The sequence below is a fragment of the Camarhynchus parvulus genome, chromosome 5, assembly GCF_901933205.1.
Source record: "Camarhynchus parvulus chromosome 5, STF_HiC, whole genome shotgun sequence".
In the NCBI taxonomy this organism is placed as follows: Eukaryota; Metazoa; Chordata; class Aves; order Passeriformes; family Thraupidae; genus Camarhynchus; species Camarhynchus parvulus.
In genome coordinates, this window is record NC_044575.1 from 53,574,580 (window position 1) to 53,645,988 (window position 71,409).

The 71,409-nt window shown below is 43.2% G+C and overlaps 4 protein-coding genes and 1 pseudogene across 7 annotated transcripts; 1 reads left to right on the forward strand and 4 right to left on the reverse strand.

The window, feature by feature from the left end:
* Nucleotides 1-893: 893 nt before the first annotated feature.
* Nucleotides 894-15,128, reverse strand: LOC115904607 (SERTA domain-containing protein 2-like). 4 transcript variants are annotated; one of them, XM_030950121.1, is made up of 5 exons: nt 13,677-14,579; nt 13,398-13,503; nt 13,093-13,191; nt 11,970-12,088; nt 894-4,443 (listed from the first exon to the last, which is right to left on the reverse strand). In XM_030950121.1, the coding sequence occupies exon 5, from the start codon at nt 4,437-4,439 to the stop codon at nt 3,588-3,590; it is 852 nt and encodes a 283-aa protein (XP_030805981.1). In that variant the 5' UTR covers nt 4,440-4,443; nt 11,970-12,088; nt 13,093-13,191; nt 13,398-13,503; nt 13,677-14,579; the 3' UTR covers nt 894-3,587. The 4 variants fall into 4 exon arrangements, with proteins under 4 accessions (XP_030805981.1, XP_030805979.1, XP_030805982.1 ...); XM_030950119.1 differs by lacking the exons at nt 13,398-13,503; nt 13,677-14,579 and adding an exon at nt 15,016-15,128; XM_030950122.1 differs by lacking the exon at nt 13,398-13,503.
* On the forward strand, nt 14,387-15,601 carry LOC115904563 (basic proline-rich protein-like). The gene has a single exon (XM_030950057.1). The coding sequence runs from the start codon at nt 14,387-14,389 to the stop codon at nt 15,599-15,601; it is 1,215 nt and encodes a 404-aa protein (XP_030805917.1).
* Nucleotides 15,602-22,353: 6,752 nt separating this feature from the next.
* CDCA4 (cell division cycle associated 4) lies at nt 22,354-30,152 on the reverse strand. The gene is made up of 3 exons (XM_030949942.1): nt 30,020-30,152; nt 26,730-26,810; nt 22,354-24,338 (listed from the first exon to the last, which is right to left on the reverse strand). The coding sequence occupies exons 2-3, from the start codon at nt 26,766-26,768 to the stop codon at nt 23,580-23,582; spliced, it is 798 nt and encodes a 265-aa protein (XP_030805802.1). The 5' UTR covers nt 26,769-26,810; nt 30,020-30,152; the 3' UTR covers nt 22,354-23,579.
* Nucleotides 30,153-31,897: 1,745 nt separating this feature from the next.
* LOC115904564 lies at nt 31,898-35,797 on the reverse strand (annotated as a pseudogene).
* A 12,118-nt stretch (nt 35,798-47,915) lies between these two features.
* GPR132 (G protein-coupled receptor 132) lies at nt 47,916-49,018 on the reverse strand. Its single transcript, XM_030950342.1, is given in 2 exon segments — nt 47,916-48,076; nt 48,079-49,018. Coding segments are annotated over 2 exon segments (1,101 nt in total).
* Between the last annotated feature and the right edge of the window lie 22,391 nt (nt 49,019-71,409).

Below are 71,409 nucleotides of genomic sequence, written 5' to 3' on the forward strand. Positions count from 1 at the left end.
GCCCAGAGAGGCAGGGCTTTGGTCCAGCCTGCCAAGCACACAGGCCTGAAGAGCCACCACTATGTATGTCAAGGACACTTGTATGTGACACTTGCTCTGAGGCACAGCAACCCCTGAAAGGACACAAGGGCTGCAGGGGCTGGGAGCACCTCACAGGGCACTGCAGGCAAAGCCCAGAGGTCAGCTCAGTGCCAAAATCCTGTGTCACCTGTTCCCAACAGGAATGCCCCTGCCCCACCAGCTGGAAAAATGCCCTGTGGGCCATCCCTGCTTTGGTTACAAAGGGGATGTGAAGATGTAGTGCTTTTCAGTGAAAACTTAGAGCCAGAGCAAAGCTGCAGCTTAGGTATGAATAGCTGAAGTAGAGAAAACCTATGGATTGTGGTAAATGAGTGTAACAATATTAGAAGATTCCAAATTCCAAACTGGGAGGATGAGATGCTGTGTAAGGCAACGAGCACTGAGCAATGGAGGAGCCAACACCATGAAGACCCCAGACCTTATTATTATTAATAGTCTGAATTATTACTGTTATAGGCATAACTGCCCAGGAATTTCAGTGTTCACAGTCCCTCTTTGGAGGCATCCAGCTCAAGCTGTGGTGCTTCCCTACAGGAATCCATCCTTCAGGGTACATGGAAACCTCATGTGGAATCCCAGGGCCTGGGATGGGTAATTATTTCTGTACAGGTTTGTAAGGTGTTTATTATTTCTAGGGACAAAGGATGGGGGAGAGGAGGAATATGGAGAAGGAAAAAAGGTTCAAATGCCTTGGGAAAATGCTATGTCTTTGCAAGTGAAAAACCAAAGAAAAGGTGGCAGGGTGCCATAGATTTTTTTATGCTTTGTTCTTAAAACAGTCACATACCAAAGGCTCCAAAATATAACTGGTTTAAATGCAAAACTGTGGCTTTTATTTCCAAACATACAATAAATAGGTCCACCACAACTAGCCTCTAACTTCATTTTACATGGAAGGATTTTAAAATTAATTTGTGCATATTTAAAAATTAAACTTCCCTTTGCACATAATTCCAAACATAACCGAACTGCATTACACACCAGCTCATGGTCTTGGCACTGTGACACAAGCAACCAATTAGAAACGGAGCTCTATAGCCAGGACTTGTACAAAAATTGCATTTTGAATTGTTGATAAAAGATCTACCAACAATTAAATCTTTTGCTGCAGTATACAAAAAACTTTAGTACATGAATGTTGAAAAGCAAGTTGTCTTCTCTTCTGTTTCTGTAGAGACTGCAAGGTAAGTGGATTTATTAAGTGATCACTATTTGCTATATGATACAATTTTCATACCAAAATATCTTTAACTGCATAGTAACATTCCATATTTTCAAATGCAAAAAGAGATTAGATGCAGTCTTTTTATTTTATCCCTCATCACTGAATTTAAAGACATTTTTAACCGCATCTCTGTTTCATCACAGTGCAGAAGGCCCTTAATATTTCAAGGATTTATTCAGTCATATTTTTAATACAAAAGTAGAGGCTGAGGAAAAGCCAGAGTAGTCTATACACAATGCACAATCTGTGTACATTCTGAAGCTGTACCTCTTCAAGAACTAGTTATACACTCTTCAAACAAATCCCTTTATCCAGCAATTCAAAATGCTTTAGATCAGAAGTTTTATATTAGAATCAATACAACATATGCATATAAATACATTTATACCCTTCAGTTGCTAAACAACCCAGATGGCTGCGAGGATGTGACCTGAAATGGCTCTCCATTGGCCTGGGATACCAAATTATGTCGGCAGCTAACTGTTAACCAAGAGAGTCACAGTAAAAAAATGGAGATCTCTGCACAAAGTAGGTGTGCCACAGCATCAGTTAAGACTAGAAATACCAGGTGACACCCTGGCCCCTTCAACAGGGCCAGGATTTCAACTTCTGTGAGATGCAACACACAGGCAACATTTTTTCCCTCTGCCGACACTCCGTTCATAAAAAGTCTCAGCAGAACAACAAAAACCCAAAAAATACAACAAACCAAAGCAAAGGTTTTACAACTGCAAGTTTCCAAGACAGGTGCTGCAGCTTTCAAGAACAAAGTAAAAGTTTTATAATTAAAAAAGAAGGAAAAAAAAAAAAAACCAAAATCCAAGCCAAACAGCAGTGTGCAAGTGTGAAACTCAGAAGACGATAGCAGGGATCGATCTAGACCTCGGTTCAGGCTGAAACACAGAAACCAAACCGCCTGATGGAAAACCAGTTCTCACTGCAAATCCCACCTGCAGCTGAGCAGGGTGTTTGTGTGTCTGCATAAAAACACCCCTGCCCCACCCAGGACAGCCTGGGGCAGCAGCTCCGGGACTCCAAAGCCCAGGTGGCCCCTGGGAGGGAACCCCAGAGCCCCAGGGGTGCTCCAGGGCTGTCACAGCAGAGGGTGATGTGTTCTCAGTGCTCTCAGCTTGGCTTCTCAAAGGATGCAGAAATGTTGGCTGAGTATCCTCCAAAGGTGCTAGAGGTTTAAAGTTTGAAGCGTTTCTTCCCACCAATGCCAGGTATAAAAACGTGTATCTCTTTAAATAATATTGCACATAAAAATCATCTTAAAATCTGTAGTGAAAGCAGGGTTGAAGGACAGTGTTTTCCAAAAGAGAATAAAAAGCTACCTGTACATAGTAAATTTTAATTTAAAGAACGCCAAGATTATTCAAAATCTAAGCACATAATACTGACAGAAAAATGTTAAATTGCACAATCTACATATAAATTAATTTGTAAATACTTAAAAGTTTTTAAACATTGAATACCCTTGATTTCACAAATCAGCTAGGTCACTGTCAAAGGATCAACTTAATGAGTTAGAAGTACTTTCCCCCAGAAAGAAACAGAAACAAAAAGATTTGCAGTCTCAGATGAAGCACAGGAAAGAGTTAAAGCATTTCAGCTCAGAGGTAGTGCTAAACACATCCAACTAGAAGTCCATTATATTTGAACTATGATGAAATAACGTAGTAAAATGTAGAAAGACTATAAAATTTACAAAAATAAATAGTTCTGAATGCTTTAGAAAATGCAAGAGACTTTGTTGGTAAGTGTCTTGATCTGCTTTTCTGACCAAAAGAAAGCAAAGCGTGTCTCATTTTTAAAATATACCCATCTCTAAGAACATGTCTGCAATCCACACAATCTAACTCTGCAACTTGACAGATGCCAGCTTGGCATAGACTCTGATATTAAAAATAAAGTGGAGGCTTTGTAAAAGATCACCTCATATGAAATTTGCTTTGCATGTAAATTCTTCTGTCAAATTAAAAATTGCACATAAAAAAGTTTATTGAAAGAGGCATGAGGGGTGATGAGGGTATGTGCCCATTGTTCCACATACACCCTGGAAGGAAAATGATGATTGCACAGTTCTGATAAATAATTTTTTCTTTTTTAAAATCTGCCACTTTTTTGGTTTGTAAGTTTTGGAATTATTTAGAAAATTCTACTATGAACAAATTATTATTTAGTTTGCTTTTAAAAGAATTCTTTACAGCTATTCCAGTGGCTTTTATCCTGAAACCAAATGCAAGTGGCAGTCTAAAAGTATCTTTGGGTAAAACAAGTATCAGGATCCAACGAGAATTTCCATGATGTGGTCCAACTCACTCAGATCTGTTCTGCATATCTGAATGTTGTTTGCTGAAGAAGAATTACAAGATGGGAAGGTTTTCAATGGTTCTTCTGTAGCAAGAGATGGTGATCTGGGCGGCATCAGGGGAGGGCAACAAAAGTCTGAATCATACATTGAAGTGTCAATGTCTTCAAAAATGTCATCTATTGCCAAATCCTTCAAGTAACTGGTTGAATTTGAAATCTCAAAGGAACCAAACACACATTCAGCTCCCTTCAAATCCTGTCTGTCATCTTCTAGTTTCAGACTAGTATTTTCTGGAAACTTTGGCTGGTCATCTCCACTAGGAACCAGACAAGTAGGTGGGCTGATATCTTCTACAAAGTCTAAATCCTTCAGAATAGATGAAATAGCAGATGACATGTCATCATCTGAAACGATCAGCAGGCTGTTTTCAATGGGGTCCTCCACAGAGCGCAGCTCACAGCAGTGGGACTCTTGCTGCCCAACACCAGAAGGCAGCTGAAGGGAGATGCCAGGTGCCTCCAGCCCTGGGTAGCTGTGAGAAGCAGGAGCAATGCCAGGGCAGATGTTCACTGGCTGCTGGCTGCTCTCTTGCCTCATCTCCTCCTGGATCTGGCGCACGGTGTTGGCGATGAGCACGGAGCGGTGCAGGTTGGGCTCCACCAGCATTTTGTACGTCTGTAGCTTGGTGAGGCACATGTTGAGCACCAGCTGCCTCTTGAGGGGGTAGGACAGACCTCGACTGGAGTCAAAGGCACTCGAGAGACCAGCCATGCTCTCCTCATAGTCACTCAGCTTGCGCTTTAGGCCTCTCCCCAACATGAACCTGCAAGACAAAAATCCAAAATTAACCTTGGGCAGGCCCAACAGACAATTCTGAAAACCCTCTAGTGTACAATGTATTGGTTAGCTTAGACTTTTGATGTCACAGAACATGAAGAGATAGAAAGAAATCCTACACAATAGTACTTCCATTGAAAAGATGCCCTTGCCAGCTGTATTGTTTCACGGCAACTTTTTTTCTAAACAGAAAATGTGTAATACAACAAGAAAACATGGAAGAAATATACTAACTCTTTTTTTAAAAAGCTATAGACTTCTAAGTATATCTGACTGTCCACATGAAATAAAATAGATGCTTGTATTAAGGATCAATCTACACAATATTTCATCATTTCCATTTTAACATTCATTCTTGGGTACAGCAGGTAAGATTTCAAGCTAGTTTTCAACACCCATTTTGATCTCATTAAGCCATTCTAATGCCATGCTTAGTGTCTCTGAGAACATACACAGAACATGCATGGAGTTCTATGTAGGGCTGATTCTTCTCTTTTTTCTTTGGTGACTCAAAATTGTTTTACAGCAAGACCAACAGCAGGGCCTCCCATGGCATCCCTATATGCATTCCCATCTTAGTAGTTTGGCTAAATGAGGAAATCTGGCTGGGCCACAGGGCTCACAGAGAGACAATGGGTTCACAACCTGCCACTGACTTCACACTAAGAATATCAGGCAGGAAGCTATCAAACAGCATTTGAAAAGTGACCAATTTTGGGAAGGGAAAAAAATAGAATTTAGTTGCTTTCATTCTGCTTTGTGTGCTCTTGCACTGAAATACAGTAGGTCTAGAACAATATAGTACAAAAACCTGTACACACAGATCTAAAATATAAGTGATCCAAACAAATACCTGCTTGGGTACTTTGCAATTACCATCCCAAGTCTAAGGAGCTTTATTAGGGACAACAAGCTCTATGCAATCACTCATATAAACACAGAAAAGGAGTGTACTCTGCACAAAAAACACTGGTAAAATCTTAGTTATACACATCCTAAAGTGTCTATTAATACAGACACCTTGTTCCCAAACTATTAAAAAAAATTAAGCAATCATAAATTAGACACCAGTGGCAGATTAAGGGCAGATCCTTCATGCACAATGATCCAGACCCTGCATGCTGCTGAGGGCCTCCCAACTTCCTTTTCATGTGAGCACTGGATGCTGCCAGCAATAGCTCAGCTGATGGCTGCAGCTGCCAGCTGCTCGCCTGGTGCTGGACTTTTGGGGACAAGGAGAAGGCAGCAGGAGAAAGCCTCTTTTACTTTCAGGATTTCTCCACATTTGCAGGGCTCCATGGCTATGTCCATCTGCCCAGATAAGGCTGTTGGAGAACTCGGCTCCTCTGGAGGAACAGAAAGCAAGCAAGCACTGCATCCTCCTCAGCAAGAGACAAGAGAGAAAACAGACAGCTGCTACAGGACTTTAGGTGTCAGACTCCTCAATAGTAGACACTTTTTGTTCTTTTAAGGACATATCTGGATAAAATTCAACTTGTCCTAGGACTGCATTTTTACTTAGCAGGGAGTAGTCTGGTCCATCTTCAGTTCATTAACACAGTCACTCTTGAAACAGCAACAAACTTTAATTACTTGTAATCTTACCACTTCTGCAAGTTTTTAACTTTCAAACTCTGTTTTTCTCCAAAGTTTTCTGCTGAAGTGCCACAGCACCAGCTGAATCTCTTTAAAAAACAGAAGGTGTGCTTGGAAGTGGTGTACCTATTCACCTGGGTCATCATCCCACACTGATCACGTATCACTCTCCCACTCCAGCACCCCATTAAGAGCAAACACACCCAGCCAGTACCAAGCACTCCAATACTACAAAATCAGAACAAATATGGATACAAAGTTCAGGCACAAAATATAAAAGCATTCTGGGGAAGCAGTGTGTGTGTGAAGGATCCTCAAACTACTGACAATACTGTCAGTAATGGCTAATTTTTGACACAATCTATGGAAAATCACATTTATGTGGGACAAGTAGACTGCAGCTAAACATACCGACTCTTGTAGTAAAAACAATAATTTATGCAAATCATAAACTCACAATAAAATTGTGAGCTCTCCATTTCAAGTAGCATTTAAATGTTGTGTACTACCTCAAGTATTACCTCACACCATCACTGTAAGAATGAAAATTATTCATCAAAACAGCTCTTTCTTCACTAAGCACCATCATTCCCATACACTGCACACTAGTGGGGTTTGTTTGTTTTTCTCTCAATTAATTAAACAGACCAAAATTTACACCCATAAGGGAATGAAGATATGACCACACAGGTAACAGCAATTCTGACATATCACACATTCAGAATGCTTCGTTTTGATAATTTACTGCTTTTAATATATTTTTTTAAATACACATTTATACTTTGTTAGACACACAGGATGAACTATTCTTATCTATTTGAATTATAAAAATGTAGTTAATTCCTAACATCTCAAAAATGTGCTAGTATTTAACTTCTGTAAGCAAGCTTAAAGAGCAAGCAGACTATGATATGCAAGGATGTATAATTTCACAGAAACAACTTAATATGACAGGTTTTACTTTTCAATTCACATGGTAGTCTTGTTAGTCTAAATACTACATGTTCATATAGGCAGACACCCCCTTTTTATTCCTCAAATTTCCTTCATAAAATTTGTCCCAGAGCATTTTACAAACATGTAACAATGCTTGAGCATGACAGCACTTGACTGTGAAAATGAAGCGCAAGAAACACTATTTGCTCCAACTTCAAAACGTTTCTACTTAACATACTCCCCACTCCCAAGATGTGTTTTTAAAATAAACAAACACAGTACTACCTTACATTTTAGAAATTCTGCCCAACATCGATTTATTTCCTAACAGGAAGGATACCCTACTCTCCCTCCAGGAGCTAGATGACTTCAGAGGTTATACAAAAATTTGTAAAATGTTAATAAAAACCAGAGTACCATTGGTACAGTGGATTTAAAAATGACTAGTGTCATGGTTGCTACAGGAGACATTAAATTTCAGTTCTTGTCAAACACACTCAGCTGCTGACCTACAAAAGACACAAAGCCCCTTTGTTAGCAGCTAATCTACATTTTATCAGGCCTTGTGCTTTACTTTCTAACACAATAATTTCTGAATGGATCAGATCCTTAACACATTTCTGTGTATTTTCTAAGTACTTTGTTCTGCTGTAGCACTGCCATTGACACCTCATCCCAAACCCAAAATTCACAGTCAGGTGCTCTCTTTCACAGCATTACTTTGCAGCAGAAGATGCTGATGGCATTATTTAATTATGCAATGCTTATCCCGCTTCAATTTTTGGTAGTGAGGCAAACAAGCAGCCGTGCACACACAAACCCCCAGTTGTTGCTCAGACGAGGAGCAGTGTCAGCCCTTCCATCAGCTCAGAGCAGCACAATCTGGGCACACTAAAGCAACCTCCAAAAACTGCACTCTCCTCCCTCCAGCCTAATTCCAGGAATCTACTCACATCTCAAAAAATTGGGTCAACTAACAGGATTTTGGGATGTGCCAATCTGATAACTCTGTAATTTGTAAGTAAATAAACGGAATAAAAATTAAAAGTTTATGCCAACTTCAAATGTGAGGTCTTCACATAGCTGTTCAATTATAAGAGCTTGAAAAAGTTCCACAACAAAACTTTTTTCTGTCAAAACAAATTTTTTTTTCTGTTCAGATGATCTATTTTAAAATCTTTTGTCATGAAAAAACCAGGAACAATGAGGAGCAACACATCTCAACTTTTTTCCTGTCATCTTCTCATCCTCTGCCATTATAGTAATGCAAACTGAGCCACAGGCCGTTTATGGCAGAATGATTTTTTAAAGAAAATAATTTTTCAGATAGAGAGAAAAGGAAGCAAAGTAAACTCAGTATTTGGGAGCACCGAACTCTCTATTCACATCATTGAACTACAATGGAGTCTACACAGAAATTCTGCCCTGACAGCATGTTCCTCAGCTCCTTCCAGTCCTCCATGGAAGACATTTCACTGCAACTCCTCCCTGCTAAGATGGGAAGAAGCATCCAAGCACTGTAATCCTACACCACACCAGGGTTTGAAAAAACTGGGGAGGGAAGAAGCACGTCCCTGGTTGGCAAATCCAAACAATACCAAACAAACAGGCCTGGTCAGGGCGCAGCTACTCAGAAGAAACATTCCAGGCTACCAAGAAAAATTCACATTGCAACGTGTTGTGGACAATACAGGGCCCGTGCCACCATTTCAGCTCCATCTGTCACACGGCCTGACAGTGCAGCTGCCACTGACACACGGCTGGGAAGTACAGCTGGGAACACTCTCAAGGAATAATGCAACATGTGAAAACCCTCACGTACTTCTATCTGGGCAAACTACTACTTAAAAACTTTTTTGGAATACGAGGGAGAACTAAAGAGAAAAGTTAAACAATGTTTAGAATTCAGGACCTCACAGAGCTTTAATTTTCAGTAGAGAAGAGCTTAAAAATAACGAGTGTATGAAACGCGATTGCCACAGCTAGTATTGTCTGAACACAAACTTCTCATGCACTGTATTAAACTACACAACAGTTATTTCCCACTAAATATGTTTAAATAGCAAGATCATCAATAAAGTATCTGGCTTTGTACCTGGACTTTACTATCCAGGTAAAGGTAACTGAATTCATAGTAGTACCTTTTGGCTTTTCTTTTTAGAGTATTATAAAATTCAAACTTGCTTGATCCTTTCTGTACAGCCACACTGGTGTATTTTTCAGCCCAAATTGCCTCAAAGGGAAATACTACTTTTTCTTACAGGACAAAAATACCAGCTTTGCAGGTGTGTAAGCACCTCATGAGTGAAAGCTGCCTGTCCAGTTTGCAGTAATGCAACTTATGTATTAAAATCAAAATTAAGAGACTCCTTGCTATTGTAATTTGGGCAATTCCCTTTCAAAGTCTCCTTTGTCTTGTAACTCTAGAAACCACGTAAGGATAAAGACAGACAGACTCTCTGGGCTGCAGATTTGTGTTAGTGACTGACCAAGGCTGGCTGATAACCTGGTGTTCTGCTCTCCCCTCTCTTCATGGACACATCTCACAAGCACACATCCATCTGCAGAAGTGCAAAGGAAGATAAACACCCCAGCAGTAACAGCTGTTCCCCAGAATTATTTGATGTATGCTGTACACCATTTTTAATGATAATCCTTCCCCTACCTGACACACATTTTTAGGCAACACAACTTCACAAGCAATCTTAAGTGCTGGACTGGCTATTGGTATTTCCTGTAGAAGAAGGTGCACAAGGAAATGGAAAGGCTGAAGGTGCAGTTAACAGACACAGCACAAATCCCTTCCTCCCATCCAGGCTTAGTGCTGATCACTTGGACATGCCTTACATAACAGTGTAAGCTGTCAGAGCACACAGAACATCTCTGAGCTGGGGTCCCCAGCAAGTGCTGGAGATCCCCACACTACATCTTGCCTATTACCCTGAGCAAGTGAGGGAAGGACTAAATGCCTTAGGAAACACCAAATGAAAAAAATTTAGACCTGAAGATACATCCAAATGTACAGAAGTGTGTTTAAGTCCACTGCCTCCCCACCCCCCTCAGCCCTGCCCCGGTTTAGCCAAGATGAGTAACTGCTGGAGAAGGCACAAGTGACTAGAAGTGTGCATACAAGGAGGAGTGCAGTCCTACCAGCTCACTCCCATACCTAAACTCCTATGCAACAAGTTCTTCACAGGAGTCAGAAATCACCAGAAAATGGCTGCTCAAAGAAAGAAGACTTAATGTCAACTTTTTGGTCAAGAAATCCTGACCTATAACACACCCACAGTCTGGTACAAAGCAACTGGAACACAGAACCAAGATATGCTACTGTTCGGACTCAAGAAACCCCCAACAAAAATAACAAACAAACCCAAAACCAAACACACGCAACAACTCTGCAAACAAAACAGAAAAACCCCCACACCTAAGGACTTCCCCACATTTTGAAAGTAAGACTAGCCTGAATAGCATTCATTAGGTACAGGAAAGGAATGAGAGGAAGACTGAGTTTAGCACAGAATTATTCTGGAATTAATACTGCTCCCACTATCATTCACCATGTGTGGAAGTAGAAAATAAACCTGTATCATACACAAATATTTTAGGAGCTGAAATGATGTTTAGGAAACACTTGGAAATAAGCTTTACTTTGATTTAAAAGTTAGTCTGAAACCCCCCAAAACAACCTGTTTATGTTATGTCTGCTGGGATCTGGAAAATTCCTGAACTTAAGGACATCTTTCTAAGGTCTTTACTCCCATTTCATTTCACAAAGCACTGATAAGAGCTTTGCTTTACAAACTGTGGCAGCTGAATTTCAGAGCAATTTCACTCTGGAGAAGCAACTCCTCTGTTAGCATCTGTACCTTCCACAGCTAGAAAAGTGGGTTCCAGTGCTCAGTAGAGAGAAACTTCCACCCATAAAAAACCCCAAACTAAACCACTATCACTCTTGTCTGTCACTTGTGTACCTTGTTCCACATTTATTAATAAATCTCATGTGTACACTTTCAATGGGAATGTGTTTAGCAAGGTTTTTTCAGGGATTCTGGGTGGATTTTTTTTTTTAGTGGAAGAAAGGCCTAGAATAATTTAAACTAAGAATCAATATTAGTTGGCAAAAGCTAATACATAATCAAGAGTTACTAAACCTAGAAACTCCTATAGTAAAACTAAACTATAATTAAATGAGAACCTAAGACTCATAAAGGAAACAAGAAGAACCAAACCACCATGGTTCCACCAAAGCATTCACTGGAGAAACAAAGGATCATTAGAGCTGCAAATGCAATGACAGACCTCTTCACACTTATTCTAGCCAACTGAACAGTTCTCAACCCCATATTTGCTTCAAACAGAGATACTAGATGCATTCTGCTACATAACACTGACACACCTTTTAGGGCTACAGTGATCTAAAAGATCTGCTAATAAAGGAAGTTACAGATTACTAAATATTAAAAATTGGCATGCCCATACTTTTAACAGAAAAAATTGGACCATTAGCAGTGAAAGCAAACAACAAAAAAGCTCTTTTCCTGATAAGAGGACTGTGCATTTATAGTTTCTGACCAAATCAGAAATCATTGAATTTTCTTTTGTGGTACACAACTTTACTTCAGTATCCAAAGTGCCACCTTCTCACAAGACAGAACTGCAACACTCAATTTTAGCAGCTGAACAGTGGATCTTACCATAACACTGACATCTTAGTTAAGCAATTTCCAATAAGAATGTGATCTTAAACTAGTATGTTTTATTGCATTGTAATAATTCCTCCTTTATCAAGGAAAAAATAGTAACAGAAATTCAGAATACTCAAACCAAAGAGTTTTTACCTCACTTTATATTATATATCCCATTTTTAAAAGATATATTTGTTGACCATTGTAATCCACAAATAACATCTGCAGCCCATTATCAGAACAGGTCCTATGCACATCAGATACAATTTCATAAAAACATACAAGTAGTTACCCTTAGAAAACTGAAAAGAGTCCAGGCAGGAAGATTCTGGATTTTGCATAAAGCGTGGTCATCCAACAGTCTTGGACTATCCCAGAGGCCAAGCCATCCACCAAGGTAGGATGAGGCAACTTAAAGAGGAAAAACAAAACAGAGTATTTAATTACTATGTGGTGGTTTTTATTTTTTTTAACCAGAAGCATTAAGCACACAATTCAATACAAATTTTTAAATTATTTGTGGTAAATTCTATTAAAGCAGATAAATGTGGGTTAAACCCCCTAAAATTCACAAATACACTGAAATAAGAGGACCTAACAGTTTCACCTGTGAACACATAAAATGTGGAAATTATCTTTTGTAAATGAGTATTGCAGAATGCTGATCCTCTGAGCGTTAGGCTTTAGGGTAAGGACTTGCACTGCTACTTCCTCAGGTTATTGAACACCAATTTACAATTGAAATCATCTCCAAAATTACATAATCAGGAGAGAGAATACCATGCATTGTGAAGAACCACATTTCACAATTATCCCCTAATGCTTACAGGCTGCAAAAGCAGTTAGATTTTTATTTAATTCCCCAACTTTCCTCTTTTTCAGCATACATAAAACCAGTATGATGAGAAGACAGTTGACAAGGCGTCCTATAATTGTATCTAATGTTCAGTGTGACAATATTTCCATCTAACCCCCGATATAGCAACATCTGCAGTATGTCCAGAGACCACATGGATTAAATCATGGATTAGCTCAAGGCATTGGTAACTGGGAAACGTGAAAAGGCTGAAGTGACAGTAAACTATGGGCTAGGCTGAGAAATGTGGAGGGAATCGCACGATCCATGCTCTTGAGGTCTCCCCTCCACCTGGAGAACCAAACAGTTACGAATTCCAAGGATGAAAGGCCTTGCAGGGGCTAAAAGCCTGCAGGCAGGACTGGATGTGACATGCCAGTTTGTGCACATCACACACACAGACACCTGACCCGGCTACGGCAAACCGCAAATCACAAATGCACCGCAGGAGCAAGGATCAGCACCGGCTGCACAAACACAGCCCTTGGTGAGCAAAAACCAAGAGTTCACACATTATTGCACAAATCTTAAAATAATACATAGTGAAAGGCAGTCTTACATTCAGACAGACGGGCAAGTAAACGCCTACAGTTCATCTTACATAGCAACTCATAGCCTGATGCTAGCAAAGGGCTCCTCCGCTTACAGAACCTCGGAACTGTAAAAATGCAGTAAAACAGCAGTAAAATGCCCGTGACCTCAGCAAGCCACATCTAACCCACAGCAACAAACACATTAACATCTCCCTCCTCCTCCTCCTAGAAGCTGACTTCTTTCCCAGTATAATGATATCCACGCTATCTGTAAATAATCAGAAAATAAACAAAAAAGCTCCAAATAAAGAGACAAATGAAGATTCATAACCTATTTGCTCTGAAACAGCAGGACTTCAGGTGGTCACTACTGAGGTCCTTTAAAGAGTACTTGCTAGGTCACAGGGAGAGGTGTGCAGTCACGCATTTTCTATGCACTGAATATAAAAACACACGTTTTAGAGTTTTAGGATTCTTTAATGCTAAAACAACTTCATAAAGCTAACAAGCATAATAAAATGTTGAAAAGTTTTAGATTTCAGCACCTTAGCTAAAAAACCCCAAACCCAACAGAATTAGAAGCACTGGATAAAAAAAATAGTACTGTTACTTGTGGTTTAGAAGTCCAATATTTTGCTAGAAGGAGATGAAGTCAAGAAGTTTTCAAATCTAATTTCTTTATTAGATACTTCAAAGGATTCCTGCAGGAGTAACTGTGGAGGTTTTGACTTTTGCCCTGTATGATTTCTGGGCACACTGTGTTAAGTGTCAGGAAGAAGTACAAAAGTAAGGTTATTAGGTGTAATTTTTACAATCGTTAGGAAAAAAAAACCCAAATATAGAAGACACAGTAGCTGCAAATCACTATGGATTTTATCTGTAGTGGATTACTTTCTGTCTTCCCTTCCTAGTATGTGTCTAGGGGTCACTTTAGAATTTTAGAATTACAGCATCATTTAAATGTTAATGGAATTTCCTACATTGCAGTTAACTGCCCGAACTATGGAATTTTAGCCACATCAAAAATAAAGTGGAAAACTACTGCATAAGGCTCCCACCTATGCTTTTAGAAACGAGCATTCCAACACAGTTCGAAAATTTCCAGGCCTAACTAGGGCAGAAATTATTAACTGCACCTACTTGCGAGCTTAATCTGCAATATGCATAGAGACCAATCTTATTCTCCTCCAGTCCCATCCACCTGCTCGTAGCCCAGACTAACACACGTTTATTAAACCCAGCAAAACCTGCCATTAAAAATGTAACTGCAGCTTCTACATAAGTCGCAAGTACCGAGCGGCAGAGATGAGGAGAGCCAGGATGGAGCGGCCGGGATTCAGGGAGAGCCCTTTCCTGCCGCCCTCCCGCAGCCGCTCCCGCGGCTCCTGCCACCATTTGGCCTTTGTGGAAGGAGCGTCGGAGCTTCCTGCGGCCGTCCCGCCCCCGCCGCGGCCGTGGGCAGCGGTAACCAGAGACAACCTTGGGCTTCCCGAGCTGCGAAAAGTTACACTCCTCCCCCTTCCTCCCTCCGCCCGGCTCGCTCGGACCCCGGCCGGGCTAATTATAACTGCGCGAACAACTTCCACCGCCGGCCGCGCTCCGGCCGCTCCCCCCGCGCCCAGCCCGGCTCCCCGGGGCCGCCGCACCCGCGCCCCGGCGCCGCTCTGCCCCCGGCCCCAGCCCGGCTTCCCGGGGCCGCCGTCTGTCCGCCCCGCACCGCCCCGGGGCCCGCCGTCCGCTCCACCTGTCCCCGCTGTCCCTCCTCTCCCACCGCACCGCCGGCTGCCCCTCCGCCCCTCACCGGCAGGGCCCCCGCCCCGTCGGGGCTCCCGCCGCCCCCGCCTCGGCCTCCCGCCGTGCCCCGCCGTCACCCCGCGACCGCCGCCGCCCTCCCCTGCCCGCGGCTGCCAGCCCCGCGCCCTCCCGCCGCCTCCCGCCCGGCGCCCCACCTGGGAGCGGAGGAAGCCCCGTTCGTTCGCGGCCGGCAGCGCTCCCTCCCTTCGCCGGGGCTGGGACTCGGGCCGGGAGGAGGCGGAGGCAGCACCACCCCCGCCGGGCCCCGGCAGCCTCCGCTCCGCCCTTCCCTCCGCCCGCGGCTCCCGCGGGGCGCTGCGTGCGCCGCGCGCGCCAGCTGCCCGCCCTCCCATTGGCCGGCGGCCCTTTCAACCTGCCCGGCAACCATTTTCTGACTGGCCGGCGAGCCTAGGGGGAGGGGCTACGGCTGGTCCCGCGGCACCGCCCAATGAGCGAGCCGGGAGAGCCGGGGGGCGGGGCCGCGCGCCGGGCTCAGCCAATGGGGGCGCGGGCGCCGCCGAGTCCCGCGTTCCCGGCGCAGCGCTCCGGGAGCGGCCCCGCCCTTGCTGCCGGGGTTGGCGGAGCGGCCGCGCCGGGCTCGGCTCCGCTCCGCAGCGCGCTGCTGCCGCACTTTGCGCCCTGAAACCACCGCACAGCCGCCGGCTAGTCCGCACCCAAGCCCACAGTCACCCCCGCTCCTCCCCCTGTTTTTTTTTGTATAAACTCGCAGTCCGTCTGTGACCAAAACTACCAAATTTCAGTAAAAGGCACGCCCAGGGCCTCTATAGAGCGGCATTCCTACAACGGCCCGGTGCCAGGCCTGTTGGGAAACCAGGCGCACACGTCTCCCGACCAGCCCTAGAGCTACGTCAAACATTGCACAATTCTCCCATGAATATTCACTTGATTTTTTTTTTTTCCTTCAAAGATGAGGTGGTTTTAGCCGTGCTCAAACCTCATATTTGCTTTTCACGGGCATTTGCGTAATCAAGTTACATTGGCACGAGCGTTTGTACAAACCAGATTTCAAAATCTGACACTGAAGTATTTGTAAAGATCGATTTTGATCCTTTGTCGAACCCTGCCATGGGTTGTTACCTGACGCATCCCCTAAAAGCTGCTCGATCTAAACCCATCTCTGGAAGAGCCAATTTCTAGGACATCAAAACCAAACTCAAGGACATTTGCACAGACGGGTTCCTACATGGACAGCAAGTACAGACCAAGCTCGCACACAAGCTTCCATGTTGGTCTCATGAATACTACAGAAACATTTGCTATTTTCTGGTGCAGATACACTACAACTTGATGAAAGATCAGCTGCTTTTTGCGATTATTCAGCAAAGGAAATTTTTTCTTTTAAACCCTCAGGTCCAACAGATTTTAACCCTTGTGTGTCCTGATGGGCACTCGGGATAGGAGTGTGCAATGGGGGCGAAGGACAGAGAGACAGAAAGCCAAGGTGACCCCTGCAGGTCCCTTGCTGAGGACAGGGGGATCCTCTCTCCAGGCCACCTCTCTCCTGCAGCATGGTGTCCCCAGTTCCCCAGGCACAGCTGTGCTCTGACCTCGCTGCTGGGGTCACGGAGCACAGAAGGGAGCGAGTGCTGCCATGAGGAGCACTAATGAATCCTTTTTGACACGCTGCCGGAGCTGAGGGGGGACACCCCGGCCCCCATGGTCCATCTGCTGCACCAAGTGTAAGTGCAGGACCAGTGTCAGCACTGAGGGGGAGGAGTGGGCCAAACACCTCCCCCAGATCCCTTCCTGCCCACCACACACTGTGGCTTAAATGGAGGAGTAACTCTGAGATGTTCAGGATTCTTCTGTCTGCTGAAGTCAACGAGGGACAGCCAGGAGTGTTGCACCAGGACCGACCCCTGCCATCTGCTGGGGATTATCTCCAAGGAATAGACACGGGACAGGCATACAAAGGTAGCTGGTGGCAGAAAGGATGGATCTGGAATCATTATGTCTAATGTGGAATATAAAGGGATAGTTTAACTAGCAGTACCACCAAAGTGTCCCCATAGCTTGAAACAAGTAGGTTTTGTGGACTTGATCCCTGCTGGCCAAAAGTCTATGACCTCTGGGCAGCCCTGCAGCACCAGGACAGTTCTGGACAATTCTCCCTCTCCAGCTCAACACTTGAGCCTCTGGTACAGCCATTCTCCTCCAGTCCAGCAGACCTTCCAGAAAGACACCAACACTGGTCACCCTACCCTCCTCACTCTTGCTTGAGTGATTAACCTGAGGTGGTCAGCTGTTCTGTAAGCAGTTTTTGTTCTGTGCAATAGAAAGGCCGAATGTGCCTTCTACAGTGGGTGTTTCTAGAAAGGTCAGTTGTTTCAAGCATGATCTGACAAGAGCTACAGAAAAAAAGAACCTGGAGTTATTTAAATGCATGCATCAGAACTTTGGATTCATGGCTTAACACCCGAAGAAGTTAATGTAAGTGACACAAAATATGGCAATTATTTGCAAAGGGTTTGGTCACTTTTTTGCTTGTGTAAACAGTGGGATTCACATAAAAGAACTGGAACCTCATTTAGCTTGGCAATATTTAATGTCTCATGTGCTAGAGGAGCCATGCTTGTCTCACACAGTGAAGAATTCAGAAGGCTGAGCTCACATACAAGGTCTTTCTTGACAAAAATCTTCCTTTAAAAAGTGCTTACATTCTCAAATGAGGTCATGTTCTAGGAGTCTAATGCTCTCCCATTTTGTATTGAACTAAGCTTGAGGCAAACCAAGGAAAAAAACATTGTATATGATTTTTTAAAGCTTTAAACACGGCCTTTCAGTATGACTATACTCACTCAGGCCAGGATGCCATTCTCACGAGCAGCATATTTGCTTTTGCAGCAAATTTCACATAAACCAAGGAAAAAAACAACTCCCAAACCAATCAAGGTCTCTATATAACTCATCTGAAAGGAATGCTGGGGGTTTGCTACTTCTTCTTACCTTCACACTCAGCATCTATTCAAAAACACAGTTCAGGAACACAAGAACTAATGAAGTCTGCTTTCCTATGGATTTATGTCTGTGATTAATTACTCTGTGTCTAAGGTATGAACTCTAATTGAAGCTGGTCTCATGCCTGGAAACTTATATCTCTCCCTTATCTGGATTACTGTTTATCAGTACAGAATGCTGTTTTCTTCTGGTATCTCCACACTTGGAAACATTCTAAAAATGTAGTGACTGTGAGATCTGATGGATTTGGTTGAAATGAATGAGCTGTTCTAAAGCTGAATGGCAGAATGATCCTGTTATGCCACCCTTCCACAGGGAAGTGAGAAAGGCAGAGCACACTGCACCAAACCCTAGTTAGTTTTAACACCTCTTATGGTGGTAAAGCCTCTGTGAACAAACTATTCCTACACCTACTCAAGTTTATTAGAAAAAGCCATGACACAAGATGGTTATTACAAAACCTAACAACACCTTACTGAATATTTCTCAGATAGGAAATTAGCCATTGTTCTCTTTTGTCAAAAGAATCACAATTTACAAGAAAAAGCACTTTCCCCCTATACCCTTCAAACAAAACAGAGGCAAAAAAGCAAATGACAGTACTGAGCTTCAATTTAAACAAATAACCATTCAGCAATTTTGTCTTAAACTTCAGTGAGTTCACTGGACACAAAATAATCCAAACACCCAGTGCTTTCCATATCTAGCCTTTCTGTCATTAATGATTTCAAACACAGAAAAGTGAATTTCTTACAAGCACTGGGTTTTTTTCTTCTACATATTAAACTCTTTTCGGTTTTGAATTTTTTATCAACATACCCACTCTTCCCTTTGGAAGTCCTGTTTTGTAAGGTTGCACAACTCCAGGCTGAAGTTGCATTACTTTTTCTTGATTTCCTCTCCAAATCTTCTGTAAATGGAACATGAAAAATAGTATATACTATTTCGTTTTCTGAAACATTTTACTATTGCAGTACATCCTTGCACTTCCCACTCCATGGGAAGCTCCATGGGGAATTCCAAATACAGCATACATGGGGATACAATTTCTGTTTAATTCTGGTTTTGCAAGCAGTCAAGTAATCACCTGTACCTTAAATTATTCTTCCCTAAAAAGATGACAGTTGAAATTACTCAAATGTTTCCCTAGCAATGCAAAGCAGCCGCTGGCATTAGGTTTTCCTGTTGACATGTTTGTCATGCATGGACATTTACCACAATAACTCTTCAGGTCATAAACCACTCATTTTGGGGGAATGTTGGCTAAGAAAATGAATAATTATTGTTTTTTTTAAAGAAAGTGCTACCATACAAACTTATGAAAATCATGTCAAATAATGAAATTTTTGTATTTTTCACTAGCTTTTTTTTTTCCCCAAACAAAAATTTTTTTTACAAACATCTAAAATAAGTCTCTTTCCTGACAAATTATTCGATGAGATTTCACCCCTCCATGAAAATTCCTTGGGAAAAAAGTAGGAAAACTTATCTAAGCTGTCAACTTTGCAAGAGACACCAAAAGAAGTTCAGACAATCCTTGCAAAACCTTGTACTTAATAAGCCAGATTGACCAAAATACGCATGTTCCCAAGATGTTTATTTCATTTCTTTGAAACTTGGTGGCTTTGTACTCTTAGTATTAGTCAGAGTGTGAAATAACACTCATTTAAGAACTGATGAGCAAACAAAATTTGTCAGCATCAGTCATGGGGTTTTTTTGCATATGGGACTGCATCCTAGGCTTGAGACACAAGCATATTTTCACTTTGAACAAAAGTAATTTTTGAAAGCATTTTTATTTGTCTTATCATGGATGTTAGAAAGCAAATGTGTTGGTTTTTTTTCATTCTAGCTTTTGACAGTTCATTTACCTACAAGGGAATATGGAATAAGCTGCGAGACTGTAAAGCAGTCACACAAATCAATATTCTGAGACACAAAAAAATCCATAATGGTGTTATAATTACAATATTAAACTATACTCTCAGTCAATTTACAATAATGCCTTTTAAAATGCTTACTAAAGTAGCCCAGACATACCCAAGACTTCAAAAAAGTTGAAGAACAGCTTTGAGAACAGGTAATTCCTGGTGAGTCTGAAGGCTCAGCTCGTGTGTGAATCCCTAACCTGCTCCGGGCTGAAACCCTTCACTGCTGTGCCTCCAAGTCAGACTGCTCAGGAAAGGTGCTTTTTCAATTCAAAGACCTGATTCTCTCTTCACTGACCAAATTTGTTCTTTAGGCAAATATAGCTCTGGTTGTAGAGACAGGTGATGTTTTTTGCTAGGCAGACTTCCAAAGCTGCATAGAGAGAGAGGGTTAAAAGAAACTAACAAACGCTATGCGAACAGACAAGCAATAAGCAGACAAGCCATTGCTGCAGCAGCCTGGATCCTTGCACTTCTTGTGCCTGATCTCTGATTTTCTGGCAAGGGAAAAGGAGAAATAAAACCACAGGCACAGAAAAAGGGCACAGATACTCAGTGCTACCTGCAAAGGAAGTAGATTGGATATTAGCTATGTGCCTGACAGTGCCTGCTGTGCTGCAAGTCCACAGCCCAGTGCCATCAGCAGACCAACAGCCTTGTCTGACACGACTTTGATGCTGTGCAAGCTCCACAACTCTTCCCTAGGAGCACAAGAGAAAAAAGGCTGCTGGGAGTGGCAGCAAAATCTGTCAGAAACCTTTCCTAATTTAAGAAGCTATGTCTTTTTAAATTTCCCATTTACATGTAGAAATTAAGAAAATCCCCATCAGCAAGTATCATCTCTCACCATTTGTTGTAACAGCTCACGAAAGAAATAAGAATAGCAGTTAAAAAATGAAGCTTCTTTTTTCTATTTTTTTAACCAGAAGAAGTGAAGCATGAGAAGCTGAATTAGACTAAGACACATTATTAAACCAATAGGGAGACAAGCTGATTTTACAGACTGGTCTCTGCAAAGTCAGACCAGTTGTAGGCACCCAACAGTTCTGCATAGTGACTGTGCAAGTTTCAGCAATACCAATTCTTATACCTGCTGAGCCAAGATATCAGGCTTGTAAGAACACATAAGATTTGGCATAGGTTTTAAGAATGTAAAAACAGGATATATATTTCTGTTTAAATGCTTAACTCCACAAATGCCTACTTACCTAACAGCTTTCCTGTTAAGCCAAGTAGACTCTATAAATTGTTTTAAGTAGGCACAGCTTCCTCAGTAAAGGAATGCACCCAGCTAGATGAAGTATAGAGTTATTTATAAATACACACATGTGCACTTGACATACACAGTTTAACAGCTATGAACAAGTTATTCTGATTCCTCTCTGTAACATGTAGACTGATGCACACTAAAGAGGTGGGGAAGAGCATTTTTCAGATATCTTAACATGAAATTGCTCATTTAATGAAAATGGAGGGTATGAGGGCAGTTGCTCAAACCTGTGGATTTTCAACACAGTTCAGAGCAGTTTTGGAAAAGTTTCCCAGAGGAACAGAAGATATTTAGTTATTCCAATCAATGCCAATGTTCCCTTTATAAAACTGAAACTGGTTCTGTTTTACCCTAAGGCATCTGCTTTCCAGTTCCATGGTTCACATACAGAAAAACATCAAGAAAAATTACCTGCAGATTTATAATTTTTGAAAGAATTTCTGATACTACAACAAACACTACCACATAAGCCAGCTTTATTTCACTGTGAGATATGACAGTTTTTATCTATATTTGGATCCTCCTGAATCAGCATTTATTGCTGCAATACCAATACCTATAAGTGATCTCTCAGTTAAGGCATGGGCTTCTCTGTGGTCCAGCTGTATCCTACAGACTGAACTTGCAAGTGCCTATATGCTATTTCTTCCTTGAACATGAAGTTATTAATCAAGGTTTAACTACAGCAATTACAAGTCATGCCAAATGTAATACAAGGAAACATCTTCTAGTTGACTGAAGACTCACACAAAGTGCATGGTTTCAGAAGATAGAGCCAATACACATTCAACTGTTGAGTTTGCAAAATTTACCTAAATGATATCTTTCCTCAAAGCAGATGATTCTAGAGGAGGTAAGCTCAGTGGTCTCCTTATTCTTGAAGTGATACTCAAATATTCTTAACACCCCTTTGGCACCTCCATCTCCAATCCCCTTCCAGGTTTGAGAATCTGCATTGTAGGTAAGGTCACTCATGGGAAGGCAGAGCCTGTCACACACAGCAAGGTTCTCTTTTCTTCTTCAGCAACTAGCTTGGCTCAGATCTGCAGAAAACCACATTACTGACACATCTTCCCCTGGCACAGCCATGGCTCACATATTCTAGAAACCAATCCATATTTGCCCCCTTCCCTACACCCTGCTAGATTGGGGCTTTTCCCCAGTAGCAGCTTCTGATGGGAAACATTTGTTATTTATAATAAAGTCATATGCTATACTCAAATTATCCCTTTCCCCCAAAAAAAGTCTCCTAGGAAGAAGATTAGTTATATACACTCTAAACCAAATGTACTGGAAGAAAAGACCACCATTCCATGTTGTATTACAGTTTTTGTTATTAAAAAAAGCCAAGAGGAAACCCTTGGTAAGAGTGGAGCATATTAATTATGACAAGACATCATGACATACCAACCAGTGAGACTTAAAGGCCGCTAATAACACTTTTTGTAGTAATTAGTGCAAGATAGTTATCCCATATAAACAAATATTTGATGGTAGACTTCAATGATAAACAATTCAGTTGATGACATTTACATATAAATACACATAAATAAAATCCTGCATCATTTAGGTTTGTAGTTAACAAAAAAGTATGGTCTGAAATGAATTAAATGTAATTGTGTCTAGCTAGATCAAAGATCTTCCTATAATGATACTCAAATATGTGGGATATGAAAAGCATAAATGTACAATTCTCAATTTAGTAAAGTACTACTCTATAAAACAGAATCATGAAAACAGCTCTTACATTTTAATGCAAAGTATAAAATTGCATATTTACATTTACATACACTTTACTGAACTACATTGGGTAGCTCATGGTAAAAAAACATCCCTTTTTGAAAATCTTGCAAAAAATACATCAACTGCAGATATGATCAAAAGTTACTAAGTTAGCAGCTGACATAACATCTGTAGTAAAAAATATATTTTAGGAAAATACCTGGAAAAATCTAAACACCAATAAACACTTTAAAACTATTTTTGAAGTAAAAATTGTAGCGAAACCCAGAAGAAGCTAGCAAGGATAACAAGAACTATTGCATACTGCTCTTTAAGAGCCATGTAGGGACTTAAAACAGAAGCAGCAGGTATGGTAGGAGTTTTATGGTGTATCAAAGTGGGAACTGGAGGGTAACAGGAAACCAGTTATCCAGCTTCTCTCTCTGTTTATTACCATTTTTATGGGAGAAGTGTAAGAAGATAAGAGAATCCCTCTCCCTGAGGATATCCTCCATCAAAGGCTAAAACAAATTGGTAAAAGGAACCCAATTTCAAGAGCCTTGGACCCCCAATGCAGAAACATTTACCATATGTACTTACAGTTCAGTGGACAATAAATCAGATTATTACACTACAAGTTGCAGGTTAACTTTAAGAGTTAACACTATTTTGCAATATGAAGTGCTTCTTAATATATGTATCTATATAATATATAGACATTTGTAAAATACTCGTGCAGATTTGATAGAACAAACTGTGGAAATTGCTTTCTCCAGTCTTTTCTTCCCATGAACAGATCTTTACCTCCACACAAGGAGGTTCAGGATTCAACAAGGATTTCCACAATATGATCAAGGTCATTAAGATCAGATTTACAATTAGAGTTAGAAGCTGTATTTGTTGGAGAAGAAAATGTTTCAAGACTATCACAGTGTCCCATTTTTGTGTTGCTCATCATGCCAGTTAACATAGTATCAAGATCATAATAAGAATTGTCAACTTCTGAAAACAGATCTTCAACAGTATTAGGACTTTTATTCTCCAGTGTCTCAAATATTTGATCTAAAGATTTTTGAAAGTTTCCTTTATTTTCTTGTGGACTCTCCATTTCCCACACATTGCTCTGCAGGTTTTTTGGTGTCTGCACTGCAGAGGCTGTTGACATAGTTTCTGAACTATCTTGTGCCTGGTCACTCTCAAAGTCTTTATTGAAGGTACCATAGGCTGGACCATGCTTTCCCTCAGCCTGATGATCCCTAGATGAACGACAGAGGATATCTGTGGAAACGAGGCGATCCAGGGATGCCTGCCCTGTGCTCTGTGTATTTATCATCTGCCAAGTCCCATCTTGAGTCATCTCCTCTTGGATCTGCCGTACCGTGTTGGCGATGAGTACCGAACGACAAAGGTTGGGTTCCACCAGCATGTGACACAGCTGAAGTTTGACCAAGGACATATCTAGAAGTGACTGCCGCTGGAGATTGTAGGAAGGAATAGCCTTAATACCAGCCAGAGTGCCTTCAATATCTTCTTCACCATCAAAACATTTTCTCTTTAATCCTCGCACAAACATTGTGTCCTGTTAAAAAACCCAAACAAATAAAAAATCATGTATAATATAAACAGCTCAAGAGGGAGGAGGAAAAAAATGGTACTAAAAAAAAAGAACAGCGAACTTTAATCTTTTATTAAAAAGAAACATCAGAATTGTCATACCATGTTCTAGAATGGCCAGTGTGGTACAACAGGGGTCAGGAACATGTGGACCGGGTCCCAAAGGCGACATTCGGGAACCAGGGGTGAGCAGGTCCAGAAGGCATTGGAGAGAGGCAGGGGCTCCCAGCTCCCACAAGGCATTGGAGAGAGGCAGGGGCTCCCAGCTCCCACAAGGCATTGGAGAGAGGCAGGGGCTCCCAGCTCCCACAAGGCATCAGAGAGGGCAGGGGCTCCCAGCTCCCACTGAGCTCCGCACTTGATGCCAGCCAGGAGCCACTGCCTCGTACAGAAGCAAACATCTCACCGGCTGCATTTCCCCTACTGCAGAGGCAGTTTCTCCTCGCTCCTCCCGAGTTTCTACTGACATGCTTAACCTCTGATTTTGAAAATAAAAATACAGGCTGGCACACCATCTTTAAAAGATTCGATCCCTCCAGAACGTTAATATGCCGAACAGAGTAACATGGAAAAAAAACCAAAAAACAAACATGGGCAGCACATGTGAAAAGCTTAGCTTAATTCGCTACAAGGAGAGTAATATCTAGATTTGTTCCATGCATGTAACTTGAGACATTCAGCAGAGGTGCCCAAAGCAGTCCTTCCGGTTCCCTTCCTTAGGTGAGTAAGTGACCTGAGTAATTCCAATCAGAACGGGGCAAGTCCAGTAAGGACAGTCACAGTCATCCTCTGTATGGGCTTCTGTACTCCTTTCCCACTTGACTGTAAGACAGGAAAATTCCTGTATTTGTAGCTTAGATTCACCAGCTAAAAATACACAGGGTGCATGGAGGCTTTTCAGTATTCACACCTAAAATCACTTGCTGAATTTTATAAGGGGTACCTCTCAAGTACCGGCCTCAGCTTCTTTCTTCTTCTGCACTAATTTTGACAACAGTGCCCCATGCAAATATTGCAGCTGGTCTCTTGGAATACAGAGTAACTTTTTTTTTTTAATGCAGTATATATCGCTTCTTTAAATCTTATAAAAATTGGGCTGCAAATGAAAGCTGATACCTGACCTTTACATTTATGCTTCTTCCTTATTTTCCTTTTAAGTCTTCCATCCTTAGAATTCCTGTTTGCCCACTATTTGGGGGCTTTTTTTCAAGGTAGTGACCCAAACTAAACAGTTTTTCAACTACAAGCTGATAAAACCAAAATACTATTGCAGTGTCTTTCTATATAACCTCCAATTTTCTTTGATAAGCCCTAAACTCTGCCTTGCTTTTCAGGTTGCTATGGTACATTCTACATATTTTCAAGGAATTCTCTCTCAGCTTTTTCAGAGACACTAAAAATCCACCAAAGGGCAACAGCACTGTTCCTTTCAAAATACATTATATGCTTATCTACTGTGAAAACCTGGGGATAGGACAGTAGCTAGATAAACACTTGGTCTGACTCTGTACAACACTTGTAACATTGCTGTTTATATCCATGAAATAACTTTCATTGGGATTTGCCAACTATTAAAAGATTTCTTTCCACTGAAGGTACAAAACTCTTTAGAAATCATAATGTGCAGAGACTACAATATAGAATAAACCTGGTCTTGTAGTAATTTTTCGTAACTTCTTAAAAGCTATCCATGGATTAGCTATGTATTAAATACTTTGGATGTTTCTTCTGAAATTTTATCCTGGAACCTAGTATATTTCCATTACTCCTATTAAATATTTGATGTTGTTGCTCGATAGTTCCTTTTCCAGATTTTTAGACATTCCTGCAAACTTCCTATCAAAGGATATCCTATTTAATTTTTCCTACACTTCTATGTACAGTAATTTCTGAACATACCCTTCCTCCCCCATGTGAAACAACCTCTAGAAACATCTTTTGGGACTGTTTACAAATCATGTATGATTACATCATCAAACATTAAACACTGTGCAGAGTTTGAAGCTTCTTTTATTTCAACTTACATTGTTGTGAAGAGTAATTAAAACTTCAATTGAATGTTAACCTGGTTTTCATACATCTATAATTTGGCATTTCTAAGGCACACCAAGAGAACAGAGCACAGGAGAAAACTTGAAAACCTCAATACATCACACACACTTGGGCACCTAGAAGCAGAGGAAAAACATTTATCTATTCTTAAAGATAAACCTTTCACAGCATTCACTGGATTTTTTTCTAACACTTGCTTTCAGTTAGTATCTTACATCATAAACCCAGTTTTTTGCCATCCTGTTGCCGTGACTGCACAGAGCACCAGGTTAGGGTTTCCTTTAAGAAGCAAAAAGTGACGTACCAGGAATTGTGTTTGATGCAGTCCTTCCTCTTCTCCCATGCTACTGAGCAAGAGTCCATGCAGTAAAAGTGACAGCACCACCTGCCAAGCACAGAGAAGGAAGCAGGATGTCAGGCGGGACAGGAGATGCAGAACAAGACAGTTTTCCTTCAGTATCTCTGTCCTGTAGGATGTGAGCATCATTCCCAGAAACATGAATAGTACTATTAAACCCAATGCACAATTAGAGCACAAATGTGATTTGGCCAACAATACCCCCAAAATCTGCAGCAGGAGGAAAATGCTAGTTGAATTCCAAGTCCTAGGCTACTGCCCTGACCTTTGGACCAGCCTTTCCCTTATGCCTACAGCTTTGCCACTCAAAGAGCAAACAAAAATTTTTCATATGAGCATTAAAGTGTACACAAGCAAAAGGTAATGAAAGCAAGTCTTCCTTACTTTTATTACAAAACTATAGTTTTCACCTTTGTTGTACAAACCCATGTGTATCTCTGTAACATCTAGAGAAAATGAGGTGGCACAAACACAAAACTCTAACATAGCAAAACATGAGAGAATTTTCCTTTACCAGCATAGAAACTTTATGACTAAGATTTACTTAGCAAGATGACAACAACGAAAGTAATGACAGTAATTAAACTGCTTTAACAATAAAGGCTGAGTTTTTAAAACCTATTTAAATCATAGTAAGATTTGATATCTCAAATACAACTTCCCATCACATGCAACAATTCCCTTAACTACTGAAATGAAAAAGAATGCTGTTCCAACAGGCTACAAAAACTTTTATAATAAACTATGGAAACAATTCAGATACTTTTCTAGACATGTCTGTGCAGTACAAGACAGTTCTGTGTCTGCAACTGAAATGCATACCTGGAAAAGAAACAAATTAAGAGGATGCACATGGACATCTGTTCTTATTTTCTGTTTTGTGTAGTGATAAACAATTCTTCAAGACTGCTTGCTGTCAAATGGAGGGGGAAGAAGGTGGATGACAAAGGACTTGGGGGTGGGACAGCAGAAAATATGTCTTTGCTCAAGAAGCTGCATACTCGTTAAAATACCACAATGGAAAAAAACCCCACTTTTAACATTCTCAAGCCAAAAACTTTTGACTTGATCCCAGATATTCAAGCTAAATGATGTTATGTCATGGAAACTGTATTTCAAACAACTCATAGTCTCTTTTTTTTTAATGGACTGAGCTCACAGCAGCTTTAGAAACAGTGTCTCAAGGCATCTGAACTACAACTTCAGTCAGACACCATATCAAGTCAATAAACTATTTCGTATTTCTGGCAAACACTTTATGACACTATAAAAGTTCACAAGTTTTTGCTTCCCAGGTACACTTTGAACACATTCTAAAAATGAAAAGTGATCTCTGAGAGTCTGTGTCTGGTAACTATTTGAATCCCAAAATTTCTACTTTATTGGAGGGTAGGTGACAAGGGCATAACAAACATCCAACACCAAACATCCCCTCACCCCCCTGCCAAGAACTACAGGTAAAGATGGTGCAGTCATGAGAAAAACAAATTGAAATATTTTCCGAGGCTATTTGGTATATCTGACAATTTTAGAGGGAGAGGCTGTGGCTGTTTGCCTCTCAAGACAGTGGACAATAAATACAGGAGGGGACCGTTGCTGTTGGTGAAAGAGCCATTATCACATCCACAACCTAAATGACAGGGGATGCTGGCAGATCAGGCCAGTCTGTAATCTATTTACATACTACAGAAGGAAAGTTTTCCCATGCAATCTAATAATGTGTAAAACCTGCTGCATGTGATTCCCGGTTCTTCCCTAGGTCAATAACCAAACCTTGAGGACCTCTGTTACTATAAGGCATTAGCCATTGTGTAAAACCTTTTTTGGCACATCAGAGCAATACTGCTGCTGGTTAACAGTCAAGGTGCTCAAAATCCCCTGATAATTTCAAGCAGCACCTTTCTCCATCCAAGAAGCAGTATCTGGATGAGCTACATCATCTCCTTTCTTCCTCTGCTACCCCAGTGTCATGAGCCCAAACTTTGTGTATTCAACTAAACTGCTGTTTGAAACAGCTATGCAAAAAAAAAAAATACTGTCAAGGAGACAACAGCTAGCTGCAGCACAATGCACTAAGGGAAAAGGAGTTTTGTGGGTTTTGTTGCTTTGATTCTTTTTACAAATAATAGCACAGCACTATGTAATTCTTTACAAGTTTTGCTTTTAGGATCAACAAATTTCCAGTCTGCTTTACAAAAAAGGTGCTTGAAATTTGATTTAGTTCTTATTAGAGCATCAACTTAAGACATTCAAGGTTCACACTCAATTTGGACTCATGGTGATATACTGCCAAAGATATAGTTAAGTACTTAAGGGAAAAAAGCTGCTTCCCGCTAACTGGGCTAACAGAGAAGATAGGGAATTTCAGCAGCACTTATCTTTAGGAGAAAGCAGACAAGATGTACCTAGGCCAGTGCTAGAGGTTCAGTGAAGCACGGTGCTGCTTTTTGTACAGCCCTAAGTACAGTGATGATGGTTAGCACAGGAAAGCAAAAAGGGGCCGTATCTCCCCTCTACCACTCTAATCCTCTCCACTCCAACACTGGCTTTTCTAAGAACCGTGGGAAGAAACCAAAGCTCTGTGTAACAGTGGAGAAAAAGACGGAAAGAGAGCTACTCCTCCTCTTTAGGCATGCACGTGTGCCCATGTGGTGGTGTCGAGGTGTAAGGTGGGATGCAGACACAGCACAGGGATGGTAAGGCCAGAAGCATCGCTATTCAGACTGGAACAAAGGCCCCTATGAAGCACTGGGGTCTGCCCACCCCCGGGGCGTAGGGGGCTGGCAGGCACCTCTCCGGCACTCGAGAGTTTTGGGAAGGGTTTCCAGCACCCGGGGAAGGAAGGGCAGGCTGAGCAGATGGGGCAGGAGCTCCTGGACACGCATATGGGGGCCGGGAGCGCTGGGCAGGGGGAGCCCGCAGAGCCGGGGGGAGAGGCGGGACCGGGGCGGGGAGCGAGGGGGAGCTCCCCGGCGGTGGGAGGGCAGCGGAGTGCCCGGGAGAGGCGCGGACGCTGAGGGAGCGCGGCTGCGGAAGGGACCGAGCGGAGGAGAAGTGCAGAACGGGCCCCCTGTCTCGCCGCCCCGGCCCCCTCAGCGCTCCCGGCGGTTACTCATCGCCCCGCGCTCTCGCCGCCATTTTGAATCGATCCCGTCCCTTCCACGGGTTCCGCCGGCACCGGCTTCCCGCGGATCCGACCCGACCCAGCCCAGCCCGACCCAGCCCACCGTACTCACCGCCTTGCAACTGCTGTCGCCGGCACACGCCCGCGCAGAATCTCCCGCTCGGCTCCCGCCTCACCGCCCGCTCCGCGCCTGAGGGACGGGCGGGGCCAACCGGCCCCGCCTCCCCCCGCCCGCCATCTTATTGTCAAACCCCACAAAGGGACCCGCGTCCGCCGGGGGCGGGCCTTCCCCGGAGACCGCGCCCACCAGGGAGGGTAGCGGCTGCTATTGGCTGCTGCCAGGCGCTGCAGGCGCCATTCGCCGCTGCGATTGGCTACAGCGCCCGCCTGTCCCGCCCTCGGGCTCCGCCCCCGAAGGCTGTGGGGTTGCCATGGCAGCCAGGCCCTGCCCCTCGGCCGTGAGAGGCTGAGGGAGGCGGGGGCGGGGGCGAGGCGGGGCCGCCCCGATTTCAAATCGCAGCCAAGGCCCCGCGGTGCATCTGGGCTTCTGGCCATGCGCTCCGGCGGGAACAGGTTCAGACCTGCCCGCGCTGCAGCCCGCGGGGAGCCCTGGCGGGGGAGGGGAGAGCGAGCGTTGGCCGCCCCAGTCCAGGCTGTCCCTGACGCCAGGCGCCACTTCCCTCAGGGCCGGCGAGGTCCGGAGCTGAGTCCCGCGGGGTGACGGGAGGCCTCAGCACTCCCTTAGCAAGGCCTGTGGCATTTCCCGTTCGGGCCCGGCCGCCAGCCCCGGGTCTCGCAGTCAGAGCCAGGAACCCGCGTGCTGGGGGCGGGGGTGATGCCTCACACCCCGCAGGGAGCGGCTGTCTGAGCACGAGTCAGCAGGGAGTGCCCAGGTGGGCGAGAAGGCCGGGGGCATTCTGGCCTCTGTCAGGAATAGTGTGGCCAGCAGGACCAGGGATCGTCCCCCTGTGCTGAGCACACCTGGAGTGCTGTGCCCAGTTCTGGGCCCCTCAGTTCGGGAAGGCTGTTATGGTGGCTGGAATGTGTCCAGAGAAGAGACCAGAGCTGGTGAAGGGTCTGGAGCACAAATTTTTTGAGAAACAGCTGAGGCAGCTTATGGGTGTTTAGCCTGGAGAAGATGAGGCTCGGGGGGACTTTATCACTACAATTTTCTGACAGGAGGGTGCAGCCAGGTGAGGGTCGGGCTCTGCTCCCAGGGAACGAGTTACAGGGCAAGAGAGAACATGGCCTTAAGCTGTGCTATAGGGAGTTTAGGCTGGACATTAGGAAGAATTTCCTCACAGAAAAGGTGATTAGGCACTGGAATGGGCTGCCCAGGGAGGCGGTGGAGTCGCCATCCCTGGAGGTGCTGAAGGAAGACTGGACGTGGCACTTAGTGCCGTGGTCTAGTTGACAAGATCCTGTTTGACAGGACTCGATCTCAAAAGTCTTTTCCAACCTAACTAATTCTGTCCTAAAGCTGCCGCCGCTGTGCTGAGCGAAACCCCCTCCCCAAACCTCGCTGGCCGCTGTGACCCCAGCCCGATGCAGCTGCACATCTGCAACCACTTAGGCCGCCCCAGCGTCTCTCGGTCGCTTTCCCGGCCGAGCCGCTACGTGCCGGCTGCTCCGGAGCAGCCCTGGGGAAGGAGGGGCGGCTGGCCCGGGCTGCCGAGCGCCGCACAGGCGGCAGCTGCTGCCTCCCGCCCCCGGGCGCGGCGGGACGGGGAGGGGAAGGAGCTGGAGAAAGGGTGAGATAGGCAGCCGGAGCTGGAGGATTGCGGCTGAGGTTCTGTGGGAAAGGCTGGGAAACAGCAGAGCTGTAGCGTCATACAGTAAAGCAGGAGGAAATAAGCTTTCCATAGCAAAACAAGATCTGCTTTTGGGACAAGACTCAGTCATCTCTTGTCACTTCATCTGGCTCTTCTTTGTAGAAGTAGCCCCAAGTTAATTTGCAATTTCGTAGTTGCTTTCAGTTTGCTCAGAAATGTCAGCTTTCTCCTGTGCATTCAGGTAAATGTTCATGCCTGAAGCCTCTACACAGGTTGGCCATCCCCTGACTGGGTGGGGTGTGTTCCCTTTTGTTCTGGCTGCTTGAAGCATCCTTTATGTCAGAGACCATCACTGATCTGACCAGGACCACACTATATCCTTTATTATTGTGGTTCACATTATTGACCATGGTTACCTTGGGAAATGTCATAATACTCATCTAAGAAGTTGTCTATAAATATTCCCTTCTTGCAGCACTGCTCAGCAGAGTGCATGCACTACCTGGATGTACTTCCACACCAGCACCCTTGGCATCACACAGATCTGAGTTTTTCATTAATAGCTGATGTCTGCACTGTTATGCCTCTGGTTTCATATTGTAACACACAGTTCTCCAGAGTGGTTTTCCCATGATGGACATTTAAAATCCCCTTCACAACTTCATGTGGCACTCACTTCGAACTGGAGGTCCTTTTACCAGATTCTGTACAGTCAAGAAAGATGTCTCCTTTCTTTTGTTTATTTTACCACAACATAAAAGGCACAGCCTTTGAGTTCAACTTAATCAGCACTGCAGGCCCTCTAGAACTCAGTGACCAGGACAGATGATGACTGTGTCTGCTTCATAACAGGCATTTACAGCTGTCAGTGGATTATGGTGAAACTGTATTTCTAGGTCTTTACCACAATCAGCTACAAGCCCAGAATCACATCATGTTCTCAGATGTCAGAATGCAGCCTCAGTCAAGGCTCAACACATCACACAAAGTAATCCAAGTTATCCTCTTCCTTCTCCCTGTCCCAGTCCTCCACATGCACTGGTAGAAGAGCCTGACGTGCTCTACAGCTTGTGCTGTTTGGTAAAACTCTCCTGAGTCATTATGCACAACCCACAACCCCCACACTGGTATCTGGTGTCCCTGAAGCTTCAAGGAGCTTCTGCTTTCAGAATTGAGTACTCCGTACCAGCCACCCCAACAAGAACCTCAAACACATTTGTATGCCAGATCTCCTGCTGTCCACATGGTGCAAAGACTTTGTCCAGGTACTCAGCTGTGAACTGTGTCACCTCCAAAGTTTTGCAATGTTAAGGAAGAGTTTGGACCCTAGGTTCCAAGCCAGAGTTGGTTTCTTTCAGCTTGAGGTGGTGCCTCTGGAGAGGAATCCCAAATCAAGAAATCCCTGGGCCTTTGTATCCCCACAGTCTGTGCACCTGATCTTCCTGTGCCCAATGGTGGTTTATGGTCTGGAGTCTTCTAACGGCCTCATGGAATTCTTTCTCCATGTCCACGTGGGCAGGCCATAATTGTTCTTATCTTCCATCCTGGGGCCCTTCAGGATCTCAGCTCTTATCTGAAGATACCGAGTCTTTCTCTGTTTACTCCCCTGCTTAGCTCTCCATGCTGACAAAGTTTGCTTTAAGTTCCTTGAAACCAAGTTTTGAGCAGGACCCACTCGTGCTAAGCTGTCAGCAAGTTACAATTAAACTTAACCCTAGACAATTAATTTCTAACATTGTAATCCCCAACATGCAGTCAGCCAAGATGTAATCCTGGTAATCTCTAAACTGCTTGTGAAACAAAAGATGGTCAGTGTGAAAAATATCTGGAAAAAGTACATTCCCGTTGGGCAGAGTCTTTCCTAAAGCAGTGCCTGGTTTGTCACGATGATGCCTTAGTCACTCCAGGAGCCATCACTCCAGACACTCAGCACACTCCTGGAGCAGACAGATCCAGGCTCTGCCGCCTCGGCTGCTCCCGCAGGGCACCGCCTCCCACAGCCGGCGGCAGCAGGGCCTGACCCTCCTCCCACGGCCCCCGGCAGCCCCAGCTCAGCAGCAATTCAAATAGGTATTCCCACAAGAAATCCTGCAAGAACCTTGGAGCCTCCGTGGAGGCCCCTTTGGAGGCAGTGTGGGGGCTGTTCCCTGAAGGATTACATCTTGGAGAGTTCATTTGCATTGCTCTTTCTAGTGATAGCATGATCTGTACAGAATAAGGTACTTAAGTCCCCTCTCCTTATGCTTTTTTTTTTTTTTTCTGTGTAGCTACAGTGAGACGATTACAACATTTTTGTTTATGGTTTTTTCCCCCCATAACCTCTCCAGTGAAACTGGAGGATGTCTTATGGCTTGAGAACTACATAATCTAAGTTTCTGACTAAACCAGTGAAAGAGAAACTAGTGATGTCTCTTCATTTGATGATTCTCAGCAGAAAGCAACTCTCACATCTCACATATGTGAGAAACAAAACTTGAAAAGTCAAAATAGAAGAATCTGGACAGATCTTGCAAAACAGTGCAGCCTGAGTATTTACTAGAGAGCTAGAAAGAGATGTCTGCAAAACTACCTGACAGGGGAGATGGAAATGAAGAAAGTAACTGCATACAAAGAAATGGAAAAAAGTGAGGGAATCACTGGCCAGGATTATCAGTGAGAGGAACAGTGGATTTGTCTTTACAAACAAATTCTGGGTCTGCTGGTAGATAAAACTAGCTCTGGAAAATAAAAGAAACAATGGGAAGGATTCCACTGATTGATGAATGGAAAAAGATATTTGCATTTACAAATAAACTTTAGGTTTTCTGATAAAAAAAATTAGACATTGAGAGATGAAAGAAACAATGGGGAAGAAAAACCCCTAAATTCCATAAGAATTAAAAATTAAAAGGGTTATACATTAAAGGGAAATCTTTGGGAAATCTTCGGTGTCAGGCGTATCGGGGAGTCTGTACCTCTCAAGTACCTCAGCCAATGGGGAAAGAGAGAAGGGAAATGCGGCCAAGAAATTGGGAGATCCCAGGGGAATGCCCCATGGCCTCTCCCTTTATTTGAATAAAGCCACAAAGGACTCCTCTGTCTCCTTTTTGGACATAAACCTCTGGTGTTTGTGGATTAATTTTCCTAACATCAGGAGAGCTACTATTACTTCTAACACCAACCACTTATATTTTTTCCCCACATAATCCTACTACAATACATCTTTCACAGTTCTAGTTCTTTAAAATATCTAGTCTTTTTACAAGACCACATTTTAAAACTTGTTGAAACTTGTTTGTAGTTCAATCTCCCTCAACAATATAATCTCTATTCTATAGCCTTCCTAAATCAACACAACTAAGTGTTTACATACAAATGTATAATATTGTGTGAACCTTCTATCAGGTTTTAAGAATTCTTTACAAGTCCATTTCTCACAAGAGCATATACCCAAAGCTTCTAGTTAGAAGGCATTGCACCTAGTAAGACACTGCAGAGCAGCCTGCCTGCTGAGGGAAGTGAATAACATGGGTGACAGGGACAATGGTGCAAATCAGCTCAGCAGGTCTCTCCTGGGAAGCCGAGTCACCACTGACATGCAGCAAGATCTCTAGAGCGAGTGGAAGTTCTGAAGGGATTTAAAAGCACTGGCAGCCTGCATAAAATATGAATGGGATGCTCACTTTGTCTGAAACAGAAGGCACCAAGGCTGGTGTAACAGGAGCAGGCATTGCCTCGATCTTTCCAAGCAGGCTCGAGGTGTACATCCATCCTGAGCACATGGAGGCAGTGATTTGAGCTGCAGGCCCAGCCTCAGAGCAGGAGGGCCGGCCGGAGCGGAGCGGCTGCCTTGAGCTGCCTTCCCTGGGCTGGGCAGCGGATGCCTCGTGCTCGGTGGAAGGACGGGCTTGGCTTCAGTCCCCGAGAGCTGCGTGTCTCCAGCCGTGCCGCCTCCCCGAGCGGAGCACCCGCGGCTGCGGGAGCTGAGGCGCAGCCAGCTCTGGCTCTCCCCATCCCGCAGCCCGCCCGCAGGCCGGGAGCCCCGTCTGCCTCTTCCTCCGGCCGCGGCTGGTACCGGCTGCTGTGACCTGCGTGTATGGGCGTTGGAAAGCAGCCACCGCTCCCTCCGTCCCGCCCATCCCCCTTTCTTCCCGTCTGGAGCAAGCCTGCGCTGGGCTGTGCTTGATGCCTCGGGAGCTTTGCTGCTCCTTTCTCAAAGCTGCTCAGGCCCCTGCTGAGCTGGGCAGTCTTTCACACATTGGCTGTAACGGGAAGGCTGTTTAGAGCTGGATAATGTTTATAAAACCGCAGAAATTAACAGAAACGCAGTGTCCAGGAGCAGGGCTGACACCACCCTTAAAAAAGACAAAAAAACCCAAACCCAACAAAACCAGACATGACTCAGCCCTGAACTGGAAGCTGTGAGCTGTCGCCAGTGCAGTGCTCTGCTCTGGCTGGCGACTCTTTTTGAGACACAAGGTGTGTTAGCTCAAGCTCTGTGCATTACCAGCACAACTGCCTGTGGTTTGGAAGAGTTTTTTGGCTGTGATCCCACTGGTTCAGAACGGGGACAGAGCTTGCTTGCCTCTGCCTGCTAAAGACAACGTGGACTTGTTCTGAGTCTGTATTGTTTCTCTCATAATTACTGTTTGATTAAAGCATTTAAGATATGTTTGTCTTTTTAATTTTGCTCTAGAGTAGGGCAGGAGGCCCATTCTTAGCGCACATAGTTTCCTTTAAGCCCAACCTGGCAAATTCTGATTACTTCTGAGATAGGCAGCATTATGAATCAGTCCAGAGTGCTTCTGCAGACAAGCACATTCCTGCAGCAGAGCTCCCCTAAAAAATCCAGAGGCAGATGGAAAAACAGCTAAGGAGTAATTAAATGTGGCTGCTCCTCAAGAAACAAGCCTGTAGTAGCAGCTCAGCTGGGCCCCATAAGCCAGGTAGAGGATCCAACTTCACTGCGTTCAGTCTGCAGTCACAGTGCACTGAATGTGAGAGAAATTGTTTTTGGGTCATTGCAGTGTGTTAATCCATGGATCACCAAAGGTGGCTGGAACTTCTCAGCCTTCTGTGAGGGTAGGCTTCTTCTTTACTGCTCTGAGCCTGGATGTTAGTCCTGCCTGTAGGAAGAATTAAACAAAGAGCAGTGGGCAACTGGAGCCTGTAAAACAAACCGAAAGGTTTGTAGTAAGCGAGTGAACATTTGTGGGTTAACTGTAGCTTGATGTTGGATGATAATGATGCTGGCATCAAATGTTAGTGGCTTACAAAATGAGAATAGCACAGTCAGAGCACTCATCACCCCAGCTAATCCATGCAGCAGCTAATACATGTCTGAATATGGCACTGTTGGCTCAGCTGGGGGTTGAAAAACTGAGCAGTGATAGTAGGCAGGTGATGGGAGGGGTGCGTGGCTGTCAGCACAACAATGGCAAAGCATTCTGTTCCTAGGCACAAATCTGTCTGCCTCAGGCCACCAGCCTCAGGCCTTGGGTTTTATGGCTGTGAATATCTGATCTATCTGCAAGGAGGCCATGGGGATTAGGAGTGACATGAGCCAAGAAATGAGTTCTTTGTAAGAACTTGTACAGATGAAGATACTCTGTGAGCTAAAAGCAGCCCTGCTGTTTTTACCCAAGCCAGCTAATAGCTTTATGGAACCAATATTAAATTGCTAAGAAGAGGCAATAGTATGTTTTGATTGCAGGAAATAGAGTGAAGACAGGACACAGGGAAGCTGTTAGGCTTGTAGTAGTCCACTAACTCTCTTAGCCTGCCCAGATAAAGTGGTTTGGTTGGAGTTAAAGACCCCTCACAGGCCCCTCACTCTTGAAGTCAGTGACTATGAGTTTCCTCTTACAGTGGAAGGACACTGAAATAGAGCGCCCTCATTACAGTATTTGTTTAATCTCTTCAGCCAGGATGATGTGACAAAATAAAAGTAAAAAGCAGTGTTTTCAGCAGGATCTACAGTTGTCAGCCAATTCAGAGAAGGTGTTCTCCATGGCAGGTGAAAAGTGTATTGTAGTGGACATTGGCAGGGAGGAACAAAGCCCAGATGATACCAACTTAATGACAATAGGAACCTGTAGTGACAAAGCACCATGCACTGGACCAAACAGCAAAAGTGTCCAAACATTGCACCAGCAGTCAGCAAAGATGGATTTTAAAGTTCTAAATGTCGTTTGGGGTTTTATTTTAAGGTAGCTCATTGTGATAGTTCAGGTTTACGTTTGTGAGGGACAAGATTGTTTTGTTGTTGCAAAAGTGCTGCCTTAGAAAGGAATTTTAATAACTAGAAGAACACACCTACTCCTTAATAGGGATTTTTTAAGCGTACATTTTGGATACTTGAGTGCCATGTTTTCTGGTGCTGCTTAAAATCTGTGTTCTGTACCTAAGCATAAATACCATAGGCTATGACAGTTGCTATAGCAACTAAGCATCTACTATTAAATAGCAGCCACAGGCTGAAAAACCATGTGCAGCCTGTCAGTACACAAGGTAGTCCTTTCTTTTCAGCCAGCTAAGAACAGTATTTTCATCTCAGGAGCTAGTCTGTTTCTGATGAATGTGTTTGTGCTGGTCATGTGAAGATCTTTTCTCCCCCATCAGCTCTACCTTCCTTTGAAACAGCAGATACTGTAAGAACAAAATAGCCTGGAGTGGTTGCAGGATGAAGAAGTTAATGAATAATTCCTTTTTTCGTATATTTTTGAACATACATTAGAGTGTGGCTTTCAAATCTTTTTAGTCCAGATTTGAGCTTGCACCTTTTCTGTTCTGCATCTTTTGATATTACAGTGTTTTGCTCCTGAAACCAGCCTTTCAGGAGGCACCGTGCTGTTCCTACAAGCCGTGTCCTTGAAAATTACAGTATCAGTGGGAAACTAATTTCTGCAGTCATGGCAGACTGGAGAGTTATAATTCAAAAGCATAGGTAAAACTAACAAAACTTTCAGGAATATGTGATGTAGTTATTTATTTTAAAGCTTACTTTAAGGTTGGTAAGCATTTGGACCATGAAGTCTATGGGGGAAAAGCAGAAAAATAAGATCACTGAGTTTCTATATGCAATAGTAATTCTGGTGGTTGAGACTTCAGTAACAAGCTGTTGACAGCATTAGTTGTTTTACATTTTCCAAACCAGAAATGTGATTTTCTTTAGACCCATCATAAACAACAAGGAGAATAAAATGAAGCATCAGTAAGAAAAATATGCTGGTTATAGAAATGAATGCTTTATCTGCAAATTAAAAGGACCCTCTATGAGCCTTGAAGAGTAGAAAGCAGCTCTGATGTCTTATTGGAGTGTTTGGATAGTTTCCAAATTTTATTTAAGAGTCTGATGAATCAATAGGTTAAAAGGAAAATGTACTGTAGCCACAAATTATTGCTGATGTTGATTTGCTGGTAGCTTAGCAGAATTCCATAGTCTGTAAAAATATAAATTATAGTAGGAACAAAACAATTACAATTTAATAAGAGTATCAAAAAGTGAGGATAAAAAGTAGGTAAACTAAGGCATGAAAAGGCATATTAAAATGTGATTTTTTTTTCTAAGAGAGTGATTGCTAACACATGTGTGCCTTGTGTTTAAAGGGTTAACCCAATTAGAAGCATGACTATGAACAGCGATAACAGGCTGTGAGCTGGTCTTGTTCTCTGCTCTGGTCCTGCACCTCGATGGGAATGACAGCCTTGACTTTTGTAGCAGTAAAGGAATGTTAACTCCTGTCTCCTGATGGTCTGCCAGTAGCCAGTGGTTTCCCAGCAATCATTTCAACGTGTCACATATTAATGGAATAATAAATCTTTAATTAGTGTTACTTACAACTAGCACCAAATGCCAACAGACTTGGGAAAAAGTCACAGGAGCTGCTGTGACCAGTGGTGCAGGATGATGTGGAGAGAGGTTTGCCAAGGCAGAGAGGCAAAGTGGGGCTCATCTAAGAGTTGTTTAGAATTTGCTGGGTGTTTAGATATTGCATGGGGCTCAGCTGAATGCCTTAGATGGTCTGCCTGCCTCCTGCCACTTACATCCTCTCCAGGGAATCATGGACACATCCTGGCAAGTTCCATCATCCTCCATTTTTTAGTTTCAATGCAAGGGAATTGTCTCTTTCTCCCCGTGATTTCCCTTTTTGTTTTGGTTTGGTTTGGTTTTGTTTTCCTCTTGTTTCTCAGCTTGTTTATAGCCATCCTTTGAAAAAGGTTGTGTTTCTGCCATATTTGGATAAATATTATAGCCTGATTGTGTGTCTGGCTCAACAGCTATTTGTATGGTGAGGATAAGCACACAAGCACACTCCTCTATACAGACTGTTCTACCTAGGAGCAGCATAAAGTCTTACAGATTATGTTTACAGGATTTGAACTTTACGGATGTAAGAGGTACTAATGTTTCTTTCTTTCACTGTGAAGTCCACCACGCTCAGCAGGAGAAATAGGGTAGAGTCTGGTGCCCTCTTGTGACTACATTGAACTACTGGAAAAACATTATATTCTGACTTAAAAGCGGTCAGAGTGTGAATTGCACTGGAAAACACAAAGAAATTTATCCTAAACAAAAGCTGCAAGTATAGAAAAGAGTGAATTAACCTCTCAGTGTTATTCCTGAGATGAAAATTCTATGTGGTTCAGAATAGAGGCAGTAGAGTCACAACTCATGGTTGACTGATATATTGAATATTTCAATGACATGTTGCTTTCATAAAAACTTTTCTTCATGCTATTCAACTAGTATGGTACTGAAAGATGGACAAGTCAGGGTTATACATTAATACTGCCCTACATAATGGAAGATTATGCCCAAGCTACATTTCTAAATGAAAAACTCCCCAAATTCTCCACATTCTGAGGGGTTGAAGTAATGATCTGAAACTATGGTCCAGTGGTCCAGCAAAAAAAGTTCAGATTCACATTTAATTTTCCACAGCCTTAAGGGAGGAGGAGGATGGCTATTTTCGTGGCTTTGGTTTAATTCCACATTGATTTATTTAGAATGGGTTTTAGTATCTCCAGGGGTAAAAAAAAAAAAAAATTACTTTGTGGGATTTCTTGTACAGTGTTATTTATCTGAATTTGACTAAGAACTTGTTCTAGTATCTGAAACTGAATGCTAGGATGACAAAAAGAGAAACATTTAGTATAATTTCCAGCTTCCCCAATCTCATGAGAGGGGAATATTTCTGGTCAGAAAAGGCAATGACTCATCCTTTAAGAAATCAAGAAGCGTCCACTCAGCCTCTCTAGGGAAAGCCCCATGCTGAGTTATAAAATCACACACACCTCTGAATTCTGATTTTGTGTAAACTGAAGTCTCCCTCTGACCTTTAGTTTCCCATCAAACTTTTCTGACTTACCAGTCTGCCTGTATCTGCTTCACACCACTGTGTACAGAGGAAGATCCTCATTTGTCCTCTTCTTGTTTCTGCTGAAACTTCAGATTTGTTCTTGATCTAGAATCTCCTAACTTTTGCTGGTGGGCCATTCCCCCAAGTCAAGACAGCAAGATTTGGTGATACTCCTTGAGTTCCCTTGCTGTTTAATGTACTTTTTTCCTTCCCTTTTCCATATCACTCCATCCAGTCCTGAATTTAGTGTGAAACTTGTGGATTTGTCCCCTTTGGGATACAGCTGTACCTGCCAGTGATGCACCATTCCACTGAGAGCCTTATTTTAGGGAGGATTTGAACAAAAGAATTAAAGAAAGTTAGAAACAATACATGCAGCTAAACAGAAAATTACAGGATTTTTAATACCTTATCACATGTGCTGTATCAAACACATTGCCTCATCACCTATAAATGTCAAACATACTAGAATGAAAACTACCTGTAGTGAGTAGTTTGAGCCTCATCTTCTTGACTATATGTAAGAAAGGCAACCCCTGCCCCCAGTTATCAAATCAATAAGTAATAGTGCTGTTGTGTCAAGTGTGTCAGACTCACATTGTCAGAGACTTCATCTCAGAAAACTGGTGCTAAGAAAGTGCTTCCAAACTCATGAAAGTACTGTCAGGAAGGGAAGAGCTCGAGAGGCAGAGTCCACATGGATAGATCTTCAAGAACTAGGGATTTTAGAGATTATTGCTGGTGGCCTCCTGTGTAGAGCACTGCAATAGTGCTACTGTGTCTTCAGTCCTGTACCTAGACAGGTAGCAAGAGCCTTGTGAGTGCTTGGCACTGAGTGTTCCAGTCTGGAAATCAAATCTGCAGATCAGTATCACTCTTATCTTCTGAAAACAAGACACCTCCAAACACCAGAATATCACAGTGAGGAAAATCTCAGCAAAATCCCTAAGGGTCTAATGCCCATGTTACCAGAAGGAGACACAAAGTTAAAATGAAAGTCTGTGTATTTTTTTTTCTGCTGCCCCAGCATAAATAGAAGCAAATAAAGTACTTTGAATCTGACCCTGAAAGTGCTGACTAATTAGAATCTGTGTTTTAATACCTCCTATCTGCTTCCACGCTGTTCTCTGCTCCATTGCAATAAGCTCTGAATATGCATAGACACACCTGCTCACGCTTTCTAGTATCTCCTGCAAGGGCTTGTGTTTTAAACCAAGGAGCCAGACAATGCTCAAGGGAAGAAATATCACATTTTACAGATGGGGAAGTGTGATACAGGCTGCTGCATTTCTAAGTAGCTTTCTGAACATGGATATTTGCATATTTGTTCAGAACATCTGTGACTTAAGGTTTACAAGGTTTTTAAGGACTTTGTATATCATACAGCACCCTCTTCCCACAGTATCTGTCTTCTTTTTGATTCTTCATTGCCCTCAAGAAAATATTTCAAGACAGACCTTTGAACATAGAGGGATGCTCTGTGATCATGGGCTGAAATGCATAGGCCCTGTCACTGACAGAGACACCAAACAGGATGGATCATTTCATGGTGCAGTGAGAGGTTGCTCTTGTAGACAATATTCATGTGATGCTTTGTAAAATTTTTACCACATCTTATCATATGTCCTCAGCAGACTTTCTGTCTGAAAGGCTGGTTTTTGCTTCATCACCTCTGAGCATTTCTTACAGGATAGAGTAAGAGTGTAAAGACCTAGAAGTTATCAGTGATGTGAATTACAGATTAGACATAATGAGTTCAGAGCCCTACCCTTTCCTACCAACAGCTCATGATGGCAGCTACTAACAGCTGTTACCAGGGTATGAGTCCAGTTTGGGATAACATTTCTCTTTTTGTGCATCACATTCTTGTCACTTTGAGGCCGTGCTGCATCCCTGCTGCAAGCAGAAGCGCCCTCTCCTGTGCAGAGGTTCATTTTGCAGGGAACGAGGGAGAGTAACGCCGGGCAAACCACCCAATTCCAGCAGGCACTGAAGAGATAGACAGAACTGGTGTCACATCCTCTAGACCCGGCTGCAGAAGACATGCTGGGAGATCCAGCTCTGGGGATGCTGGCACCTGTATGCTTCCCTGCATGCCAGAGAGGTAAAAGAATTATTGCATCAGTCCCCCCACTCTTATTTGCTACTGTTAGTTTGTGTTGGTTTGAAAAGAAGACAGGCATTCCAAACTGTCAGGGAACGTTGGCATCATTTCACTGTACAGAGGAAGTTTCCTAGAAGACCAGTCCCACTGTGTGAGCTGTAGAATGACAATATCCTCACTCAGAAAAGCTGTTAAGTTGTGGATGTTTCTGAAAGCCTGGTTCTGAGTTAGATTTCATCACATACCACCCAGCAGAAATTTGACATTAGGCTGACATGAGTAGAACCTAATGTCTGTACATGTACACTCACAAGGTGACCAACTGCAGAAGAAACTTTGTCACACATGTAGAGTCTGAGTTCATTCCTGTGGGATTTTGCCAGCTTTGTAGCAAAACTGCAGCATCCCTCTTGTGGCAGAATTTAATACAGAACATGAAAGCATTTCTTAGTCAAGAATAGAGTTTTATAAGTGAGCTACCCTAAACATTTACTTTTTAAAAATGCAGTCTTCAGATATAACTTAAAATTGATGAATAAGCAAACAAATCACATATATTGTCTGCAAAAACTAGTCTGGCCAGCTCTAGTTCATAGCCAGAAATTATTCACTTCATGTTTTATAGTCATACTTAAAATAATCAGCAATGAGCTTATCGCCCAGGTACATTATATGTGTCTGAGACACATGTAAAAATAAAATAATGTTTTATTTATACAGTAGCCCACTCTTCTTTTAGTCAAATGATAGAAGTTATACCTGAGTAAATGCTGAGTATAAAAGAGTGAAATTTTCTAATCCCACCCCCTTACACTAGTGAGCAGCTTACCTGCTCTGCACCTTACTTGTGGAGACCTGGCCATCTAAAGGCCAAATTGGGAGGCACAGCCTTAGTTTGGTTCTGTGCTCTCTCTAACTCATCTCATAGCTTGGACTGAGTTGGGGAGGTTGGGAGCCAGATCCCTATGGGTACAGATCCAGATGGCTGTGTTGAGAACTGCAGATTTGATGTAGCAGGTGAGCCTTTCTTCACAGCAGGAAGCAGTCTCTGTGGGCTCACTGGTGGTGTGTCTGCAGGAGGAAAGGGTGGATAGACCCATGCAATCAATCCACCCCTCAGATCTGCTCTGAACAGAGAAGTGCCCTTTGCTGTGTATCTCACACTTGTGCCACTGCTGAGACCTTTCCTCTGCCTGAGTGGCACAGTCAGATACTGTCTGACAAAAACCAGATTGTGTGCTTGAATTACCAGACAAGAAACAGTCACTTTATCTAATGGGATATTTTAACAACATGGAATGTTTCTTGATGCCCTCACTCAGCCATAAAGCTGCTTTTCTGTTTATCCAAAGAAGTCAGCATTTGCAGTTTTCCCATGTGGATATGTTGCTTGGTACTAGGCCCCTAACCCCTTCAGTAATCTAACACAAAATATTTTAGCTTGGAAAGCACCTCTGGAGATTATCTAGGTAAATTTTTAAGTTAGATCAGGCTGCACAAGTCTGTCACTTCTAAAGCTTTTGTTTCAGAGTGTGTCTGAACAAAGAAACTCCAAGGATTTTCATGAAGAGAAGATGCAGAATGACACAGTAATTTAGAACAGCATGCAGCTTCATTAAGGCAGCAGGACTGCAGCTGTTGCATCAGACCCTTATAATCCTTGGCCCCTGCATCTGTGCACTGGCTTCTAGCCTTAGTTCACAGAATTGTAGAATAGCCTGAGTTGGAAGAGGCCTACAAGGATCATCAAGTCCCAACTCCTGACTCTGCGCAGGGCACCTGAGAGCATTGTCCAAATGCTCCTTGTACTCCCTCAGCATTGGTGTTGTGACCAGTTCCCTGGGCTGCCTGTTCCAGTGCCCAGCCGCCCTCTGGGTGAAGAACCTTTTTCTAACATCTGACATAAGTCTCCTCTGCCTCAGCTTCAGGACATCCCTCAGGTCCTGTCCCTGTCACCAGAGAGAAGAGACCAGCGCCTGCTCCCTTGATTCCCACCATGATGAGGTCTCCGCTCAGTCTGCAGGCTGAACAGACCAAGTGACGTCAGACACTCCTCATGTCCTCCCCTCCAGAGTTTTCACCATCCTCATGGCCCTTCTTTGGTTGTTCTCAAATAGCTTGATGTGGCAGTGTGTTTTATGAGTTCTATAGTTGTTTCAATTGCACCAGTTAGTGGTCCAATGGTAATTAAGCAAAATGGTTTGATCCTTGTACCCCCGTTTTATCCCCTCACAATGGTTTCTCCCAAGTTGTTTACCCCTAAGTTTTCCGCCCCTTAGCTGCCACTCACCGTGCCTGCTTCCCTGCTCCTCCCTTCCTTCCTTCCCTTGTATGGACCTGCCAATCCAAGTTGTGCTGTCCCCTTCCCTTGTCCATCAACCGAGATCCACCCCTTTTGTTCCCGAATGTTCGATGCCCTGGTTTTAACAGTTGATTTGTTTTGGAGGCTTCTCCTTTCCCTTATGTTAACCCCCATGTCTTGTTAGATCCCATGCTCCTCCCTGAATGTTCTCCCATTGGTTATGTGATGTTCCCATCCCCTCCTTTAAAAACCCTAGCCGACCCCTATTTCCTTGTCACTCCGTGACCCATCCTGTGAATAAAGCTTCATTGGACTGCACATCAGTGTCCTCTCCTTTGGCTCTTTCCCTCGGGATCCTGGTGGTGTCCTGCTGTCATGTCACCCATGCCGCTGCACCCGCTGCCACCTGGAAGGCCTCGGTGGAAGCTCAGGGGCAGCCTCTCTCGTGTGTCCCTCCGGTCATTCAGGGAGCTTTGCTAGCCAGCATTCCAACGCTCTGTGACCGCAGGAGAGCTTAATGCCATTTTTATATGGTGGCTCCTAAAACTGCACACAGGAGGTGAGGGCGCAGCAGCTCAGTGCAGAGCAGGACAATCCCCTCCCTCAACACTTTTTCTTCAGAGGAAAATCATCAGAGATGTTTAAATTCATCGAGATCAATTGCTAACTTACATCCATGTCAATCAGTTCAGAAACCTGTACCTCTGGTTTCTTCTAAATTCACTGCTGTTTTTCATTAAGGTTTGATTTCAGACTATGAAAATCCTGAGGTTGGGCGGTTTGCATGTGCGTCTTCAGAGATGAGTCACCAGTGCTCTGGCTGGCAGGGGCTGTCAGCAGCCACGTTCTGCTGCTGCTGCAGAATTCAATTCTTTAGCAATTGAAAGTTACAGATACTCAGCACCTTGCAGGTCTCTCCATGATACCTTAGGGAATTTGATCTCTGAGATGCATATAAAAATAGAAATCCAGAATTTTTTAATTAGCACCACAACAGAATGTCATGTTCTTCCAGGAAACAATCTCCAATTTAGTATTATGTGGACTACTTTTGAGGACAAAGCCATTTCACATATAAATACCAGAGGAGTCATTCAATAATTAAACAATGAAATATGTAATAACTATAATAAATTGAGGATATATAATTTTGGCATAAAAGTTCTTTACAAAAGTGTAGAAATATATAAAAATAAAACATAACGTACAAAGATATCTATGGCAGTTTCAAGATAAAAAGTACTGTATTTATATTGACTGGTTAATATTAATTCAATGCAGAAATGTCAATGTCAATAACAATTTCAACATGTCACAGAAATACAACACCACAGATTAAATGGAATGATGCTATGAAACACTCTACAAACTCATACTCAAATTGGTTCATGATCTGTCTGTTGAATCACATAAAAATATGAAGGAGTTGTTTAGATAAACATTGCCAGATTTGTATAATTCGTATTTTTTAAATACTTGTTAGAACGCACAAGGTACTACTATCAACAAGTTATTCATAATAGAAGTGGCAGCAGCAGCAGTGGAATTTGCCCCAGCATGTCTGGGGGAGTTCCCAGCTGTGGAGAGGAAGGACTGTGCTCTCCAGACTGCCAACCTTCCACAGCATCTGTGAGCCTACCCATAGCTTCTGCAGATTCCTGCACAGTAAAAGTGGGATCAATAACTAAAGGGAAGGGTTAGCTTAGTCAGAAACAAAATACAAGTTCCACAAACGTTTGGAGATGGCATAAAAGCAGTCCCTGACTCCACTTGGAAATGTATACATTTTCTGTATATTTCAGTGCATTCTAGGTCTGACTGCAAAACAAGTAAAATTTGCTAATTGTAAGCTATCAAGCATTAGAACTGTACATTTTAAGAATTTCAGGGCAGTGCAGGATCTTGACTAATGCAGCAGCAATACTGTTGGTCTGTTATCAGGCATTTTTTTTGCCATCTAATTCTCCTGGAATGTGTGATGTACCTGAAGTCACATGCTAGAGTACGAGGAAAATGTTTACTCATTTTTTATATTTTCCACTGGTTAACCACAAACAGTAACAGCAAAGCGCATGTATGAGAACTGGAACATGTACCTCCTCAAGAAGCAAAAATTTCAACATTAAGAACAGTATATTGTTCTCCTCTGCAATGCTTTAAAAAAATTTTGCTCAGAAGATAAAACTGGTTTTATTTCATATGAGAGAGAGAATCGGTCCAAAAAAAACCCCCAACTTTTAAGATCCCAATTTTAGTCCAAGTAAATTACTTCATTTATTTCACATATCCTTAGCAAAGCAGTATTTTCATCAGTGAAACTGGTGGGCAAAGTTTATTGTAGGAGGCAAACAGAAATGTGAATTATTGCTCCCATAGCATCCTCAAGGAGTTAATGGCCCATGCAGGATATGCAAGATGATGTCAGCACATAAAAACTTGTGTCCTGCAGCTGGCATTGGGAACTTCTTATTTGTTCCAGCAGCTACCAGCTAGCTGCCACTTTCCTGGTCTCTGCCACTGGTGCAGGCCTTCTGAATGTCAGATGAATCTGTTATTCCTTTGAGTTTTCTTTTCTTTGGCCCTTCCTCTGATTCTTTTAGCGTTTCTAACTTTATGTTGTCAGTATTGTGATCGGTGGATGAATTTAGTTGGATGAGTTCCCTCTCCATCTTCTCAGGCTCCTATAACAGTCTTTTCTGACGTTTTCACTGACCAGAACGTAGATGATTGGATCAGCAATGCTGTTTGCAGTGCTGAAACACAGAAACACTGTAAAAATTGAATATATCTTATTTTCAAATGGACATGGGCAGTCTTGATGAAACATAAAGTATATGGCTCTTACTATGAGAACCACGTGATATGGAGCAAAGCACATCAAGAAAATAGCAATAATGGCAATAGCCACAAGCTTCACTTTGGCTTTCTCACGACAAGTCAAGCTGTTGCTTCTTTCTGTAGCTTGGAAAATTTTGTAGTTTGTAAAAATCAGGATTGTGAGGGGTATGACAAATCCAAACAGGAATCTAGCACAGCTGAAACAAGCCAATGATAAGTCAAGGGGCACTGTCTCAAAGCAGGTTTTCACCTCTGTACAGTTTTGCTTATCTTCCATAACAAATACTGGCGTGTGGATTCCTGCAACCACAAAAAAGAGAATGCAGACTATTATGGTGGCCATTTTCTGTTGTCTTCTCCCCCTTGATTCCAGAGAATACACCAGTGCCACGTAACGATCCACAGAGATGCAGCACAAAAGCAGAATGCTGAAGTAGATATTGCAGAAAAAGATGAATCCTGTTATCCTGCAAGCCATGTCACTCATGGTCCACTTGTGCCCATTTTTCACATAGATTATCCAGACAGGCAAGGTGCTTAAATACATCAGGTCACACAATGATAAACTGAAAATGTAGATGGCAACTACTGTATTCCTTTGGATTTGTACAAATGTAAGCAGAGAAGTTAAGCAATTTGCTGGAAGGCCTATAGCAAAAACAATGCTGTAAACAGCAACCAGAAGTGTCTGACTCTCTTGATAAGGAATTTCTGGGCAAGTGGAGTTACAAGTTTCATTTAGACAGTGTTCCATTATTCTTTCTCCAGCTGATATTTCCTAAAAATCAGAAGACAAGGTGGAAAGTTAGCATTGTGTCACTTAAAAGTATGTCAGTAAAGGTTATGGTCCCATAGGTGCCAACTTGACATGTTTGTGGAGCAGGTGGAATGGAGGATGTTTGAAATGTTCCTCTTCAGACATGAACTGAGAAAAAGAGGGTCACATCCCTCCACCTCTGAGAGTTGTACTGGATTCTGGTAGCTATGTGGAAGCTCTCTCAAGGGGGATCTGGAGTTTTGTCCCTGGACACAAAATCATCCATCTCCTTTTTGTCAGTTCCCATTCTAAAATCATACTGTAAATGCTAAAACTGCCATCATTCCTCATGCCAAGTGTAACCAGTGCCCAAATTCTCATATGGAGGTCAGCCTACAGAAATAAGGCAGATGAGTATGAAGTTGTGGACCAGCTTAGACATATTTGAAAAAAAAGCTGGGTTCAGTATTGTCCCATCTTCAGAATGACTGAAGAAAAGAATCTTCACTGTTGTGTGGAGAAGATGGCACAGTACTCAGACTGGTGACAGGACCTGAGGGAATAGCCTGAAGTGGTGTCAGGGAGATTTAGGTTGGATATTGGAGGAAGGTTCTTAACTCAGAGGGTGCTTGAGCTGGCGTTAACTTATGAGCACAGTGGATGCAATAAGGGAGGGCTGGTGGTGATGCATTTTTTGCTGCCTCTAAGCATCTGCCACCTTTGGTGAAGGAGGAGGGGTCTCTTCTGGGCCACCTACCAATCTGCTGTGTAGAGGGGATAAAAAGGTGCTTGATTTCAGGGTCAGCTTGATTTCAGTGGTTCTCTGCCCAAGCCTTGTCTGTGAACTGACATACAGAGCTTGCCCTCAACTCAAAACATGCCTGGTGGTGTGAGAATGCTGTACACCTGCACACCACAGAGCTGCTGTAACCCTGCACACCACAAAGCTGCTGTACACTGAACACCACAGAGCTGCTGTACACCTGCACACCACAGAGGGTCTTGGAGACCTCCCTTTCTATGGTAAAGCACAACAGGTGAATACAGCTCATAGTCAGGGAGATGGTGACATCCAGGGCAGGGACATGGCACAAGTCACACACCACCTCAGTTACTCATCAGCTTGTCTACCCACACACTTCAATAGAAACACCTTCAGGAGTGGTTGAGGGTGCTCTCTCCTTCCCTCCTCCTGGCTTTGCACACTTGTCCTCATCCTGTGCTTGTCTGAATATTCTCCTTTCTGTAGGGCTTCCCCCAGAGCAGTCAGTGATGGTGCAGGGCAGCAAACAGTGGAAGAGTTGTGTGGGCACATGGCTGCCAATGCTTGTTTGTTTGTTTGTATTGCCTCCTCCTCTCCCACTTTTGCTCCAAGTCTCCTTTCCATGCTCAGCACCCATGAGGGAGCCTCAGGTAGGAGATGCCTGTGACTTTCTAAGCTACCTGCCTGGAGCAGGCATTTTTCCTTGGTGTTTGGCATATGGACTAAGCCAAAGGGCTGGGGCTGAGCCGAAGAGGCATGTAAATGGCTGTCAGCACCAAGCACAACGCCTCAGCTGACAAAGTGCAGCCATGGGCATGGACCTACCATTCAAAAGAAAATCAGGTGCTGAAGGACTGTCCTGAAACTTTGGAGCTTTGGAGGAGGAGTGCTCTAAGTCGGAGCCCAGTATAAGGAAGGAGGAGAGGAGGCCACCCATTTGCTCCATTCCTCTCCTTCTCAAGGCTCTCAGCCCTGTCCAGGGAAGAGTCTTCTTCCACTGGCTACTGCATCCACCCCCAGTTCAGAGCTTCACTCCTTCCACTCAGTTCTCCAGGCCTGCAGAGAGTTTTCTCCACAAAGCAGCACTCAGCAGACAATTTATGACATTTCTCCTGGTGACATTTTCTCTTGTGTTGACACACCCTTAAGGGGAAGGAAGTAACACCACAATCATCCACCCTGTGACTAAAGTCAACTTCTCTGTGCCTCTACAGCCCTCTGTTGAAAGCATATTCCTATCTTCTCAGACCTTTAGAGTTTAATAGTTTGACGCTTGGCTCAGCCCAGACGATTCCCAGTTTTGTCTTCCTCTGGGATGTTGAGGCTAACCTGCATCTCAAATATTAATTCAAATGAAAACCAGTAATAATTACACCAGTGAAAAAAACTAGACACCATTTTCTATTAATATTTGTGATGATCAGCTTTGGTTTGAACACCAGAACTCAAGAGATTTCTCACACACCCAGTAATTTTCAAGCATTTATAAAGGGTAAAACATAGTGATGATGACAAGGATGAGCAATATCTAAGAACCCATTTGTGAGACACAAACTGTTCCAATGAGTTATCTTTGCTGCCCTGACTCCTTCAGTTGAGCAAGCCTCTCCACAGTAGCTGTTTTCACCTTTTTTGGCCTATCCTGATCTGCAAGGTCTCACCAATCATAGGTGTTACAGCAGCTGTGTTTTGCATCAGCAGCTCAATATATTTTTGTCAGCACTCTGAGGCTTCTTGCTCGGTGAGAGTCACTGCACGAGACATACCGCAGTTATCACGTGCACCTTTCTCACCTTCAAGATGTGCAAAACATCTCATCTTCCAGAACAGAGAGATCACGAAGCACCTGAGCAAAAATCACTGGAAGATGGGGTAATCTGCTAAGATTTGCTGCATGCCTGCTCTGTATTTACACTCTTGTAATATTCTTATGTTGTCTTCATGCTGTGAAACAACTAGATAATTACGTTCCATGCTCCTAAAATGCAGTGGCTCCTGCTGCTCATTTGGGTCAGTTGCATTAATCTTTTCTCAAGAAAAGTCTTTTCAGTAACACTGAAGTGAAAAAAAAAAAGGGAAATGAAAACAAGCGGGAAAGCAAAAGGCTTTACTTTGTCTTCTTTTTTTTTTTTTTTGTTATTTGTGTATGAACTACTCATGTGAAACTGTTTAAGTTTCCAAAGGAGAAGTTGGAGTGATAAAAATAGCCACTATTAGAAAAAGTAAAAAAAGAAAATTTCAGTTATGGTTACAAGGTAGAGAAGGATAAGTCAAAAAAAAGCACAATAGTTGGACAGAGACTGAGAGACTGGTTGGAAGTCTTCGGAGTAACTCACCTGAGATACACAGGGACAGAAGAAAAAGAAAGGACACAGTGAAATCCATAACATGAGTACAATTACATGAGCAAAGCACATTAATTAATATATATTTTATTTTCTAATATTTTTCTGATCATCCATCTCTTCCAGGCATTATTGTTTGAGCTGAAAGTTTTGAGGCATTTATGTGGATATTAGGAACAAAGTGAAATAACCTCTGTGATGGTTAAAATGAAAACAAACTTTCCCTTCGCGCTTTCCTTCCTGTCCCCAGTATCTGTAGAGGAAAACAACCTGAGTGTCTCAAAGCATAAATCAGTCTTCAGTGAAAGAGGACCTGAGTTTCTCCTGAGGGACTCTGTGTGCTTTCCTTGGTAGAATGTGGTGCTGGAAGGGTTTGACACGAGGGTGCCAGCAGGACGTCAATTGGACACTCAAATCTATATTGAAACACATCAGTTCCCAGATGTGACATTTCTGCCGCCTACAGTGCTTGTCACCAGCAGTGTCCCTCCTCCAATGTCTGAACCTGGGCTTCTCCTCACGCAGAACTTACAATAATTGCCTGAAAATTATCAACTGATAAACTTTTGTGTCTCCTAACTTGAAACTAAGAAATTGCTGTGCTATTTGCTCTGCTGTTCTTGAAAGAAGGAAAAATGTTTATGGTGTCTTTGAATAGAAACAGATCATGGCGCATATGCCCAGCAAGTCAGTGAAATTTTTTTCCATTATTAATAAACAAATTATGAATTAAGTCACTCCTATAAGCAAATCTCAGCATAAAAAGGAGAACAGCCATGACTGCACTTGGTTACCTATCAGAGCAATCATTTTTACTGACACACACAACACAGCAGGATTTGAAGCTGTATAGTTTGAAATTTGAACATAAACCCATTTTCAAGCAACTTGGTTTAAAATTTGAACATAATATATGAATATATAATCTTGGCACAATAGAGTTTCAAAACTCTGTTTAGAAAAAAAAAAAAGTCTTTTAGGGCTATCCTGGGAATCCAGCCTGAGCACAACTCTATCCTAAAATATCTTTCTTCCACTGGTGGAGCAGGTAACCCCTCTCTTGCCTAGTGCTGGTTAAAACAAGTTTCAGCATTTGTAGCTGAAAGCAGCAAGACCCTGGGATTAGTTATACAGCCTTTATATTTAATTCTGTATTGCAGATATGGGATGCAATGCAGATATAAGCAGTCTTACAAAGATATTAAAATGAAGATAATAATAAAAAATATAAAAATACAGAAGATATATGGTAGAAGAGAGACGTTATTAATCAATTGCCTTTCAGGAGGGGAGGAGCTCAGCAGTGTTTCCTGAAGAGGGAAAGATACTTCATTTACCCTAAGATAACACTGTTCATAGATGTGAACTCTCAATTACTATAGATTTTTAAATGCAGGTTTTTACATAAATCTATACATCCACTTCCCCCTTTCCACAATCTAGAAATCCCACAATAGTATTAAATGTGCTAATTTGCTAAAATGAGCAGCTGTGGTATTAGTAAGGGGAACTGTCATAATTCAGGTTTGACAAAGGCCCAGGTTTAAAAAGTGATCTTTCCTTAATCTGGGTGTCTTAGTGCCTTGCTACCTGGAGAGGGACTGCACAGGAGAGAAGAATGTCTGGTGGGTGAAGGAGAAATGTTGACAAAACATCCTTGTACTGGGTTTAAGACCACTTTATTCAATGTATATAAAAGCAGGTAAAACTCTTAAACACTGTAGGTAGGGGAAGTTCACAGGTGAAAAATAGGCCCCAGAATTCACCTCTACCAGGGGACGTTGGTCTCATGATTCAAAGGCTATGAGTCAGGATTTCATGACTTCAGACCTAGCAAAGTTTCTCAGTCCTCCCTGAGAGCATCAGAGTGCAGCTATTGCAGGGCAGATTTACTCCCTGGTACCCACCAGCTTGTGTGGAAAAGATCCCAGAGCCAGAGGAATGGCTCCATGGCCAGGAGAAGCAACAGGAAGCCCAGAAAAGCTGTCATAAATCTGGGGTTAACTGTAAAGCCTGTCAAGTCAAAAGGCTGAGGTAGGTGTCAGTGTTGAAGCAGCGGCAGTGAAAGTGAGCAACTGAGAGCAGCTCTGCTTCACACTTCACCATACCTGAAACCACCAAGCACTCAATGACTAAAAAGCTATTGCAGCTTAATTGGTCACCTTGACATTGGGGTCTAATTGTATATAGCTTCTGTTAAAGAAGGGGCCCATTTGGAAACCCACCTGACCAAACTTTCCTACTGGCTTGTGCTGGAGCTACGAAGTTTTAGAAGAAGAGGATGAGAGTGGTGATTCCCGTTCCTCTCTCCTGCATTAGAGTGCTCGAAGATGCTGAAGCACAGCCAAGTACCAGCAGATGTGGTACTAAGGGTATAGAAGTGAATGCATACTACTCTGGATTACTAAAAGAATAGGCTGGGATGTTGGAGAACAGTCTGGGATATCAGGGAACAGGATGTTTTAACAAGGTGAGGAGGTCTGGCTATGCTGACACACTGTTAGAGATGAATGTGTTTTATTGCCAGGTTTGAGGAAAATTTGACTTCAAGACCTATGTCCAAACCCACCAGTGTAACCCTTAAAAAGAGGTGCTTTGTTATCCTTTAGATTTTAGGATTTCCCCAGCAGCTACTTATGGATTTCATCCTACTTATTCTTGACCTGCAGGCCTTCAAACAGGAGACTCCTGCCCAACCTTTGGCACCTGCAGTTAGAGACACACTAAGAGCCATAGAAAGGCCCAGTCCAGAGCCATGTCCACCCCAACCTAGTGACTCAAAATCATCTCTGGGGTAGCAACTGAACATATTCATAACCAAACACATCTGATCAAACTCCCAAATCCACAAGTGTCCCCTCTTCCTGCACTGACACCTTCACTGCCATCATTACAGTCACAGGGATCACAGGCTCTTTCTGCCCCCCCAAAATCCATTTGTCTCTTTCACCCCTGTTAAATCCCCAGTCAGAGCATGGCTTAACTGTGCTGCAAAGAGTGAGCACAGATAGGATGTCTTCTCTTTCCAGGAGTAGGAAAATCTGAAGATAATGTTGAGCTTTGACCTTGTGGCAGTAGATTATCTCTCCCTGATAGGAGTCTTGGCCCTGCCCTCGTGGGTCTCTATGGAAGCTGCTGTGGTGGCATCATCAGTACTAAAGATGGTGCTGGGGAAAAACAGAGCAAAGAGTTGCCCAAAATAATTTAATGATCTGTTAGACCTGGGCTCACAGACATAATGGCTGCTACTGACTAGTCTAGGTAGTTTCATCTTAGAATTGTTTTACTTTTGTCTAAAGTGGATGTCTCTGAGCAAGTAGGATTTGTAAAGCCTTGCAAAAACCCTGGTACCTTTTTAACTTGAAACAGTCCTATTTTTAACAGTGCCTACAAGTAGTATTTAACAGTGCTCTGAACTTACACACAAATATTTCCTCCTTCTCCATTTACTGTGAAATACAATTTCTTTGTTCCTTTTTGTCCTCTGATTTGCTCTCAACTAATTGGAGAACTTCCATTTTCCTTTTTGACATCTCGGTCGCCTCCTGTAGCTACCTTACCATACCAACAGCAGGGCTTTCCCCTTAAGACTTTAGTGATACCAAAAAAGCCTGTGACGCTCAAAGATTCCTCTTTGAATGTACACACACCTCTGACATCTCTGTGAGCAAACTCACTTCTGCTAATCTGTGGTGTTTTGTCTGAGTCGTTATCTCAGATCTCTTCTGGCTCTTTATACACCTACCACAATGAGCATCTTTGTTTGTTGGCACACTTAGGGTCTATCCTGGAAGTTGTTAATGTAAAAATCCCAGTTAGGAGACATTTCCCAAAGCATCCTGACACTTGACAGCAGAGTTATTTGTATGATCGTGGCGAGGCTGTAAGATCAGTGTCTCCCAAGAGGCTTGGGAAATGCTGAACCTGAAAGAGCCATCTGCACTTTCAGGCAGAAATTTGTGCAGAGGGGGTGCCCAGTTCAAACCTTAAATATTCTTTAAATTTCTTTAAATATAGTGTTCTGTGTAGAGAACTTTGGAAAACTTCTCAGAAGAAAATCAGTCTTGCCCATTGTGTACTAGTGAGCAGAATAAGTGTGTGAGGTTTTTTTTTTTTGGGTGGGGGGGTGAGGTTTGTGGGTTTTTTGCTTTCTTTTCTTTTGTTTTTGTTTTTGTTTTTTTGTTTTGTTTTGTTTTTGTTTGTTTCTCCCCTACACCCCTGTTCCCCACAACGAAGTTGCTGGAAGTTAAAGAGCTGCTGGTTTAGAGGCAGCAGCAGATCTAAATGGGATTATGAGAAGGACAGGTTTAAAATAAACCCAGATGCTCTTTGGTCTTTGGAAAAGTAGTCAACTCTGAAAATATTTGACAAAAAAAATGTTAATTTAAACTCCAGTTAGCCTCCACATCCCTGAGTGCCAGATATCAGCAGTGCTGTGTGAATAAAAGGTGGAGAAAAAGAAGGAATGTAGTGTGTCCAATTAGTCTTTATAGACCAGCAGGTAAACTTGACAATTAAATGCCTACCATGCTTTTCCAGCAGAGTAAGGATGAGAGGAAAGGCTGGATGAGAATTCTCCTGAAAAGAAACCCAGCATTCATATTTCTATTATAATTCTGTATTCATGGCTCATGCACTGCAGTAATAGCTAAAGCTCACCTCCCAGCAACCTCTATTCTGCCAAAGTCCTCCAGTCCTAGGAATCATCTATCCCTGACTGGAACTAAAGTTGATTTCTAAGAGAAATATGTTTTTTATAGGAAAGGGAATTCATAAGGAAAACAGGTAGGAGGGGCTGCATCAACTGCAATTAATTAATACAGACCCAGCAAATACATCAGTCACAAGGAGATTTAGACTGTGGTGAGACATCAACACAATCTGCATTTCTTGAGCACAGATACACAGCATGGAGAAGCAGTGACCAGAACAGAACAAAGGAAAACGCTGCCAAATAGAAGCAATGCCTTGACTCAGAGATGGAACACTTACCTTTTTTTTTTCCCTTTTATTCCCCTGGTTTTCACAGAGGAGATGATGAAGTGCTCCAGCTTGTGCCGTGCTCAGAGGCTGCTCTGCCAGAGCTGCAGGAAGTAGCTGAGGATACCACGTGGAGTCCTGAGTGCTGTGAGCTAAAAGAGGTTCTGTGGGCACAGCTTCATCAGAGTCCCCAAAAGTGTGTCACTTTTAGCTGGTGTGCACAGAAGGCAGAGGCTGCCCAGTGCCAGCAGAGCACCTAGGAGGAGAAGCAGCCTTAAAAATTGTTTACTGTCGAATTCTGTCACTTCTACGGAATTGTACAAGTGTGGGAGGTTGCTTTGGTGATTGCCAGGCTCTTGTTTGGGCTCCTGTTCTGGATGTGCACCTAACTCACTGCAAACATGCCCCAGAGAGACAAGGGACTGATGAACTGCCCCAAGTCCTGTGGCTCCTTGGGGCAGAGCACCTGTGGCAGGTGCTGATTCCTACAGTGGAGGAAATTCCCACTCTGGGAATGAGCTCACCTGAATATGCGTGAATTGGCTGGGTATTGAAAAATGGGAAACAGTATTAGAGCCCAATAAATGGTGTGGTGATAGGAGGGAAAGTCTATTCTAGTGCCAGCTGGGATAGAAAAGGCTGAGAATGCTAAAGAAGATTTGATGGTGGTTTAAACACCTTCTAGAAGTAGAATTGAGTTGCAGGATTTCCTTAATAGCAAAGAGCATTGGTAAGAAGGAGCATATGATCTTTACCAAGTGCCCTAGCTCAGGCTTTATGTGAGGGAGGAAGAAGACCCCAATATTATAGGGCCAGTTTGGGAGACCTGTTGCGTGTGGTTTTGCAGATGCTGTGTGTGACTCAGTCAAAGTTAGTTATGACTTTCAGGCAACTTCTCCATCATCTCCTACCAGTTCCACTTTCAGTGAGGTGCTCACAGGACCCCATGATGGTCTGTCAGTGCTTGCAGACTGCTGAGGGCTAAGGTGGAGAGGAAGGAGCTGTAGGGTGTCAACCTAAGGTAAGCAGAGAACTGAATTTACTTTTGGTATCTGTATTGAAAGTGAAACATTTATTCTGAAAATTAAAGAAATGCTTGGTATGTACTTTCATTCTGGTGTAAAAAAGTTACTTTGGTTCTGTTGTGGAGAAGGTTTCTGGAGATGCATCTTTCTGTAAAGAGCAATTTATTCTCAGGAACCAGATGGAATTGGGGAAAAAAGAGGCTGAAGCTGGTTTCCATCTGTGGAGGAGAACAGGTGAAATTTCTGTCTGTACCAGCTCAGCTTGACTGGACATACTGCTGGAACCTGTCTGTGCACTGCCTCAAATGTGTGATTTCATGTTGTTCTTTCTCTCTGTGTAGAAATCAAACCCAAAGGAAAACACAATGAAGGAATAAAGTTTCTGAGATGACTACAGCTGATTTGTCTCTGTGTCTGTCTTTCATTCAGACATGTGGGATAGAAAAGAGCAGAGTGCTCTCAGACCTGAAAAACTGGATATTTCACAGAGGCCAGGGGCTCTTCTGTGGTATTTGTGATGTACCAGCTCACAGGTCCCATTTGGCTGCAATCAGCTGTGGAGTCAAATACCTGCCTGATTGTTTTCTCCCTGATGTTGGGTTTAGGATAGTCAGAGACACATTTGCATTTTCCAACTGGATCTAATGATGAAACTTTGAAAATTGCATGGTCCTCCATAGGGATGTGAAAGATGAGTCTTCTCTGTGCCCTTGAATCTTCCAGTCAGACTTGAAAAATATTATTATTTATCTTCATGCTTCTCTCAGTAGTACAGCCCCAGCTGACATCACCCACAACCATTCTCATGCAAGATGAAGACTGATGCAAGAGTTCTCATGCAAGACTGATGTTGGAAGATGCTTTCAAAAACTTTTGATAAGATCTTCTGTGACTGGAGATGAACACTGAGGTAGACCTTCTGTGAGTGGCAAGACCAAAACAAATGTGTCAAGTGAGTTTACTCTGGTTTTGGTAGAGATAATACAAGCAGTGCATCAATATAAATTTTGGTCTGAGCTGCATTGTACTGATATCTCACCTAGTCAGTAAAAAAAGATCAGATGAAGAACCATTTAAAGCAGAGTGCAGAAAATCTCTGGCCAAATCCAACTGAAGTAAATGGAAATGTTTCTTTTAACCTCAGTGAGTTCAGATTGGGCATTTTGAGAATATTTCTTTCTGCAGTTTAATTTCTGGGTGCTATTTAGCTGGTTGCCTTTAGGTTGCATGTTGAAGCAAGGTAAGCTACATAAGTGATGTCTTCTATGCACTCTTCATAATTTTCCTGCTGAGGTACAGTCCAAACAATAAGAGAGAAAAAGGTCCAGCTCTGTTTTAACTCACTTCTACATAACACAGATTTTTTTTTTAATTTTCACAGCACCATGATAGAGAAATTGCTTATGCACCACTGATCAGTTAACAGAAATAACTGTGGAAAGCAGATGGGATCCAATGTGTTTGAAAGACTTTTAGACTTGAGTTTTTCAATCTCCTTTTCTTTCATTTTGAAACTATAAAGAGAAAAACAGGTAAGATATTTCTCTGTTCTACTGCATATGAAAATGCTTTGTGTTAATGTCATCTTCCCCTGGTTGTGACCAACAAGAACCTATAAATGGAGGAAATGGCAGATCATCTGCCTCTCCTTTCTCCGAAACCTGCAATTGAATACAGGGTTTTGTCATATATTGCAAAAGATTACCCAGGAAGACAATTTTGTACAGTCATGCATCTTTTGTGTAGGTAACCAAGGTTCTTTTTTTTTTGGAAAATGAGAGAATATGGCTTTAAATTTGCAGCCTGGGAAGTGAGGAAATGAAAACAGTATCTTGAAGTACAGGTCTTAAGGATACAGCCAAATGTCTGTCTCTTCTCCTGTTACCAGGCAGTGCACTGAATGGGAAGAGAGCTGCAGAGCTGTCTGGGGAGTGCAGCATATACAGGATGGCAAAAAGGACTTTCTTAATCATGAGCAAGGCAGGAAAGTGGCCAAGAGTCTCTAGGACAGCAGTGTTCAGGGGCTAGGAAGCACTGAGCAATGAATTCTGCTCTGTGCTGCTGTGGCCAAAGCACTGTGTGAGTGCCCCTGCGCTGGTGTGATCCACAACTGTGCCTAGCAAAGAATCTCAGTAGCCTGGGCTGTCTGTGACAGTGGCTGTGATGCTGTTGGTTTGGTACAAGGACAAAAGCTGGCCATGGTGCTTTTTTCAGTCTATATCAGGATCAACCACAGGATGTGTTAAATTCTGCTAAAGCCGAAGCTCAACTCCCTCGCAGCCGCTTCCTACCTGCAGAGTGTTTCTCTTACACACGAGGTGCAGGCACATGCCACCCTGGCAGCCAGGCCAGCTGAGTGCCAAAACCATTGTGCTGAGCCCAGCACAGAGCTCACAAGGATTTCTGTCTGACCATGCACACCCAATCCATAGCATGCAGTCTGCAGGGAGTGCAGACAAGTCCTGCTGCTGGAAATTAACAACATAGGGCTGTCAGTTGCTCAGATTTTTGGTTCAGCAGCTTTCCTGCATGTGATGGGTGGGATGACACAGTCAGATTTCTGCTGCTTAGTCAAGCTGCATAAATGCTTGCATTTCATGTCTGTGTTGGAAAGCCCTCCTGCTTCAAGTTTGCCTGGTTTTGTGAATGGTGTGTAGAAATTTGGCAGTTCTCCTTTTTCACTGGTGTAGTGATGTACTGTGTGCCTCAGGGGTGGAAATCCACTAAGTTGAATGTGACTGATCATGCCCTCATCAAGGAAAGGTCTCTCACTCTGAAGAGAAAAGCTCTACCTGTGTTTGACAGTCCTACCCTGTCACATGCTGGGGTTGATATGGTCCCTGTCAGGAGCTCACTGGCAGAGCACAGCTGGTTGTCACACAGAGCTTCTGAGAGACCTTTGGCACCACTGATTTCTCTGGAGCAACAACAGCTTTACCCTCTGATGGTAAGAGTGGAGAGGTGCCAGTCTGTACCTTAGGGTCCTTGGGATGAGGTGGGATTATATCTGACAGCTTCTTTGGGTCACCCTGTTGCCAGTGGTGTGACCAAAGCTGAGACACGAGTGTGCTGCTGCAGATCAGGGAATTTGACTCCAAACTTTGAATTCAACCTCTGGACGTGTGTGCTCCCAAGCATCCCAGCCCATTCACTTTGTCCTTTGTTCAGCTCCAGCTGTCAGAATATAAGGAAACTGAAAACATGATGAGTTAGCAGGCACCCATCACTACCTGCCCCGCTGGGCTCGGCTCTGCCGCTCACACTGCACGTGCAGCCTTGTGACAGGTTTGTCTGGCTTTCTTTTCTTATACTGAGAAACTTCTCTTATACTGAGAAACCCTAACACCCACAGGGGCAGAAAGGTTACCATTGTTAGTGCAGGGGGAGGAAAAGGGTGCGGTTCAGAGAATACTCAATTAGAGGTTTTTTTACAAACTCAAAGCAGTGGCAGTGCTGGGCCAAAACCTGAAATTGGTTTAACCCTCACAGATCAGAGAGGAGCTCAAGCTGGTTTTGCATTTTGTGCAAACAGCTAATATGGCTACCCCAAGCTCTTTGTTAATGCAGGGCTCTTATATTTTTGGGCATTAAATCTTGGGTTAATACAAAAACTGTGTCAACCGTGGAAACAAAGTCATAAAATTCATCCTCCCATTCTGTGGCTGAAGAACAGAAGGAATTGACATACACAGCAGGGCCTTGGGTAAACTTGGGGTTCAGATAAACCAAATCTCACTCAAACACTCTGCCATAAATCTAAATACTTTTGACCATTGTTCTCGCCTTAGCCTCTGTAAGAAGGTTCCTGTGATAGGAGAGGGGGATAACAAACCATGTGATATAACATAAACTATTCAGTGCAATATAAAAACTACTCAGTGCAAATCTGCAATCACTCAGTGCAAAACAACAACTAAATAAACTATTTAGTGCAATACAACAGTTTGCTGTGCAGCCAGGCTGGACCTGGCTGATGCAGCAGGGATTCAAAGGGATTTGGTGTTTGCATTGCATCAGCTCCTCCTGCTGTGGTCAGGGACTCTCGCTGCCAGCTCTCCAAGGCAAAGATTCCAGCTGTCCACCCTGCAGAGCTGCACCAAAGCCCCAGAGGTGGGTGGCTTTAGGAAGCTGGTACCCTGCTGGGGGAGGATGTCACAGAGCTGGCAGGTGCCTGTGGGTGACCCCAGCATGTCTGTGCTGGGGCTCAGCACCGAGGGCCACCTTAGAGAAAAGCTGCAGACAGGAAAGCAGGAAATGTTTTGCAGAACAGAGATAACATAGAAATAATGCTCTGTAAATGGTTTGATTTACTGATTTACATGTGCAGGGGCTGCCATGTAAGCACACAGGAAAAGGAAATGGAACAGAGGAGGAGGGGGAGAAAAGAGGGCAACAAAATGGGCTGGCAGATTTCATTGGGAACAGGACTTGATGTGCTGGGTTTTCTCCTGAGCATGGAGGTCTGCAGTCACACATGGACACTCAAGATTGTGAGCCCTTTGGTTCAAAAGGATGTCTTTCTTTATCAAAATGGGCAACTTATATCATCTTGGGGTCCTTCTGCACTGAGAATTCCATGATGTGTACAGCTGAAATCACCCTGGGCATGCCAGAACTTATCTAGAGCAAACCAGTTCCTGAGCCACTGATCTGAACTTCAGCTGTATGATGGAGGAGTCACAGAGGGTAGACTTGTGAGCCCTGTGCTCTGTTGCTCAGATTTTCTCAAGAAAAGAAGACTTCAGAGGTCTCTGTGACTTCCTTTGGGGTGCACCCTCCCTTGGCATTAGCCTCAGCCAGCAGTGGGATGCACATTCTGCCAGCAATAGGTCTCTCTGCAGAACCTCTGTGCACAAGTGATTTGTGTGAGCCTTTGCCAGACTTTTTGTGGTCCACTTGACCTCAGTGGGGGAGCTCACAGACCTGGGCAGGTATTGTATTTGCAGGGTGCCCCATGGCAGGAAGGAATGATGAATCTGACTCCATGTTCTCAGAAGGCTAATTTATTAATTTATGATACTATATTATATTAAAGAATACTACACTAAGCTATACTAAAGAATACAGAAAGGACACTTACAGAAGGCTAAAAAGATAGTAATGAAAACTCGTGACTCCTTCCAGAGCCTCGACACAGCTTGACCCAGATGGGCAATAAGTCAAAACAATTCACATGAAACCAATGAAACAACCACCAGTTGGATAAACAATCTCCAAACACATTCCACATGTGAGCAAAACACGGGAGAAGCAAATGAGATAAGAATTTGTTTTCCTTTTTCTCGGAGGCTTCTCAGCTTCCCAGGAGAAAATCCTGGGCGAAGGGATTTTTCAGAAAATATGAATGTGACAGGCAGGCTCTACTTTACAATTATTTGTTTCTTAATTTGGTCACTTCCTTTGTGTCACTGACCTCCAGTGGGGAAATTGAGGCTCACATGTGGGTGGTGAGCTGGGTGATGATTCCACTCTGCAGTGGCCAGGCCATGGAACCATCTCCTGCAGTTGGATGGTTTCCTCTGAGTCTTGGGGGATGCTGGTGGGTGTGAAAGACTCTGCTGGAATAATAGAATAGAATCATTTAGGTTGGAAAAGACCTCTAAGATCATCCAGTCCAACTGTTAACCCAGCACTGCCAAGTTTGCCACCAAACCATGTCCCTAAGTTCCACAATCACACATTTTTTGAACACCTTCAGTGAAGAGTTCAAAAATGTATTGTTATAAGCACCTTAATGTTTTGAAGAAAGGAAATTACCTGATGAAGTTATGATATTAAGCCTCCAACTAAAGTGAAAGAATTCGTGGGACATATATTTGGAGATATTTGCTTCAGTTTTTCTCAGATAAATTCCCTGATACAGTCTGAAAAAGGAAGTATGGTCTTCCTTGAGATTTCTAGGTATGTATACACCCCAAGGAGAAAGAAAATCCAAGTTTTTTCCCCTCCTTTCCCACCAGTTTTTCAGATCCTCTTACTCCATCATAATAACAGAACAGACAACAGAAAAATCTACTGGAAATCACCCTTGAAAACACTGACTTTTGAGCTCTGGCACATTTTTTTCTATATAAATATATCTTGCTGTAAATTGGTCTTCCTAAAGAAACACCTGGGATTTTATTCTGTGTTCAGCAGTTTGCTTTCACTTAAACAATGAATTTACAGCCTCATTTTCCAAGCACAATTTCCATGCCCTCCTTGGTGCTGGGAATGTACTTTTTGAAGATTCATTTGTGAAGCAACCATGTAAATTGGAAAGATTCTCTGACATTAAAAATCATATTTTCTCCTGACACTAGCAGCTTCAATCATTTTGTAAATAAAATTCCTCATGGAAAGACAGATGGTGAAGCTTCAGCTGGTGCTGGGGTGGAGCAGGCACATTTTAACACTTGACACTGGGGATGGGCAGTCTTTGTCTGTCTGTCTGTCTGTCTGTCTGTGGTGCATGAGAGTGATTCCTGTGGTAGCTTTTCTGGAGTGACTTTGCAGAGTGGAAGCGGGTGGACCTTGCCACCACAACTCTGTGCACTCCAGGCTACCCAGATGTGGGATGTTTTTGCATGAAACCTCTGCTAAGCCAAATCTGCAGGTTTCAACATTTTAAGAAATGCAAATATTTTATAATTCTCTGCCAGTTTTGGTAGCGTGTGCTGTCAAATAATGGGAAGAAAACAGATACAGCTCAGTTCTGGACTCATCTTGTGGTCTCTTTTCATTAATCTCATCTCTGTCTGAGTTTTAGTTTTCTCTGTTTAGAAGACATCTGTGAATTCTTTTAAGACTTCCTCTGCAGATATTTTGAGATGAAGTGGCAAAAATATACTGTAAGAGACACAGATATTATCACAAATAAAAAAAAAAAACAAACAACCAACTATAGATATCTACATTTAATGAGACATGGAAATCATAGAATTTTCCAGAACCAAATGCCAGTGCTCCCACTGACCTGACTGAATGGAAGTGTTATGGTGTGCTGTGCCAGCATCACTGCTCAGGTCCCAGGCAAACAGGATCACTGGCGGGAATCATCCTGGAGCTGCAACTTATGGAATACACACAGCAAATACATGGGTGAAAATAAAGGGTGTCTTGTTATGCTACCAAGCACCAAAGAGCACAAAAATGCAAGCACACCCATAAAACATGTCTCCCATTCCTCTGCAGAGGCACTTTCCTGTCTGATCAGCTTGGGTGACATCCTGGCACTTTCAGGAACAGAAGGGCTTTGAGGACAGAAGAAGAAAGAAGATGGTCCAGAAAGAATGCAGTGTCTTTTCTCTGCTTGGTTTCAGGATGTTTGAGGTACATGTCGAGCTGTCAGTGAGGGCTCTGGGCAATGATTAACAAGCTCATGTCTTCAGCAGAGAGATGGATGTGAAAGTCTGCAGGTAACTGCAGGAACAGCCACTGGTATCCTGCACCTGGTTTTGGGTGGCCTGGAGAAACCTGACATTGCACAGCCAGGCAGTCCCTTTGCTCAGGACTTCTTTAAAGACCAGGAAAACAGGTCCAAGCCCCAAACCAGGCTGGCCTTGAACACTGCCAGGGATGGGGCAGCCACAGCTGCTCTGGGCAACCTGTGCCAAGGCCTCACCACCCTCACAGTAAAGGATTTCTTCTCAGTACCTAAACCTGCCCTCTGACAGTTTGAATCCATTATCCCTTGTCCTGTCACTCATGCCCCTGTAAAAAGTCTCTCTCCAGCTCTCTTGCAGCCCCTTCAGGCACTGCGAGGTCTCCCTGGAACCTTCTTTACTCCAGAACATCTGTGACTTTCTCCAGTCTGTCTTCACAGCAGAGATGCTCCAGCACCCTGAGCATCTTCATGGCCTCCTCTGGGCCTGCTCCAAGAGATCCACATCCCTCTGATGCTGGAACACCCAGAGTTAGATGTCCAGCAGGTGGGACAGAATCCTCTACCTTGACCGGCTGCTGAGGACATGGTTGGCTTTCTGCACCCCAAAGTCCTCTCAGCAGGTCTGCTATTAATCCTTCCTGCTTCTGTCTGCTGGCTGGTGGAAGGACAGCCAGGGATATGTCAGCTAATATTTTTGCTTTGGAAGTTTACTTAAAAAAATTATTAATAAAATGGACACGGTGGATACCAGGCCTCTTTCCCTAAAAAGCTTCTTAGCAATCCAAAGGCAGAAAAACAGGAGGAGTAATGAAAGCTGCTGTACTGTTTATAAAAAAGACATCTTATGGTGTTCTTCGCTACTATTCTATGGTTCCCTTATAGTGATTTGTTGTAAAAAAAATTATGAGTCTATCATGGTAATCTAAGACTTGTGCCCTTTTTCCTAGCAATGACATTTTCTGTTTGGACACCATCTTGTGTCTCATGCTAGAGAGGGTCTTAGTAGAAACATCAATGATAGGACAACAAAACAATAAGTAATCTGTTATGATGTCTAAATCCTTTTGAAAAATGGCAATAACTGCTGGTATTTGCTCTTCAAAGTATTATCCATTACTTGGGAATGAAGGAGCAACCTCTTTTAGTTAAAAACCTTATCAAGCTCGATCACAAAATCAAATGAAAAGCTGTATTCAAATGTAACCTAATTTATAAAGTGAATTATTACTTTATTGAATAAGAAATTTAAACAGTCTAACATGAAAAATCAGATTCTATCAGCTCTTGATCTTTCTTTGGTAACCACCAGATTACAAGTAGTCCCTAATTCTATGTCTGCTACTGAATTTCAGTTCACTTTATTTTAGCCTATTTGAAGGGAGTTTGTTTATGGTACAACTGATGGGAAATTCCAGACGGAAAGGAGGAGTTAGTACATAGAGAGACAGACCTGAGCTTTTCTTCTAAGCCTTGGTTTTTTTCTGAGAAGGAAAGAACAAAACAGCACCGCCCTTTTACCAGTGCTTTTTCATCTGGCTGTGTGGGTGTTATGTTGAAATAATAGTTTGGTGGAGATTAAAGAAAAGCGTGGCTGCTATGTAGCTGCTATCAGAAGGGGGGAATCCCAGCTCTTTAAAGAGTGTGCACAGCCAGACCTGAGCAGTGTTATTATAGGGTTCAAAAGAAAAACCAGCCCAAACAATCTCCTTCTCACCAAAGCTCCCCTGGATTTCTGTGTGTGCAGCAGTGGGCCAGGTCTGGGACTGGGAGATCTCTGCCAGCATGTGCCTGCTGAGTCTGGGCTCTGTGCTGAGTCTGCAGAGGTCCTGCTGGGTTAAAGCATCTCCTGCAGAGATGGGCAGCCCTGCTCTGGACATGCAAAGGATGGAGACCCCACCAGTCCCCTGATGTGTTTGGTGTTTTGTCCCAGTTATCAAAGAGCACTGGTGATAGCTCTCCTTTCTTCCAGTCTGGACCCAGCAAACAACAGGGTGTTGTTGATATGAAAGGAATACACCTGCTTAATACATAAGGAGCACACCTATTTCAACCTTCCCACCTAAAGCAAAGCAGTCTTTAGTTCCTGGTGTTTTCTTCCATGTAAATTCAAGAATTTGAAAGGCAGCCATTCCTCCTGGAAGCCATTCTTAGCAGAATGTCACTTATCATGAACCCCCCTTTTTCTAGACCACATTTAAACCACAGTCTGCTTCCTCTTTAGCAATCACACATTTTGTGTTCTGTGTCCTGAGATACCTACAGATAAATTTTCCTACGAGCCAGTGCTGAGCAGTAAAGCACCTCAGCAGTCTCACTTTAGTGCCTGGTAAGATTATGGAGACTAATCTGTGAGTTGTTGAAAAACACTTTGAAGACAAGGCAGACACTAGTCACAGCCAACACAGGTTCATGAAGGAAAGTCCTGCTTGACAAACTTAATTTCTTTTTAGGTAGCCAGTCATAATAATAAACCTTGAGCAAGGGAAGCCAGTCGATGTAATTATTTTGTATTCCAGTAAAGCTTCTGACGCTGTCTCTCACAGGATCCTTCTGGACCAAATGTCCAGCAAACAGCTGGATAAATACATATCTATGATTCCATGACTGCCCAGCCAGTGTCAGGTTCCTGTGGGTTCCTCCAGGGATCTGGGTTGCTCTGGAGAAAGGGCATGATGAAGAGAGGAGGTTTGGAAGAGGGTGAAGGCTGTACCTCTCCCACTGAAAGCAGACCAAGTATGTGGAAAATACATCAATGTTTCAGAAGGGAAGCAGTGAGGAACTGACTGTGGCTGGGGAGCTCAGCTCACAGAAGGAAGTCCCAGTCTCTGGTGCTGAGTTTATTTTTGTCTTTTAACAGACAACTGTAATGGATCAAATGGAAAACCAGCCCTGACAGCTGGGTCTGAAACATGCCTGCTGCCCATGCACCCTGCCAAAGGTCATGCTCGAGGCCAGAACTGTGCTGGCACAGTTAGGGGCCTGTGGTGATAGTTAGGAACTCAAGATGCAAGTGGTGTTTTGTGGAAATATTTGTGCAGTTAGCCTACATGCAGTCACAGTAGACTGAGAAGAGATTTAATGTGATGGATAAAGCAAATAAAAGACCGAAGAGCAGAGTGAGTCCTGAGCCTCACACAGGGTGGTCTTTGCTCTGGTCTTTGCAGGTTGCTATTGCAGGTAGTTCATGGTTTCCTCTTTTTAGATTCCTTTGAAAACTGCACGCATGGAAAGTGTGCAAACAGAAGGCAGCAAGAGTGGCTTTCCTGGGCAACCAAAGGTTTGCCTAGTTCAAAAATTCAGCCTCCAGTGGTGGCTCAAAGCAGCTCCTGATTTGAGCCAGGGAAAAGCCGTGAATGGGGGGCAGCTCCTAGTGTCCCCTCCCCAGAGCTGCTCCCTCATTCCACAGGTCTGCACGTCAGGGACTGTTTCAGCAGTGATCTTTCTACTGCTATGCATGAGTGTGGAAATCATTTCCCTACATCTCTGCCTACACTAACACTGTATACTCATGCCTTCTTTATTCCCTTTTCTCATAGTGCTGTGCTGGGACGCTCTGCTGTGACCATTCATTAGTATTTGCAATCTCTCACTTCTCCACCCCTCACATCAATTACGGGATAACTTTTCGTGTTTTACAGGACACAGCATTGTTCCCTGGTACAGCCTTGGAAAACTCTGAATCTGTCATGTCTGGGCCAAGCTCATCAAAACTGTAACTCAGTTTGGCAAGTAATTCTTGTTCTTTGAAAGATGCCAATTACCATTTCCTATTAATTTCTGTTTGATTGTACTTACTCCATTCATCCTCTTTACCCATTGGAGTATTGATACACTATGAGCACTTCTTCAAATGGAAGTGGGAGAGAGATCATGTAATCTCTTTTGGGAATGCTAATTAGCCATAGTACTTATTTTAAATATTTTTCCCTAGTAGATCTTGCTTATGAGACTCTTGATGTAACTGAGCAAAAATGTCCCTCAACAACCTCGTGTTATACATGTACATGGTCACGCTTCTTTCTGAATACAGACAAATATCTATTTAGTACTTTTCTTTTTTACATTACCATTCATTTTACTACCCCTCTCTAGTGATATTCCTGCACTATTTTTAAGCTCCTTTTGTTCTTAGTAGAAAAAAAAGACTTTCTTTGCTCTGTTCTGAGGTGCAGAACACCTTCTAATTTTACTTACTAATTTCTCTCACTTAGTTACTTCTATTTTATGTTAACTGGCAGCTGTTTCCCCCTTTCATAGCTGTGATTGCTTTTCAGTTTCATGTTGATTCCTTCACTTTGCTGCTGAACCAGGATGAGATTTTTAGTGTGATCTGTTTGCACTCTTGACTTGGAAATCCCGACTTTTTGACCATCTGATAAACCCTTCATCAAAGGCCTGAACTTTAATCTGGGTTCTTCTCCCCACATTTTGTCTAGCAATGAACCTGGATAGTAATTTTCCTTTGAGCTAGAGAATGTACCTTTTTAAAGCTGAGTGTTTAGGGCAGGTAAATAATCAGGTCACAATCAGGTCACAATGATGCCTGGCATTCAGAGGTCAACAAACTTTCCACCCAGAATTTGGTTCACCGCGTTATGTTGCAATGAACACTCTCACCATGGGTGTGACCCTCCTGGGTTAGAGAATTCATCTGTACCACCCAAATGCTGTTTTTCTATTGGCTACTTGCATCTCTAGCATGTGTCTCCCACGTGGAGCTCTCTGTGCATACAGAACTCGTCTGTCCACAAATTGGATGAGGGTTAAATGAATAATGGGTTTAAAGAACAATCATGCTGCTTTTTGACTCAGTGACTCTGTCTGGTGGTCTGCAGCATATTGTTCTGCAGATACTCTCCCTGTTCTGCTGAGCATCTTGTAAATCTGACCTAGCAGCTCACAAGTCCACAGTGGTGCTGAACAGAACCACCCCCAGTCTGCCCTTCCTAATCAACAGTTTTATTTCAGTATCAGAACATTCATCTCACCAGGCTTCTGTGACATCAGCTGCATCAAATTCCATCACAAGTGGTTTTCTGTTCCTCTCATTTCTTACTGGCCCTCCTAGCACCTATATAATCAACCACAAGTTCTCTTTTTTGTCATTCAGTGCTTTCATCATTCAGTCAGCAAGCTGCTGTCTGTGTGTGGAGTTGCGTGACACACACTTTCTTGGCAGTGTTTATTGATTGTTGCTGCTCTAACCAGCCCTCTATGGCTCTCTCTGAAAATGTGGGCAACCCACGTGACAGTATTTTTTTCCTGTTTCTGATGTTACCTCTCTTCCTCAAAGACAGGAGACAAGGAAAAACAAATCTGTTTGCCTCATACCCATTGTGCTGGCCACCCACAGCTTATTCATAAGTTGTCCTGCTTTGCTTTGGCACACCAGAATTCGGTCAAACACAAATTTTTTTGTGTCTGTTCAGGCTATTATTTTGTGTCAGCTCTAGAAGGATGAAAATAGGAAAGACCTGAATGCTCATGAGAAAAATCTTGAGTTTTAGGATGTTTCAAGAATAGTTTTGCTGATCTGTTGATGCATGTGAATATTGACAAGTGAAACTGCTCCTGAGTCACATTGCTGTTACAGTAATGAAAAATGAAACATCATCTGTAGTATCTGGGCTGAGGGAAAGTGGCTGTGAAACAAGCTGTAGTGGTGGGAATGTCTTTCCAGAAGGAGGAAATGAGGAGAGTAAGAGACAGTAACAGTGAGTGTGTGTGGGGGAAAGTGAGAACCACCCTGGGCCAGAGAGCTGTGGAGCTGCTGCAGAACATGGCAGGGCAGTGTCCAGCAGCACCATCCCAGCTGCTGTCTCCCAGCTCCCATCCCATTGCAGGGCAGCCTTTGAGTCCACTCAGGACCCACCCAGCTGGAGATGTCCTTGCTTCTGGCTGCAGAGCCT

Coding starts and splice junctions, on each gene's coding strand:
- LOC115904563 (XM_030950057.1), top strand. CDS start 14,387: ATGGAGCGGCCGGGATTCAGGGAGAGCCCTTTCCTGCCGCCCTCCCGC.
- CDCA4 (XM_030949942.1), bottom strand. CDS start 26,768: ATGGGAGAAGAGGAAGGACTGCATCAAACACAATTCCTG. Junction 24,339..26,729: donor TGCATCAAACACAATTCCTG/GTACGTCACTTT, acceptor GTTTTTTAACAG/GACACAATGTTTGTGCGAGG.
- LOC115904607 (XM_030950119.1), bottom strand. CDS start 4,439: ATGTTGGGGAGAGGCCTAAAGCGCAAGCTGAGTGACTATGAGGAGAGC.